The sequence below is a fragment of the Nicotiana tabacum genome, chromosome 24, assembly GCF_000715075.1.
Source record: "Nicotiana tabacum cultivar K326 chromosome 24, ASM71507v2, whole genome shotgun sequence".
NCBI lineage: Eukaryota > Viridiplantae > Streptophyta > Magnoliopsida > Solanales > Solanaceae > Nicotiana > Nicotiana tabacum.
In genome coordinates, this window is record NC_134103.1 from 4,184,480 (window position 1) to 4,256,568 (window position 72,089).

Sequence of the window (72,089 nt, forward strand, 5' to 3'; positions counted from 1 at the left end):
CACATGTACAACCAATTAATCAAGTCCTTCAAATATAAATTCTTTCGCTATATGTTTTTCAAATAATAATTTTTAGGATATAATACTTTCCAATACATATATTTTCAAGTAAAAGTCACCATGTGACACCTCATCTCACAATCATAAAAATTATGGGTCTCAGCCCACTTTCATATTTTTTTTCACGGCACCTCGTGCCCATATTTTTATCACCATCACACGGACCACTCACGTGTCAAAATATCAATATATATAAGATCCGCCGGATCAATTTATTTTCACTAAAGTAAGGTTAAAATCTGTAAATCAAGTAAGAAATCAACAAAGGAATGAATTTATTTTAGAAATCATTTGGGTGAAGAAAATGACATTCCAATTAAAATGAAGCATCCGATAACTACTAATTTGGATGTAAAATTTATTAAATTAAAACATAATAGCAATTTTCTTTTATTCGAAATAACTCAATTCTCGAAAATCAGTAAAATACATAATACAAATCTATAGAGTCTTGTACAAGGAATCAAAGCCAATACAATACAACAAGGAATTTAAAACACATAATAAAATTAAATAATGCATCACAGATGAACACAAGAATTTACATATCACGAAAAAAAATAAAATAACCAAAGGCAAGTGCATCCATAGAAAAATATCAACAAAGGGCACTCCCGAGGTATCGCCTCGTAGTCCCAAAAGTAAATATGCAAGACAGGGGGGGATCTCCTGAGGTACCGCCTCGTAGTCCCAATGTAAATATGCAGGGCAGGGGGATCTCCCGGAATACCGTTTCGTAGTCCCAAAGTAAATATGCAAGGCAGGGGGATCTCCCGGAATACCGTTCCGTAGTCCCAAAGTTAATATTTAGGGCAGGGGGATCTCCCGAAATACCGTTCCGTAGTTCCAAAGTAAATATGATTTCAACAACTGCACATCAAGTGCTCACATATCATAAATGGCTCATCAAGTGCTCAAATATTTCAACTTGTTACGGAAACCAACAATACATCATTTTTCACAATAAGGAGCCCATGGATCGACCATAATGTGCACAAAAATCTTAACAAAAATATCCGGGAGTGAACAACTCAACAAAATAATATTTTACATAAATTCAAGGTGGCAATCATACCAAATCATTATATAAAAATAATTTTAACAAACATGAATCTAGGCATGACAAATAGAGGATTTAATAAGTGCCAATAATTTCCAACTTAATTCATAAGGGCGTCTAAGGATTTTAATCAATGAAATTTGCACATATAAACTAAGTACGTACTCGTCACCTCGCGTACATGATTTTTAATTACGCAATTTGTACATAATACTCAATGCCTAAGGGGTATTTCCACCACTCGAGGTTAAGCAATACACTTACCTTATTGAAGTTGTGCCAATATTCCAAAATTACCTTCTTGCTTGAATTGACCTCCGGACAACTCAAATCTATCCAAATTAATTGTATCACTTCATTAAAATTTATCGGAAATAATTTCGGATAATAAAATACCAACTTAAAATTTTATTCTAAAAGGTTAACGCGGGGCCTGCCCCTCGGAACCCGACAAATGTTTTATGAAATTCGAACACTCATTCCGATACGAGTTCAACCATACCAAAATTATCAAATTCCGATAACGGATCGCCCTTCAAATCTCAAATTAAAGTCTAGAGGATGTCTACCATTTTCAACCCAATTCACCAATTTAGTGATAAAAACAACAATAGATTCATGTAATTTAACCAAAATCAAGTTAGGAATTCTTACCCCAACGTTTCCCTTGAAAAACTCTCCAAATATCGCTTCACCCGAGCTTCCTTGGTCCAAAAATGGAAGAATGAGACAAATTTGGACTTTATTCTGCTGCCGAGGGATTTGTTCTTCGCATTCGCGACCCTTCCCTCGCGTTCGCGATAAACAAATTCTCTAACTATTTTCAAACATTTCTCAGACAGCCTCTAGTATAATGGTCATAACGTTTTATACAAATCTCCAAATGACAAATGGTTTAACTTTCTAGAAACTAGACTCAAAGAGCTATAACTTTCATTTGTTGCTTATCTCCCCATTCCTTATAGATTGCGAAATACAAGCTTCCAAAGTCAGCCCTATGCAACAGAGATTTCCAAACTCTTCCCAGATAGCTTGTAGTGTATCCACCATAACCTTTGGTACACAACTCCAAATGCCAAATGGTTTACCTTTCTTAAAACTAGACATAAAGGGCTATAACTTTTATTTTTGGATCACCTCCAAATTTTTTATAGATTGCGAGATATGAGCCTTTAAAGTCAAATGACGAGCAACACAATTTCCTTCTTCGCGAACGCGAAGAACAAAGTCCCAATAGCAAAATCTTTCTTCGCGAACGCGAGAGGCTCCTCACGAACGTGAAGAACAACCCCAGAACCAGCAACCAACAACATCAAAACACCCAAAATTGGTCCGGAACCACCCCGAATCAAACCCGAGGCCCCCCGGACCCCATCCAATCGTACCAATCAGTCCCAATACATAACACGAACCTACTCGAGGCCTCAAATCACATCAAACAACATCAAAGCCACGAATCATACCCCAATTCAAGCCTAATGAACTTTGAAATTTTAAATTCTATATCTTGTGCCGAAACACATCAAATCAATCTGGACTGACTTTAAATTTTGCACACAAGTCATAATTGACATAACGAAGCTATTCCAATTTCCATAATCGGATTCCGACCCCGATATCAAAAAGTCAACCCCCGGTCAAACTTCCCAAAAATTCATATTTCGCCATTTCAAGCCAAATTACTCTATAGATCTCTAAATAATTTTCCAGACACGCTCCTAAGTCCATAATCACCATATGGAGCTATTGACATCATCAAAATTTCATTTCGGAGTCGTCTTCACACAGTTCCGACTACGGTAAAAATCTTAAGACTTAAGCTTCCGTTTTGGGGACCAAGTGTCCCAAATAACTCTGAATCATCAGGTAACTGAATTCAACCACGCACGCAAGTCAATACACATAATAAGAAGCTTCTCAGGGCCTTATGCCACCAGACAGAGCTTAAATTCTTAAAATGACAAGTCGGGTCGTTACAAAAAATTATCGAATTCCGACATCGGATTGGCTTTCAAATCTTCATTTTACATTTTTGGAAGATTTTATAAAAAACTGATTTTTCTTTCATATATTCACGGATTCATGATATAAATGAGTATGAAATCATGAAATATAATCAATATAGGATAAGGAACACTTACCCCAATGTTTTCCCGTGAAAATCGCCCAAAAATCGTCTTACCCGAGCTCAAAAACGAAATGGTGAAAAATGGGACGAAATTCCATTTCCAGAACTTAAGTTCTGTTTGCCCAGATTTTTACTCATCGTGATCACGGGAATTCGTTCGCGATCACGCAAAACAATTTCTGCCTAGGTCCATTTTACTCTTTGCGATTGCAGATAATTCTTTGCGACCGCGAAGTATATTTTGGTTGCCCAGATTTTTAACTCTATGCGATCTTCATGCGATTGCAGAGAACATTTTCTCAGCCTTATGTGATCGCGTATTGACTTGTGCGATCTCGTAGCACAAATGGCATGCCCATCTTCTGCCTTCATTCCTTCTACGCGGACGCGATCTACTATACGCGTTCGCGGTGCACTAAGAGCTAACCTTCTGCGATTACGTGCCTATCTTCCCGAACGCGAAGGGTAAAACTCATGGCTCAAAATTTCCTCTTCACGATCGCGAAAATAGCTTCGTGATCGCGAAAATGGCTTCGTGGTCGCGAAGCACCATGCACCAGATGACAGCTGAAGCTCAAAAACCAGATTTTTTCCAAAGTTCATATGGTCCGTTGGCAATCCGAAATTACCCGATCCCTCGGGGATCTAAACCGTACATGCACACAAGTACAAATATATCATACGCACTTGCTCGCACGATCAAAATACCAAAATAATACCTAGAACTACGAATCAAACATCAAATCAAATGAAATTTTAAAGAAAACTTTAGAATTTCTATTTTAACAACCGGACGCCCGAATAACGTCAAACCAGCTCAGTTTCTCACCAAATTTGGCAGAAGAGTCATAAATATAGTTATGGAGCTACACCGGATTCCAAAACCAAAATACGGATTTGGTATCAACAAAGTCAAACATTAGTCAAATCTCTTAAGTCATTAAACTTTTAAACTTCAAAATTTCGACAACATGTGATAATTCGAGTTAAGGACCTCCGAATTCGATTCTGGGCATACGCCCAAGTCCCAAATCATAATACGGACCTACTGGAACTGTCAAAATACTGATCCGGGTCCGTTTGCTAAAAATATTGACCAAAGTTAACCCAATTGAGTTTTAAAGCTCTATTTTAAATTTTAGTCCATGTTTCACATAAAAACTTTCCGAAAAATTAAACGGGCTGCGCACGCAAGTCGAGAAATAATAAATAGTTCTTTTCAAGATCTTAGAACACAGAAATAATTATTAAATTTAAAGATGACCTTTTGGATCATCACATTCTCCAACTCTAAAACAAACGTTTGTCCTCGAACGGAGTTAGAAAAAGTACCTGAGCTGGTGAAAATGTGTGGATATTTACTCTGCATGTCCAACTCGGACTCCCAGGTAGATGCCTCTACCGGCTGACCTCTCCATTGCACCCTAACTGAAGGATAACTCTTGGACCTCAACTGTCAGACCTGTCGGGCTAGAATAGCTACCGGATCCTCCTCATAAGTTAAATCCTTGTCCAATTGGACTGAGCTGAAATCTAACACATGGGACGGATCACCATGATATTTCCGGAGCATAGACACATGGAACACCGGATGAACCACTGATAAACTAGATGGTAATGCAAGCCCGTAGGCTACTTCCCCCACCCTTTCAAGAATTTTGAAGGGTCCTATATAACTAGGACCCAACTTGTCTTTCTTTCAGAACCTTATTACACCTTTCATATGTGAAACCCGAAGCAATACTATTTCTCCAACCATGAATGCAATATCTCGAACTTTACGGTCGGCATAACTCTTTTTCTTAGACTGAGTTGTGCGAAGTCGATCCAGAATAACCTTGACCGTATCCAAGGCATCATGTACCAAATCGGTACCCAACAACCGAGCCTCTCTCGGTTCAAACCATCTAACTGGCGAACGACATAGCCTTCCATATAATGCCTCATATGGAGCCATCAGAATGCTCGACTGGTAGCTATTATTATAAGCAAACTCCGCAAGTGGCAAGAACTGATCCCAAGAACCTCATATGTCTATAACACAAGCGTGAAGCATATCTTCCAATATCTGAATAGTGTGCTCTGACTGTCCGTCTGTCTGTGGATGAAATGATGTACTCAACTCAACCCACATTCCTAACTCACGTTGTACAACCCTCCAAAAGTGTGAGGTAAACTGCGTACCTCGATCTGAAATAATAGACACAGGCACACCGTGAAGGCGGACAATCTCATGAATGTAAATTTCAGCTAACTGCTCTGAAGAATAGGTAACTGCCACTGGAATGAAATGTGCTGACTTGGTCAACCTGTCCACAATGACCCAAACTGCGTCAAATTTTCCCTGAGTCCGTGGGATCCCAGCAACAAAATCCATAGTGATACGCTCCCACTTCCACTCAGGAATTTCTAACTTATGAAGCAAACCACCAGGTCTCTAATGCCCGTACTTAACTTGTTGACAATTCAGACACCGAGCTACATATGCAACTATATCCTTCTTCATTCTCCTCCGCCAATAATGTTTTCGCAAATCTTGATACATTTTGGCGGCACCTGGATGAATAGAATACCTGGAACTGTGGGCCTCTTCCAGAATTAATTCACGAAGCCCATCTACATTAGGCACACAAATACGACCCTGCATTCACAGAACTCCATCTTCCCCCATAGCAACCTATTTGGCATCACCGTACATCACCGTGTCTTTAAGGACAAGTAAATGAGGATCATCATATTGTCACTCTCTGATATGCTCATATAAAAAGCCCGAGAGACTATGCAAGCTAGAACCCGATTGGGTTATGATACATCTAACCTCACGAACTGATTAGCCAAAGTATGAACATCTGTAGCTAACGGCCTCTCACCAACCGGAATATACGCAAGACTGCCCATACTCACAACCTTTCTACTCAAAGCATCAGCCACCACATTAGCCTTTCTGGGGTGATACAAAAAATGATATCATAGTCTTTTAATAGCTCTAACCATCTTCTCTGCCTCAAATTGAGATCCTTTTGTTTGAACAGATATTGTAAGCTACGATGATCAGTGAATACCTCACACGAGACACCGTAAAGGTAATGCCTCCAAATCTTCAGCGCATGAACAATGGCTGCTAATTCTAAGTCATGAACATGATAATTCTTCTCGTGAACTTTCAATTGCCGCGATGCGTATGCAATCACCCTGCCATCTTGCATTAATACTACACCAAGTCCAATGTGAGATGCATCACAATATACCGTATAAGATTCTGAACCTGTGGGTAATACCAACACTGGCGTCGTAGTCAAAGCAGTCTTGAGTTTCTGAAAGCTCAACTCACACTCGTCTGACCATTTGAATGGGGAACCTTTCTGGGTCAGTCTGGTCAATGGGCTTGCTATAGATGAAAACCCTTCCATGAACCGACGATAATAACCTACCAAACCCAAGAAACTCCGGATCTCTGTAACTGAAGTAGGTCTAGGCCAATTCTGAATAGCCTCAATCTTTTTAGGATCCACCTTTATGCCTTTTGTCGATACAACATGCCCAAAAAAGGCAATTGAGTTTAACCAAAACTCGCATTTTGAAAATTTAACATATAACTAATTATTCTTCAAAGTCTAAAGCACACTCTGAAGATGCTGCTCATGCTCCTCTCGACTGCTGGAGTAAATCAAGATATCATCAATGAATACAATCACAAAAGATTCCAAATAGGGCTTGAACACTTGATTCATCAAATCCATAAATATTGCTGGGGCATTTGTCAACCCAAATGACATCACTAGAAATTCGTAATGCCCATACCAAGTCCGAAAAGTTATCTTAGGGACATCGAATGACCTAATCTTCAACTGATGGTAACCGGATCTCAAATCGATCTTCAAAAACACCTTGGCACCCTGAAGTTGATCGAATAAGTCATCAATCCTTGGCAACGGATATTTGTTTTTGATAGTGGCCTTATTCAACTGCCGATAATCTATACACATCCGCATAGAACCATCTTTCTTCTTTACAAATAATACTGGTGCACCCCAGGGCGAGACACTGAGTCTAATGAATCCCTGATCAAGTAAGTCTTGTAACTGCTCCTTCAGTTCTTTCAACTCCGGCGGGGCCATATGGTACGGTGGGATAAAAATGGGCTGAGTGCCCGGAGCTAAATCAATACAGAAGTCAATATCTCCGTTGGGTGGTATCCCCGACAAATCTACAAGAAATACTTCTGAAAATTCACGAACAATTGGTACTGAGTCCATAGAAGGAACATCTTCGCCGGGATCACGAATATAAGCCAAATAGGCTAGACACCCTTTCTCGACCATAAGCCGAGCCTTCATATAAGAAATAACCATGCTGGTAGAATGACTATGAGTTCCTTTCCACTCTAACTGAGGTAACCCCGGCATGGCTAGGGTCACTGTCTTGGCATGACAATTCAATATAGCATGATAAGGTGACAACCAATCCATACCCAAGATGATATCAAAATCTACCATATCAAGAAGTAGAAGATCTACACTAGTCTCAAGACTACCAATAATAACCACACACAAATGATAGACATGCTCTACTACAATAGAATCTCCTACCGGTGTAGATACACACACAGAAGCACTCATAGAATCACAAGGCACAACCAAATATGAAGCAAAATAGGAGGACACATAGGAATAAGTGGATCCTAGATCAAATAGAAGTGAAGCATCTCTATGGCAAACTGGAATAATACATGTGATCACAACATCGGATGACTTGGCCTCAGGCCTATCTGGAAAAGCATAAAATCAGGGCTGGGCCCCACCACTCTGAACTGCGTCTCTAGGACGACCTCTAACTGGCTGGACTCCCCCTCTAATGGTCTGACCTCCACCTCTAATGGCCTGACCTCTACCTCTAGCTGCCTGACCCTTACCTCTAGCTGGCTGAGCAGGCGGTGAAGCAACCGGTGCCGGTATGATAGCACGAGAATGCTGCCGAGATCCGTTACTCGACAACCTAGGGCAATACCTCCTGATGTTACTAATGTTCCCACACTCTTAACACCCATCCTGATGTCGTGATTGCTGAAGCTGACCCGAACGGGCCGGATAACCGTTGTAGTGACTCTGGAGTGGTGGTGCACTGGTAGGAGCTGAACGTGCACTAAATGTTGGCTGCTCAGAGTAAGGCATAATAGGACCGTGACTCCCTGAAGCACCGGGAGATTCCTGAAGTGCTGAATGAAACGGTCTAGGAGGATGACCCCTACCAAAATTACCCCTGCATCCAGACGAGGTACCACTAAAACCGCCGAACCGACGAGGCCTCTTATCAAACCTCTGTCCTCTTTCATGTGCAAGAACCATCTCGATCCTCCTCATGACATTAGCTACCGCCTGAAAGGAAATCTCACTTCCGATTTTCTTGGCCATCTGAAGCCTGATAGGGTGAGTGAGTCCCTCAATAAACCTCCTAACTCTCTCTCCCTCAGTAGGTAGTAAAAGGAGAGCATGACGGGCTAAGTCCACAAAACGGGACTCATACTGAGTAACAGTCATACTGCCTTGCTGTAGACGCTCAAATTGCCTGCGGTAATCCTCTCTCAATGTGATAGGGAGGAATTTCTCTAGAAATAGCCGTGAAAATTGCTCCCAGGTCAATGCAGGCGATCGAACTGGTTTATTCAATATGTAATCTCTCCACCACTTCTTGGCGGAACCCGTCATATGAAATACAACAAAATCGACCTCATTGGTCTCAACTATACCCATGTTCCGCAGCACCTCATGGCAGCGTTCAAGATAATCCTATAGGTCCTCAGAAGGTGTACCACTGAAGTGAACTGGAAAGATATTAGTAAACCTATCCAGTCTCAATAAGGCCTCAAAAGACATGGCGGGCCTATGCCGCAACAACTAGCTGAACTACCCCAACTAGCGGGGCTGCTGGAGCCTGATTCTGGGGAGCCATCTGCTCCGGAGTGGGAGTAGTGGGAGTTTGTGCTCCTCCCCCAGCTTGTGAGACTGCTGGTACCACTGGAAATATACCATTTTGGGCCACGCCCTCCATAAGACTTACCAAGCGGACTAGAGCATCCTGAAGCACTAGAGTAGCTATAAATCCTTCCGGGACCTGAACTGGTCCAACAGGTACAGTCTGAACTGGAACCTCCTCCTGAAGATCCACCCGAGGTTCTACAACATGTGTTGTTGCTTGAGCTCTAGACTGAGCTCTACCTCTGCCTGGCCTCTAGCACGACCTCGGCCTCGACCTCTACCCCTGGCCATAGTTGCCACCGGGGGATATGGTCCTTGTTCGTCGGTAGATGTATTACCCGTCCTCGCCATATGCGAGAGAATAATAATAGAATGGTTCAATTATCGATGATAGAATAAGATCGCACGACAGGATAAGAAAGAAGTAATATTGTTCCTAAACTTCATAGCCTCTGAAAGATAAGTACAGACGTCTATGTACCGAACCTTCAGACTCTACTAAATTTGCTTGTGACTCGTGAGACCTATGTAACCTAATGCTTTGATACCAACTGTCACGGCCCGAAATTCCCACCTTCGGAATCGTGATGGCGCCTAACATTTCACTTGCTAGACAAGCCAACGTTAGAATTTAATTAGCCATTTTAATAAAATTTTAAATTTATTTAATAACAAGAAGACAAATGCAGAAATAAAGTCGTAAATAAAGTGAATAATCCACAATAATTGCGATATTTAAATACCATCCCAGAACTGGAGTCACAAGTGCACGAGCTTCTAGAATAATACAAATAAAGTTCTAAATAAAATTCAAACTGTTTGAAATATAACATACAACCGAGATAAGATAGAAAGGGACTTCAGATCTGCGAACGACTTGCAGTTATACCTCAAGTCTCCACTGGTAGTTGTATCCGGGTACAAATCTATGGTACGTCGCTGGGACCAACTCCGAAATCTGCACAAGAAGTGCATAGTGTAGTATCAGTACAACCGACCCATGTACTGGTAAGTGTCGAGTCTAACCTTGACGAAGTAGTGACGAGGCTAAGGCGGGTCGCTAACATTAACCTGTGCGCAATAATAATAATAATAACGGAATTAGTAGTAAGACCGATAAATAATATTAAAAATTAAAGTCAATTTAGCAGTCACAATCCCTCAATTTGTTTCCATTGCGGCGTGCAAACCGTTCTCCCATATAAACTTTAAATAAATCTGTTACGGTGTGCAGCCCGTTCCCTCATATAAAATTTAAATAAATATGTTGCAGCGTGCAACCCGTTCCCCCATATATATTTATAAAACTCTTAAATGTAATAGAAATACTCCGATAAATACCACGTTCAATGAGAAGCTATTGAGCATCAAGGCATACAATAATTATAATTTAATTATGAAACAAACAATGACAACTTGCAATTAATTATGGAAATCAGGAAGAAAATATGCAGCTTAATATTTAATATGCTAAATGTCAAATAGTAACTAAGACACATAAATCAAATAAGCATGTAACAATTATTGCAGGAATTCAAGAATTTATATTTGACAAGGAATGTGAGTGAAACAATTGTTATAACGATTAATTCGTGTCTTAAAATAATTTAAGATGTTTAAATAATTAAGAAAATAATTAATTTGACAAAGTATAGGCACCCGTCACCTTGCCTATACATCGTTACACATGAAATTCACATAGCAAATAATTCAAGGGTTCTATTCCCTCAAGTCAAGATTAACCACAACACTTACCTCGCTTTGCAACCAAATTTCAAGAATCCAATAAACCTTTGTCTCGCGAATTCGTATCCGAAATCCTCAAATCTAGTCATAAATAATTCAATATAGTCAATACAAATCGTAGGAATTAATTCCATATGAATTTATAAATTTTTCTGGATAAAAATCCGAAATTCATTTTAAAAATCAACCATGGAACCCACGTCTCGAATCCCAAAAAACTCACGAAATCCGGACACCCGTTCCGAACAATACAAAAATTATCGAATTCCGACATCGGATTGGCTTTCAAATCTTCATTTTACATTTTTGGAAGATTTTATAAAAATCTGATTTTTTCCCCATAAATTCACGGATTCATGATGTAAATGAGTATGGAATCATGAAATATAATCAATATAGGATAAGGAACACTTACCCCAATGCTTGTTTGTAAAAATCGCCCAAAAATTATCTTACCCGAGCTCAAAATCGAAAATGGTGGGAAATGGGACAAAATTCCATTTCCAGAACTTAAGTTTTGTTTGCCCAGATATTTAGTCATCGCGATCGCGTAGATCAATTTCTGCCTAGGTCCATTTTACTCTTCGCTATCGCAGATAATTCTTTGCGACCGCGAAGCATATTTTGGATGCCCAGAGTTTTAACTCTACGCGATCGCGTAAATGGTCATGCGACCGCAGAAAACATTTTCTCAGCCTTACATGACCGCGTGCTGACTTGTGCGATCGCGTAGCACAAATGGCATGCCCAGCTTCTGCCTTCATTCCTTCTACGCGGACGTGATCCACTATACGCGTTCGCGGTGCACTGGGAGCTAATCTTCCGCGATCGCGTGCCTATCTTCACGAACGCAAAGGGTAAAACTCACGACTCAAAATTTCCTCTTCGCAATCACAGAAATGGCTTCACGATCACGAAGCACCATGCACCAGATGACAGCTGAAGCTCAAAAACCAGATTTTTTCCAAAGTTCATATGGTCCGTAGGCTATCTGAAACTCACCCGAGCCCTCGGGGCTCTAAATCGTACATGCACACAAGTACAAAAATATCATACAAACTTTTTCACATGATTAAAACATCAAAATAATTCCTAGAACTACGAATCAGACACCAAATCAAATGAAATTTTTAAGAAAACTTTAGAATTTCTATTTTAACAATCGGACTCCCGAATCACGTCAAACCAGCTCCGTTTCTCACCAAATTTGGCAGACAAGTCATAAATATAGTTATAGAGCTACACCGGGTTCTGAAACAAAAATACGGACCCGGTATCAATAAAGTCAATCATTAGTCAAATCTCTTAAGTCATTAAACCTTTAAACTTCAAAATTTCGACAACATGTGATAATTCGATCTAGGGACCTCTGAATTCGATTTCGGGCATACGCCCAAGTCCCAAATCACAATATGGACCTACATGAACTGTCAAAATATTGATTCGGGCCCGTTTGCTAAAAACGTTGACCAAAGTCAATATAATTGAGTTTTAAAGCTGTATTTCACATTTTAATCCATTTTTCACATAAAAACTTTCTGAAAAATTATACGGGCTGCGCACACAAGTCGATGAATGATAAATAGTGGTTTTCAAGATCTTAGAATACAAAAATAATTATTAAATTTAAAGATAACCTTTTGGGTCATCATAGTTTGTGGGCTCAATTATGATAGGAAATGGCAATATGACAAGGTAGACAATGGTAGGTACAACAAATCCTTCTCCGGATGAAGCTAAAAATCTTGAGTTGGAAAGTGCAGGGGTTGAATGAGAAGGAAAAAATGACTACCATTAATTCTCTCATTCAAAAATGGAAGGTGGATATCTTATGCTTGCAGGAAACTAAGATTGAGGATTGGAATATAAGAATGATTCGACACTTATGGGGCAACAGGTGGGTCGATTGGGATGAGCGAAAAGTAAGTGGTACAAGAGGAGTGATTGTAATGATATGGGACAAAAGACTATGGAAGAAAGTAGACGCTCATCAGGGATTATACTCTATGTCTTGTATGCTGGAAAGTACTGAAGAAAATTTTAGATAGTGCTTTACAGGTGTTTATGGGCCATATTCCAATCCAGATAGGGAGGTGATGTGGAGTAAAATTGCAGGGGCAAGGGGATCGTGGGATGAATATTGGGTCTTGGGGGATAACTTTAATATATGCAGATTTGAGAGTGAAAGGTTAAATTGCATCAGAAGATCCGGGGCTATGAGAATTTTCTCAGAGGTTATCCAAGACCTTGATGTTATCGCTTTACCCATGCAGTGGGATCACTCTACCTGGTCTAGAGGTGAAAATTGCTTACAGGCATCTAGAATTGACAGATTTCTCATTTGTCCTGAATGGAACAATTCATCCAGAGCCGTGAGACAAATTGTCCTTCCAAAGGTAATATCAGATCACATACCAATACTCTTGGAGAGCGGATACTGGGATGCAACTCCTTCCTATTTTAAATTTGAGAACATGTGGATACAAGAAGAAGGATTCCTAGACAAGCTGAAAAACTGGTGGTAGGGTTACACTTTCACAGGTAGTGCATACTTCATTCTCCTACAAAAGCTGAAAAGCTTGAAGAAGGATATCACTACTTGGAACAAGGAAGAGTTTGGGAAGATAGAAACCAGAAAAACCAAGGCACTAGATGAACTCATGGCATTTGAGCAGGCGATAGAAAGAAGGCAACTGACTTTATCCGAATTCACCCAAATGTTGAGTCTAAGAATTGAAATACAACAGATAGCCAAAACATAAGAGATATCATGGAGGCAGAAATCCAGGTGTCTGTGGTTAAGAAAAGGAGACAGGAACACAAAATACTTTCAAAAGATGGCCAATTCACAAAGAAGAAAGAATCACATAGACAAACTTTTGGTTGGTGATGAAATCATAGAGGACAAAGAGGTGATAAAGAAGGAAACACTGGAATTCTATGAAAAGCTATAGACTGGGCAAGAAAGTTAGAGACCTTCTGCTAATTTTGAAGGTATAACATCCATCACAGATGAATAGATGAGTGATTTGGAAGCTCCCTTTGCTGAAGACGAGGTGTTAGCAGCTATACAGTCACGTGCTCCGGACAAAGCACCTGGACCTGATAGATATACAATGGCCTTCTACCAGCAGTCATAGAGTTCATTAGGAATGACATCCTTGCAGCTATGAGTCATTACCATCAGCAATGTTGGATGGTTAGATCATGCAACGCTTACTTCATTGCATTGATCCCCAAGAAAATTGGAGCATTGGAGCTTAGAGATTACTGACGAATTAGCCTCATTGATAGTGTATACAAGATTATAACTAAGGTATTGGCAGAAAGATTGAAGAAAGTTGTGGAAAAATTGGTCTCAAATCAACAGAATACCTTCATTAAGGGAAGGCAGATTACATGCTTCACTGATAGCAAATGAGGTTCTTGACTGGCAACTAAAGCAAGGGGGAACATGCATCTTATGCAAACTAGACATAGAGAAAGCTTTTGACCAACTAAATTGGTCTTATCTCATCTCTATTCTTAGGCAGATGGGATTTGGAGAAAGGTGGATCAAATGAATTAAATTTAACATGTCCATTGTGAAATACTCTATCTTGATCAATAGATGTCCAGTTGGTTTTTTCTCTCCACAAATGGGCTTGAGGCAAGGAGACCCCTTATCTCTATTCTTATTCATCCCAGTGATGGAATGATTAAGTAGAATGTTGGATAAAGCTAAGAAGATGCAGTGGATTAATGTCTTTAATGTGGGGAGAAGCAATTCAGTAAACATCTCACATTTTCTCTATACAGATGACACTCTGATTTTCTGTGGGGCAGACAGAAATCAGGTACTCTATTTAAACCTAACTCTACTTATTTTTGAAGCTCTTTCAGGTTTGCATATCAACATACTCAATAGTGTGATTTACCCCGTAAATGAGGTACATAACCTGGAGGAATTGGCAGGAATACTGGATTGTAGCATAGGGACTTTCCCAACTACCTATTTGGGACTTCCACTAGGGGCCAACTTTAAATCAGAAGCTATATGGAATGGGGTAATTGAAAATTCTAAAAAAAGGATAGCATCATGGCAGTTGCAGTATATATCAATGGGTGGAAGATTGACCCTGATCAATAATGTCCTTGATAGCATCCCCACTTACTATATGTCACTATATCCGATTAGTAGTAGGGTCCTGAAACAACTTGATAAGACAAGAAAGAAGTTTCTGTGGGAAGGGAACAACAAGGATCACAAATTTCATCTGGTCCAGTGGTTAAGGTTCAATTACCAAAGCACCAAGGCAGATTGGGCATAAAAATCTTAGCCTTTCATAACAAATGCTTGTTAATGAAATGGCTTTGGAGGTACACACAAAAGGAGCAATGTCTTTGGAAGGAAGTTGTCAACGCCAAACATGGAGTCCTGAATTATTGGTGCACTAAATTATCAAGAGCACCCCACAGAGTTGGAGACTGGAAGAACATTTGTAAGTTATGGGAAGAATTCTCAGCGAACAAATACTTTGTAGTAGGGAATGGTCAACATATCAAGTTTTGGAAGGACAAGTGGTTAGGAAGCACTGCTTTGATAAATGACTACCCTGCAATATTTCAGATAGCCAGAGATCCAGATTCAACAATCTTGCAGTGTAGGGAGGGGACACTTGGAACATACTATGTAGAAGGAACTTGCAAGATTGGGAATTTGAAGAGCTAGTCAGACTACTAGCCACACTGAGTGACTGCTCCAGTAACATCCTAGTACCAGACCAGTTCAGATGGGGGAATGCACATGCAGGAAGGTACTCCGTGAAAGCAGCCTACAAGTTATCATAAGCTCAAAATGCAATCACCGACCACTGGCCTTAGAAGCTAATATGGAAAGTAAAACTGCCATCTAAAGTTGCGTGTTTCAACTGGACTGCTCTCCATGGATCATGTCTAACACAAGACAACTTAGTCAAAAGAAATTTTCAGATTGTCAATAGATGCTACATGTGCCAGAGGGAGGCAGAATCACATAGCCATCTCTTCCTACACTGCCAGTTGCAGCAGATCTATGGAATATGTTTATTTCTCTTTTTGGACTCAGATGTGTCATGCCACATAACATCAGGGAGGCTTTTGAGAGTTGGAGATTTTGGGAAGTTGACAGCACCATCAAGAAAGTCTGGAAGATGGTTCCTACTGCTATCTTTTGGAGTATCTGGAAGGAAAGGAATAGCAGATGTTTTGATGGACTATCAACTACTTTCCAATCTCTCAAAGCTAATTGTATTGTGTTTTTATTCACTTGGATTTATTTATCCCCCATAGATTCCCGTGATAGTTATTTGAATTTTGTTAGCTCCTTAGTATTAGCCTGAACATCTGTATTGGAGCTGGCATTATTCCTTTTTGCTATAACTCTTTTGTAACTATTATGCATCTTCTTGATGCCAGTAATTAAATTAATTACTTCATAAAAAAAAGGGTTATACTTGCCAGATACTATCCGAAATTGAGCAACTTTGCAATCCGTGACTTATTGGAGTTTCAACTTAAGGGTAATTTTAAGCTATAGTTAAAGTTGAGAGGTCAGCTGATCCCGACTTGTTTGAGACTGTTAGTTAAAGGTGAGAGGTAAATTTGGATTTTTGTTGAAGCATTTGGACACGCGGAGTCTATCATTCCAAGATGGTGTTTTATTAATTGTAAGGACAAATACGAGATAATTTGTAAAAAGCAAGGGTGTGAATAGATCAAAAGTGTAACTGAGGCAAAATTGGGCAAATGGTACATGCACAAATTTGGACCTTTACCCTAAATCTTATTCATGAATTACGAAAGTGTGCAAAGTTCTACTGCCGCTTCCATTCTGAGTTTATTATCATGGGTATGTCAATGCCGAACCTCTCACCACAATGGTGAAATTAATATAAGAAATTGTCCCCAAAAAAAGAACTGAAAATGAAACCTTTTTATCGCTTCTTACCAATTAATCGATGAAAATATTATTAAAATAAAAATAACACTTGAGGAGATCATACACATACCTGACCAATGAATTAGAAAAAGTAAAAAAAGAAAATTAAGGATATCAAATTAAGAGATGTGCTAATTCACGAGAAGACACTATATTTTTATAAATTTTCAAAACCATTCTGCAATCAACCACATCATTAGTTGAAGAAGCCACCATTGGAATTGTTTTTCCACTTGTAACTTTTTTTCCTCCAACTTTCTTATTTCCTTCTAAACCTATCATTGTATTAACATAACCATTGTGAAAACTTGCAACCAACTTCAGGGGTGAAATTTGCTTCCAATGAAACTTAATGGGTGCTTGTTTCATTTTCAAAACAACTCTCTTTTTCTTGTTTCCAAGCTTAATAACTCTCATCTCCCTCTTATTGTAATCCCTTTTTGTATCTCCTAGTCCTTGGTATCTTTGCCCCCTCCAAAATTTCTTTAGGTTATCCAAATATGAAAACCCAAGAATTCTCATTAATGAGATTTTGTTTACCGTGCTAGATCAAACAAGAACTTGACGAGCGAAATTCGCTGACAAAAAATAATAATAATAATAATTATTATTATTATTTTTTTTGGTTACTCTAAGGTTTGGGTGATGAAGATTTGATGATGAGTTAAGTGGAACTATAGGGTACAAATTAGAAGTTTAAAGAATTGTGTGAATTTTTAAGGTGTGAGAAGGGACAATATATATAGATGAATGGAAGTGGAATATATGGTTAGAGTTAATTATAGGACCGATAACAATGAATAATTTGATTATGTAAGAGTAAGTTACAAACATTAACTACATGACACGATACATTTTGTGCATGTATTGTTTTCAGCATAGTAAAATTTGTTTATGAAATTTCACCATAACAATAGAATTAAACTTGGCTATAGCGATGGAGCCAAGTCGAAAGGTTCGTATTAATTGCTAATTATATTGCTTATTAATTCATATTGACCTTTTCAAACACGTAAAAGAGAATGTGGGATCAAGATATATATTGAGTTGAGAGTCATTTGAGTACAAAAGTTGTTTGTTGGTCAATTTAATAAGTCGATAGTGTCTGTTTGGCCAGCAAAGAAATTATAAATTATTAGGTTTGTGTCACTATTATAGCGAGAATGTTAAAAGAAAATCAGAATTAGAATTCGGTAGCTACTGGAGTAAGATTCAGGATTTGAATTTTAAATTCTACTATAATTCAATTATTTATATTTATTTAGTTAACTTTAAATACGTTGAATGATTCGAGCCAAAGCTATTGTTGCTTGTATCTAGTCCTTTTCGTCCCTACAAAACAAATAAAATTGAAAAGAAAAGTCAATTTTAATTGCATGAAGATTATATGTGAGATTTCCTTCAAAGCAACCAGGTCATAGGAGACTAGATTTTATCCTTTTCAGATATCCGGCAGTTTGTTGTCTCATTGTTCCAGCCATTGAAAAATTATTTTTTTAATATCCATTTGATTTAAAATTTTAAGATATTTATCTAGAATTTAAAAAAAATGAGAGAAAAAGAGGAGAGAGATAAAAGAATATGGTCAAAAAAGTATCAAGTTCCTTTCCATCAAAAATTGGAGAAACGGAGTAAATAGTATTCATTTTTTTTAATTAACTGTGGTGTTCGGAACTAATTTTACGGGATACCTGTAACTCGCATGACCACATGTCGTGTAACTCTATCCACAATGGTGGCATGTTTTATTAAGATTTTTTAATGACAAAAGAGGCAAGGCTTATGAACAATATAACATTCTCATACACCAGTGCTAACTGAAATTCCTGTCTATTCTTTGGTCATAAATCCACACCCAGAACAAATTCTTAAAATTCTTCTACCCGCGTCTTCAGCAAAATATTAAAACTCTTTTACCTACATCTCTTCCTTCTTTCCTCTACCTTTTTTTTCCTTGGCGCTTCATCCGGCACGCACGCGAGTGCGCGCACCGAGATAGGAGGGAGCTGCGCGGATGGAGGGCGAAGCACCCTGGCCGCATCGCTCCCCAGTGTTTAAACAAGTTCGCGGGTCGTTTTGCTTTGCAGGTTTCGACAATGATCCTTCCGCAAATTCATCTACGGAAACCTTGTTACGTAGGACAACTTAATTAACCAATCCTTTCGAACTTATCTGGGTAGTTTAAACGATAGGAAGTTCAAGAAAAAAACTTTTGAAATTTGTAACTTTTTTTTTTTTTTGGTTTCCCACCCGTGTCCAGTACCCGTATTGGAGTCCGACTATATACGAAGTTGCGATGCATAGGGCCCATTTAAGGGCAAAGCGCTCCCTAACAAGATTTTTCCATACCCATGACTCAAACCCAACACCTCTAGTTAAGGGTGGAGGAATGTTATCCATCCCACCACAACTCATGTTGGTAAAATTTTTAATCTTAACCTTGCCATAACGTCTCTGTAGCTATAAAAATGTGTAACTAAGAATAAAATAAGATATTTAATATTTAATTATTATTGAATAATAAATATCATTCTTTCTTAAACAAACTATAGGAGACTATCATATTGGTCGCATGTTTGGAAGTTTTGCCACCAGGAAGATGACAAATTGATACCGAAACTTATGTAACCATTTTCGATAATATGAAGATAAGACAAGGTTGTCTGCTATTAAGCGAATTGAACAGGTCTAATACAATCATTACCACTTGCTGCCAAGGGTTGCCATCTCTTCTGCTTAATATATAAAGATTGAAACGACTTTAAAGAAATCATATACAATAGCACATACACTTCATACATCAGAAATGTTGGGTTAAGCCAACTCAAAAGCACTATTAACATGGTGTGATATTGTTTGCTTTCGGCCAAGCTCGCACAACTTTTTCCGTAATGTCTCACACCATTAAGAGTATCACTACATGTTATAAGTAGCTTCTCCTTATTGTCAAGTTCCAATATGGAACTTTGTTCGTACACCCAACAAGAAAACTCCATGCTTACAATAAAAGGTTAACTCATGAAGTGTCAACGAAAAGACCTCAGCCTTATCTCTTAAACAAATGCTTATAACCATAATCTTGGCCATAAGGCCGTCTTAGTAGTCTATTCACCCAAAGTTTATTGTGATGCCATGTCCATACATCACATTTATCTTGTCTGTTAATGAAAGAAATCATGGAAATTACCTAATCTTGAGAACTAGTCAGTAACTAGTTACCACATCCGTTCGTGAAGTCAAATACTCAATTTAAGAAACAAATGTATAACTACAAGGGCAGAAGTTCACAGAAGTGGAAAAACAAGCAACTCCTCAAAGAATCTACCTGTTTGATGAGAAGCAAACACATCCTACGAAACTAACAGAGTGAGGCATACCTATTCTGATCTATACAGTTAATGCATGAAACATGAAGTCAATGCCTCCATCTGCCATTTTCAACGTCATCATCAAAGATTGGTCCGGTCTCACGTGCACCGAGTCCTGATACGGCAATGCCATGTTGAGGTTGAGCATACACACTGTCAACTTCGGGTTGCCTTATAGTAAGACAACCTGGATTATTTGCCGTAGACTGTGTACCACTGCGCTGTTCTGCCAGCCTCTGTAAATGCACATGGGGCATCCTACCTGGAGGGAAGAGGCAATGTATCAAAATGTCCATAAGGAGTTCAACTAAATATGGAATATTATGTCAACTTCTTCTTCCAAGTCTTCAGATCAATAAACTTACTCCAGTAATAATGAAAATACGAATTGTTTCACTCATAGGAAGATAACAGCAAAACGAACAAGCAGGACTTTTTATAGAAAATGCAAGGGACATGCTACTTTAAGAATAGAAGGACAATAAAGCTCGGAAACTATCGCGGTTTGCATAAACCACGCATGAATAATCAGCAATAAGCTATGGAATATTGGTCCCTTAATTTTTCATTTACATTTTTTTGTCCTTCAGCTGGACAAAAGCTGCATCTAATAAAATTCGGAAAGCAAAAAAATAATTTCTCTCTTCCTGCTAGTTTGTGTCCACAGCCTAACATTTCTGCTAGTTAGAAATTTCTATTAGATACCCTTTAATGAGTCCATGTCTTCTTATGGAGATAAATAGACAAACATGCAAACCACTCTTGACTTCAGTAACATTACATATTTCTACATCATAAATTGTAGTTTAAAATTATGCAGGTCAAATGGCTAAACGCCTCATAACTTCTAATTTACATGCGAATTGTGGATGGACCAACCACTCTCTAATAGCAGATGAAAAGGACAGCACCTGTGCAGCCCCACCCTTGAGGATGGAGAGGTGTTCTAATAGGAGAAAGTATGCTTAGAGTTCTGCAGTAATAGAATTTGAAGTTATCTGATATCCTCCAGACAGCTTCCATTACGTATTATGAGCTTTTGCAAGAGTGAGAATTTAACAGAGGAACTCATTTGCATATCTTTCGTACATTTTGGGCAAAATACAAAATTGGCCGGCTGGCCGATACTAATTGCATTTGCTAGCCAAAAAGTGTACAAAATATGTATATAATACACATACATAAAATAATATACACTTAGTCGGCTATTATTTTGAGGAGCGGCTAAAAATATACATTTCTCTACTATTTTTTTGCTAACAAATACAAACTCATTCTACACATGTGGCAGTCGAATTGATTTACAGTTTACTTCACAAAAAATCTATAATGCCTACCGTTAAGGATTTTAACTAGTAAACTGGCTATTTCTTTGTTTTTGCTGATTCAAAGTAGGATTACTGTGAAAAGAGATAATGACGATAGTGAGTAAGTACCATCTATATCATATGGTGGGGGAAAGAATTGTAAGTAACAGATTGAAGCCACAGTCAATCCTGCACAAATGGCACAAAGAAAATAAACAATAAGTATCCCTAACCAAGGCAATAAGAAACAAGAAAACTAGAAAATGTACATGTTCATCAATATTCTACAAACCTAGGAGACCTCCAGCAAATACATCCTGCCAATGGTGCCAGTAATCATCAACCCGGGAAACTGCAACTAATGCCGCAGCCAGTAAGGGCAGGAAAACAAGGCAGATCTTAGCAACATGGCCTCTTTGATCAAATGCCTTGATTTTCCCAGACAGGTACCAAGCGAGGAAGCCAAGACCAGCAAACGACCCTATCACATGATACCAACAGATAGCAACAAGCTTCAGTTTTCTCTAAGAACTCAAAAATTACTCAAAGCAAGCCAAGATCTTTGATAAAACAGCCAACAACCTTATAACCACATAGAGAACCATAAGAGTTCATATTGTCATATCCGAGTGAAAATTGAAGCATAAGCCACAGTCACCTATGCACTTGCAGGAATTCCGAGTAATGAGTTAGATTTTTACTTAAGTAGATTATCCCAGCATAAGCCATCGTCACCTATGAAGTTGCTATTTAATGTGACTTAACTATTTGAGGTGAACTACTAAAAAGTAATAGGTCAAACATATGGGAAAAATAGGATCGGTAGTAATAAAAATTGTATTATTTGGCGTAACAAATCATTACACAAACTGAGAAAGATAAAAGTATCAATGAAAAGGGAAAAAAACAGTTCATATAACTGAGAAAGTTTCATTGGAGAAAAGGACAAACTGAGGGTATATGCTCATTTTGTTTAAAGGGTCAAGTAAAGGAGATAATCACAATTCTCTGATGCCAACAATGCAATTGACAGGGAATAGTTATACTCACAAGAACTATGTCCGCTTGGGAAACTTTTATGTCCTTCTTTGATAACATTTTTCAAGCCAGTACATTTGACATTGCTTGTGATTGTATCAAACACCTAAACACAGAAAATTATAATTGATAGTTGCAAATGCTGTTATATCGGTTACTGCTACAGAAGGGAGATTCCAAGTAATGAATAAACACACCCCTTTTCCATCAGGGAAACACCGCCAAAAGAAGTCTGGACGGGGTCGACCAACGGCATCTTTGATTGCATCAGTAAGAACTGAGGTGATTAGTACAGAATACAGCAATCCTGAACAGAGGTACACAAAGTAATCAGTCTGATCTGGTTGTATATACTTGCCACCAGGCAAAAGCTGATAGTCACATAAGGGACAAAGAATACCTAATATAGCTTGATGCACATCGTAGACATCCTTTCTGATGAAGTAAAAGACAAGTATGACCAGTAACGGTAAGATTATGGCAATAATCTGTTGAAAGACATATGGATCATAAAATGTCCACTAAAGAAGTTTAAATAAGAAAACACATACTACTTTTATAACTATGTATTGTCCCAAACACAATTTGTCTTGAGGGTTGCACTTACCGGAACAGCCCAAAAGGGAATGGTATTGTCTTTCAAAGGGTATCTTAAATCTGTCATCATGTCAGATCCAACAAAACGGTGAAACGGTTCTATCACATTTAAAACTATATCGATCACCACAAGTAGAAAAAGAATAAGCCAGTCGTGCATGTGAAACCTTGCTATTTCCACTCCCTGGTTTCTGAATGTATGGGCGCCCAACTGAATCTCCGGCATTTTTACCAACTAACACAACCAAAATATCGGTCAATAAAACTTGTACGAGATTGATATATAAGTAGCAAAAACAGAGATAGCCTCTGGTACCATATATGTAGAGAGACAGGAGATTAATCATGTTCTCGTTATAGTCAACGAGACTCAATATTTTCTCTACCGCACTTAGATACAGAAGAAAAGGGGCATTTTTGAAAAAGCAAAATATATGACATGGCTACAACAACAACAACAACAACGACCCAGTATAGTCCCACAAGTGGGGTCTGGGGAGGGTAGTGTGTACGCAGACCTTACCTCTACCCATGTTTCCGAAAAACCCTCTGCTCAAGAAGACGAAAAGACGACATGGCTACAACACAATTGCTAAAAGAACAGATAACATCTAAAGTGTTTTAAATTTTGATAGCGATCACATACAAATACAAAAAGCAACAACAACAACTAAGCCTCAATCCAAAGCTTGTTGGGCTCAACCATATAGATCCTTACAATCCATTTCCCTCCATTTAGTCACATATCATACCAATAATCAATAACCTAAGTTCCAACCATAGAAGCACATACAAAAGCAAACAGAATATAAAGCTGAAAGAGTAAACCTTCATCGGAATTAATCTAAAAGAAGCTAAGACGTCGCATAAGGTAAAAATAACAATAAAGCTGCATACGAACCTAAAAAAGAAACGATTCCCCTAAGAGTTCAGAATTACTTATTAAATCAGTCGCATCGATTTGCACACTGATGCATTTAAATTCCTATTTTTCCCATGCGATTGAACATATCAAATATGAATAACACGACAAATTATTCTCACAATGTAGTTCAAATTCTTCAACTAAAAGAGTTAACTACAGTAAGCACTCCAAGATTAAGCAAATTTATCATTTGATGATAGAACTTGCTGTCAGTTGTTTAACTTAGTTCTCCTCCCTATTGTTTTCAGTTTTACTTACTAGTCAGCACCTCATCCTCTAAATTACCAACAACCTACTCCTGCAATTTAAACTCTATTCCCTATAAACCAGTTCGAACTTCGAACAATGTTTACAGAAAATAAAGTAAATGAATTAATCGTTCACTTAATTATTCAATCAATCAACTAATCCTCTTAGGTTTTGAAAGTATTTTTATCCATAAGAATCGCACAATAGAATGTCTTCACAAATTTCTCTCTAATTTCATCCCTTAGTACTTCAATTTTGACTTTACATTCTCATTTACAGATTTTCCTAACAATAACACTTACGTAGATTAATTTCCTCAAGCTTACAACCTTAGCATTATCCGAACCAAATAATTATTCAATCAATCAATTAACTAATCCTTCTAGCTTCTGAACCTGCTTTTTATCCCCACACAAAAAAAATCGCGTAATAAAACGTGTTCACAAACTACTCTTTAATTGCATCCCTTAGTACTTCAATTTTAACTTCAAATTCTCATTTTCCTAACAATAATGCTTACGTACACTTAAATTTCCACAAGCTAACCCAAATTTCCACTAATTACAACTAAAATAAAACACAAAAAGCAGCAAACATGCAAGTTACTTTTCCTCCCTACGCCATAGTTAGCCAAACAAAACTACTAAAGGAGTTAAACTAAAGCATTAAAAATACGAGAACGAAAAAGTACATTATTATTATCAAAATAAAAAATGGAAGAATTTTTCACCTGGAAGATGTTCGAGAAAATGCGTATGAGAGCGAAAAATATTTGGGAGAGGTTTTTGGAAATTCAAATAATTGGAGAGATAAAGTGAAGAGAAGCGTGAAACTGTGGAGAGGAAAGGGAGCAAAGCAAGCAGTCTTCCTTTAGTCAAAAGTAGAGTGAGGATATAAAAAGCGGATGGAATTTGAATTAGATTTTAAAAAAACGTGAATGCGTTAAGCAAGAAAGAGCCAAAAGGGCTAAAAATTAAATAAATTTGCATTTATTCTGCCGTAAAGAAAGGTACACTGGGATAAAAAGCGGATGGAATTTAAATTTAAATTTGATAAAATATGAAAGCGTTAAGCAAGAAAGAGCCACAATGATTAATAATTAAATAAATTTTGTATTTATCCTCCTCCCCCGTAAACGCTCTGACCTGTGACTTGTGAGGATATAAAGTGAATTTAGATTTGATAAAATATGAAAGCGTTAAGCAAGAGAAAGCCAAAGGGGCTAATAATTAAATACATTTTACATTTACACTAAAAAAGGTACACTGGGATATTTTCCTTTTAAAAAATTGAGATACTTTTTTCGAATAGATTTTTTTTATTCCTTGTTTAATCAAATTTCAATCTCTAATTTACAAGCTCATCGATTAAAAGAAGGAAATTTTACCTCCTATAGCAAAGCTTTACACCTTATTTATTATAAATAAATATTTTTTTAAATATTATTTTCTATAGTTACCTTTTAGGGTTTATAACAAAATATATATTTATGGTCACTTCCTACTGTTTAGCCATTAAATACGCTAGATAATATTTTTATCTCTCCTACTTTCTATATACAACTTAACCAATATCTCTCTCCACCATCTCTCTCTCAACGCCAGTCTCTTCTCCATGAATACAACCACGATTCTCCACTGATTCATCTCCATTGTCTAGCGAAATTTTTAATTTTTTTTGCTCCAAAAAGTTGTGGTAAGTGTTAAAGTTGATAAATTTTCGCTGGTATCGGAATTGAATGGAAAAGACAAGACAAAACGAAACAGAAAAAGATAAAAGAGAAACAAAGATCTAGAACAACAAGTGCAGATCTCAAAATTTTCAAAGCAGAAATGAGAGATTCACTCCCTGGACGACCCAGAGGGCGCCGGTACCGGCGGCGACGCCTCACATGGCGGCGGCCTTGATATCGGTGGATTGGGGACAGAGTTTGGGACTGAGGAACTTGAAGAGTCCGTTACCTTTTATTTTCATTGTATTCAATGTATCTCGCTCTATTTCATGTATTTCATTGTATTCACGAATTTAGTTTTTTCTACTTTTTCAATATATTCAATGTATTTAACTGTATTCAAGTTAATTATATAATTTCAAAGATTCACTTTGTTTCACAGTTTTATCCAGCAGTATATATTCAGCAATATGTATTCAATGTATTGTAAAATATATTCATATATTTTTTTAATTAATATAATTTATGTATTCAAATGTATATACAGTATGTATTCATATATTTTTACACTATAGATGACCTGATATACTTCATGTATTTAATTTATTGTATGTATTTAACTGTATTCAATGTAATTATATAATTTCAATATATAAATCTATTTGTAAAAAATACCACTAAAAAATATTTTAGTAAAGATACCACTAAAAATGAAAGGATGGATTGAATCTTTGAAGATTTGCTCTGTTTTTGGGGTGTTTTTAGGAAAAAATCTTTTCTATAACTGAAAATACAAATTTTGCGTGTTATAATTGAGTTTGTTGAGTTATATTAGGAGTCTATCGCGTTATCACTTACCGTTTTAAACAATTGAAGACCTTTTTTTCGCAGATTTCCATTACTGTATTCACGAATACAGCTCGCGAATACATATGAATACAGTCTATGTTTAGCTGGACTTTCTTGTTTTTCGCTGAATTTTGCTATTGTATTCATGAATACAGTAGCTTGAATACATCGAATTCACTCTATAACAAGTGAAAACATAGCTACGAGAAGTAATTAAGTAAATGGTAGCTATACCAAGTTAATAGGCACTAAACAATAGTTATTTCTGAAAATTTCTCTTAAAAGAACCTAATTTGAAGTTTGAAGTTTGAGGCTTTGAGCTACTCGAATCATGGAGAGAAGTGCACGGTTAGCTACTAATTAGAGATGTCTTTACTCTTTAGCCACCGTTTAAAATATATTTACTTTTTAGCCAGTGCTTAATAATTTTTTACCCGCCCGGACAAAAATACCCATGTGCTAATATTAAGGACATGGTGTCCTTAACTTCATGAATGTTATGTAAATATTAAGGACAAAGTGTCCTGTATTTGCACTTTCCGTTGTTAAACTTTAGGACATCATGTCCTTAACTTCATATGTGCAGTTGTAAATGTTAAGGACATGGCGTCCTTAACTTCATGTGTACAGTGTAAATGTTAAGAATATAATGTCCTTAACTTGTATTTGCACCTTCTGTTGTTAAACTTTAGAACCTCATGTCCTTAACTTCATATGTGCAGTGTAAATGTTAAGGACATGGTGTCCTTAACTTCATGTGTGCAGTGTAAATGTTAAGGACATAGTGTCCTTAACTTTATAAGTGTTGTGTAAATATTAAGGACATGATGTCCTTAACTTCATAAATATTAAGGACAAAGTATTTTGTATTTGCACATTCCGTTGTTAAACTTTAGGACACCATGTCCTTAACTTCATATGTTCAGTGTAAATGTTAAGGACACGACGTCCTTAACTTTATGTGTGCAGTGTAAATGTTAAGGACATAATGTCCTTAATTTGTATTTGCACCTTTTGTTGTTAAACTTTAGGACCTTATATCCTTAACTTCATATGTGTAGTGTAAATGTTAAGGACATAGTGTCCTTAACTTCATGTGTGCAGTGTAAATGTTAAGGACATAATGTCCTTTGACTTTATAAGTGTTGTGTAAATATTAAGGACAAAGTGTCTTGTATTTGCACCTTCTGTTGTTAAACTTTAGAATATCATGCACTTAACTTCATATGTTCAGTGTAAATGTTAAGGACACGACGTCCTTAACTTCATGTGTGTAGTGTAAATGTTAAGGACATAATGTCCTTAACTTGTATTTGCACCTTCTGTTGTTAAACTTTAGGATCTCATGTCCTTAACTTCATGTGTGTAGTGTAAATGTTAAGGACATGGTGTCCTTAACTTCATGTGTGCAGTGTAAATGTTAAGGACATAATGTCCTTAACTTTTTGAGTGTCGTGTAAATATTAAGGACATGATATCCTTAACTTCATGAATGTTGTGTAAATATTAAGGACAAAGTGTCCTATATTTGCATCTTCCGTTGTTAAACTTTAGGACATCATGTCCTTCACTTCATATGTTCAGTGTAAATGTTAAGGACATGGCGTCCTTAATTTCATGTGTGCAGTGAAAATGTTAAGGACACCATGTCCTTAATATTTACACAACACTCATGAAGAAAGGGTAAAAAAACGTATTTTCGTATTAATTTTAATAGAGTAGTGGCTATTTTTGCCTAGCATTCAAAATATTGGATAAAAACTAAATACCATGTTAAAAAGTGGCTATTCCACGCCATTTCTACTCGAATCATAGAGACAGAAAAATGGGGCATTTGCATAAATAACCACTTTAAATACTTATTTAAAACTTAACCACGAATTAAAGCAACTTTAGCGAATAACTCCGGCCATAACAAATCAACACTCTCGGACTCTCCCCATTTTTTCAGCAACAGAACCCCATTTTATGAACTATTCCACTCCTACGGATTGAAATTGGGGCATTTTATTCAATATTTTGGCTCAATAATAGTACCTTAGAAGTGTTCTATAAATGTTATAAAAGAAAATTAAGTTTTATAAAGATCACACTTTTAATGTAATTTGACCAACTTCAACATTACATTTTATCTAAATTTTCCCACGTTATATATATCATTTATACTTTTATCAAAATAATAACATATATAGTAATAATAAGACAAATTATGAAACGATATCTAAAAAAGCTATTAATTTGGAGCTGTTAGTGGATAGATCTTCAATCTTATATTATAAATGCATTACAACTAATGAAATATGTTCTTTGAGCATACAAATACGTACAAGAAGCTTGGTATATCACCACCCCACCTTGATATTTACAAAAATTCTAAAATAAGATATATTGTTACACAATTAAAGCTTATCTTACTAATTATTTTCAAGGTTTTACCCGCTTACTGATTTTTCGATATTCATATTTCATAGTAATATACACATTCTTATGATTTTCTTAATCTGAAATTATCAGCACTGATTTGACTAATTGATCCTCTTTCTTTCCTTATCATTTTTTAGCCATATATATATATATATATATATATATATATATATATTATATATATATATATATATATATATATATATATATATATATATAAGCATGTCCAAATATTTTATTATTTTTTCATAGTTTTTAGAGTACGCACCTTACGCGTGTATTTATATTAATGGATACTCAGTTGTAAAAAATCACATTATATATTTGAGTTATAAAATAAAAATTAGAAAATGATAAGTTCTTTAAAATGATGGAAGTTGATCTCAATGGAAGAAACCTTTTTCCACAGATGTCCTTAGATGGCTTATTGTCATTTCAAAATTATAGATATCTCTATTACCTAATACTGAAATAAATAAATAATAAAAATATTTCTATCTTGATTCTTTAAAGATTTGTCAAATAAAATAAATTTAAAAGTTAAATGTTTAGAGATTTGAGAATAAGGAGTTCGGCCTTATTGCTTATTCAAATAATTAATAAGTGATGATTCAAATTCTAAAAATGACTAATAATGATATTTTACCAAAAATAATTTAATATAAAAAATACATGGAATATCATTCCTTGAAATGATTGTGAAAAGAAACAATAAATTAATGACAAAATTAACTTATTTAAAATATATTTTGTTTACTAATGGTTCGTCCTTATTGCTTCAAGTTTATATTTTTATCAATTAACTTTTAATACTATACTATAACTAACTTTGCTATATTTTCTGGTGTCTTTCATTGCCAATGCTTTTCTTATATATAAAAATAAATTTACATAGCCTAAGAATTTCGTCAACTCGATAAATAATTTTACTTATATAGTGAATTTGGAAAGGAATTGAATTGGATAACTTTAATTACTTATTTAGTTAATTATTTTCAAATTAATTATATTCATATTAGCTCATCCTAAACATTAAATAATTAAATGTAACTATAAAATCAGGCCTATATTAGCATTTGAATGATACCAATCGAGATGGCTTTTTCAAGGACTGACCTCTTCCCTGAGGCAATCCCTGTGATTCAAAAGAGAGAGAAGGAACTTTTTGTGTCCTATACCGTCAAACTCTATCCGAACATTTACAACGTGGAAAGTTTTGATAGTAAAAAATTCAGTTAACTTAAAATATTAAATATTAAGAAAATAACTAATTACAATTTTATCCAAGTGAAATATGTTCGTAAAGAATAAAAATATCTCTTTTGCATAACGCCTTTATGCTTTTATAATAGTAATACATAATAGATTCATTATATATTTTCAAGACAAAGACAAAGAAATAGGTAGTTTAGCTTATCAATTTCGAATTCAAAGTGTAGGATAGTTAAAAATTGACGTTCCAACTAATTGACATTTTTAGTGATTTATTTTAAGGTAAAGTTTTAATTAATTTTAAAATCTTAAATTTGAGCTACTTAATTCAAATATGGAAAGATTTAATAACCAGATTTCAATGAATATTAAAAAATTAATTAAATGACTATTTTGCCTAATGTGAAACCTATTTTTAAAGGATAAAAAAAGCGAATGACATTTCGATAAGGGACTTCGTACTTATAATATACTATTAGTCTCTATACTAGCACTAAGAAAATAAAAATATGAAAACAAAAAGATTACACAAGAGAGTAAATATAGAAAGTGTATAACAATAACATATCTAATAGTTAACGGGAGATATGTGAATACACTTGTTACAGCAAAGCGCTGATTTCATCCAACTTATGATATTAAAGATACCACTTTTTGTTAGCTAATTCATTTTTTTTAATCATAATTACTTTTTTAGTTGCTTATAAATAAAGATAAGGAAGACTTTCGTGCGTACATAAGAGACTTGATAGATTGAGTTGTAAGAACTTGCTTCGTGTTGTGTCGTTTTGTCATATGAAGGAAGAGAAGCTTTTGGTCGCGGAATTTGTCAACAATGTTAGCCTTGCTATTTATATAAATATCTTACTACTATTTAGACTCTCATATAATTAATTAATTAATTAATTAGTCACCGACAATCATAGCAGATTGATCTTGATTAATATATTAATTTTTAATGAAACTAAATGTTCTCCAAAAATTTAAGAAAAGACAAACTAAAATTTATATTAGTAAATGCATTCTCTGTTTATGGTTCTTTTACGCTAAATAATTAAAATTTGTTGTCTTTCAAACATAATTCCTCTAGCAAATAAAATCCTAATTGTTTTCCAATAAACAATTTTTTGTTGCTTTTTTTATACAATCCTTTCCAATAAAGTTTTTACTTTGTTGCTTTTTTTTATACAATCCTTTCTAAAAAAGTTTTTACTTTCTTCATCTTGAGGAAGACAGACATTATAAAGTATGTTACGTTGTTTATATTAGGGATATATAAGTACTACAAAATGAGATGAAATTTTAACATTATTAAATTTATGAATATTTCAAAAATATAAGTAGAAATAATGTTGAGATTAAGATTAGTCTCGATTCTACTTGAAGGATAATACTATAAAGAAAATATAAAATTTAAATAAAAACTGATAACTTATGAACTACAAGGCGTTCCATTATATAATTTTCAAGTAGATAGACTAATTTAAGTAAACTTCACTTTGCAAAATAAAAATGTACATAGCTGCATAACATATATTCAAAGGAGCATAAAATAAAAATAAAAATATCGTAAAAACATAAAACTGTCTTGAATTGTTGGCTTCCAAAGATCCAAAAGTTTTTAATAATTCATATCGCCACAACCTAAAATAAAGAAAAGGCCTATGGAAGATCCTATATTAAAAGTGAAAAAATATAATCGCATACCTAAGGCATATTTTGAATCATTCTTTGTTTTAGTTTTATGGAATTCACACCATGGGAGCTAAATCTGAAAAGTTAGACTTTCAAAATTCAAAAAATATTGAGTATATAAGAAGGAGGAAGAGTGTAACGATCCGATTTGTCGTTTTGAGCATTTATATCCCGTTCAAGAATTTAAAGTCTTGAGCAGCTTCGTAGTGTGTATTATGACTTGTGTGAATTGTCTGCTTTAATTTTCAAATGATTCAGGATTAGATTAAAAGAACAATCCTTGTTTAGAAGTTTAAATGAAAAGAGTTGACCGAAGTTTGACTTTTGTACAAACGACTCCGGAATAGAGTTTTGATAGTTCCAATAGCTGTGTATGATAATTTTGGACTTAGGAGTGTGTACGGATATTTATTTGGAAGTCTGTAGTTGATTTTGGCTTGAAATAGCGAAAGTTGGAAATTGAAGGTTTGGAAGTTTGACCGGGAGTTGACTTTATTGATATCGGGGTCGAAATCCAGTTTTGAAAATTATAATAGGTCCGTTATATCATGTATGACTTGTGTGCAAAATTTGAGTTCAATCGGACTTGATTTGATAGGTTTCAGCATCAAGTGTAGAATTTGGAATTCGTTAATTTTTATTAAGCTTGAATTGAGGTGCGATTCGTGTTTTAGTATTGTTTAATATAATTTGAGGCATCTACTAAGTTCGTGTCATGTTATAGGATTTGTTAGCATACTTGGTTGGGGTCCCATGGGGCTTGGATGAGTTTTGGAAAAGTTTTTGAAAGAGTTTGGTGTTTTGAGCATAAGCATGTAATGATCCAAATGTCCATTTTTAGTTCTAAAGATTGAAATTCGATTTCTAGACTTCCTGGAGTTTGATAATGAATTATAAGAATGATTTGGAATGTTTGGTCTAATTTCATCAACTCGCGATTGTGTTTTTAGCGCGAAACATGAGTTAATTGCTTAACGAGCGAAATTGGTATCGCATTGAGCAAATGAGCTATGAATTGAGTTTCGATTGAACGACTAGGTTTGTATTATTATTTTTGACTCATAGAAATAAGAATCGTCGAATTTCGAGTTCATATGATGGCGTTAGAGCCTTTTTAGTAAAAATAATAGATTGATGGTGCAAGCAGGTTCTTGTGCGGATCTTTAGTGACGGAAAATTGACTTTTAGTGACGGAAAATATGTGGCTTGGTCGAGTTAGAGGAATTCAGTTCCGATAGCTTGGTTATGTACAAATGGATTTTAAAATATTCTTGATGGTTTCTACCATGGTTTGAGCAAGATATTTTCTACCGGTGTGAGGAACATATTGTGTATTGTGATTTCCTCCTGGATAAGAGCAAATGGAAGGTTTCTAACTAACCGGGTATGTAATTTGCTGGTGACTTGAGTTGATAATGAGATTCTAGTGCTTTTAACATGATGGCATGATAAATGTGGTGTGTTGTGCGAGATTAAGATTTACATGTACAAGGTGGCAGTTCAGTCTTGAATGGAAGGTCACGAATTTTGGACAACATGGTTAATTTCAGATATTTAAATAAATGTTATAATTGCTCAGTAATTCCTAAGAAGGATGCGTATTTCAGAAGGCGCATTGTGTTTTGAGTTACAGATATTCATTGATATTGCGGTACTCACCTGGTTGATAGACTGCTGGTATTCAAATTATTTCTATGTGGTGCGGAATAATTATGAAAGTATTCCTAGTGGGATGATCGTGCATGAAGGATGTGTTAGTCATTCGAGTGCTGGAGTTATGATCAGTTACGGTGGTTCATGTATTCTATGAATTTGGGGACTGAGAGTTCTCAGAAGTAAATTGTTTCAGTGCCACAGATTGTGAAGATGAGGCCAAGTTAACTAGATAATAGTATGTGTTATGGTTAAGTCATTGAGTACTTTTTAAAGAGCTATTTATCCATGCTCGAATTGCGTTTAGGCTATAATAAGCGTAGAATTGACTGTTAAGCTTTAAGTTACGATATTTCTTATATTTGTAACATTGCATGAGCTATTTGAGCCGTGTTTGAGGCTACATAGGGGTTAAAATCCTTGAACGAACTTGATAAATGCCTCACTGATGAAAGATTTTCACTTTGAGCTACGATAGCACACTTTGTACATGCCTACACTTTAGCATGTCATTTATACCAGTCCAGAAACATGAGAATCTTATCCTACTCATCATATACCTGTATACCTGTTTAAATGCTCCCATATGATATGTTGGACTGGGGGACTGAGACTATACCATGTGGATTATGTTATTAGCACGTGAGTTATTCGTGCAGATCCATATATTGATATTATTAGCACGTGAGTTATCCGTACGGGTTCTATTGTTAGCACGTGAGTTGTCCGTGAAGCGTGTGAAAATCGTGTTTCCCTGATTGTTTATTTGATTAATTATTTCCTTCCTCTACATGCTATGATATTGCATGATCAGGGCAATTTGAGAAAATTGTGCAGATGCACACACAAATGTTCTTCTCACGAAATTTGATGAGTTGGTTTTAAATAATGTTTTGTGCCGGTTTTAAAAAAAAGTAGGATTACACCGGAATAGCTAGAATAGTTATTTTTGGTGATATAAGGTCATTGAACCTAGAATGGATACTATCAAATTTGATTACAGCGTGTTGGAAGAATAATTTAGAATTTGGCTTAAATAATTGGCTATGGTACTTGTTGAACGAGGAAAAGCTCCATGACATGTTGATCTGGTGAGTGGTTGTGAGTTCCTATATGTTTCTTTCATTATCGGCAGTGTACGTAAGTTTTGGAATGAGGTTATGTAGAATGTGGGGTTTAATACTAGTACTTGGTTGGTTTTGAGTAGTTACTGTGATCGGAAATGGTGTTGCGAGTATACGAGTTATTTAGTATATTATGTGATTATATCTTGGGTTATGATTAAGGCTTAATACAGCTTGTTCAGACTTATAAAGTATGTAGATGTGAGATTCGGGTCTTGAAAAGACTTTCAGATATTAGAAATTGGGTTTCAAGGTTTATGAGCCACTGTTAAAGTAATCATTTTCAATTATGTTATGTTGTCAGGCCTATATGGAATTGGGTGATGTAGGATCACCCCAGGTATATGCTTGGTAAGGTGGAATAGTAAGTTGAAGGTTTACACGTTCGAGGACGAACGTATGTTTAAGTGGGGGAGAATGTAACGATCCGACTTGCCGTTTTGAGCATTTACATCCCGTTCAAAAATTTGAAGTCTTGAGCAGCTTCGTAATGTGCATTATAACTTGTGTGAATTGTCGGCTTTGGTTTTCGGATGATTCAGGATTAAATTGAAAAAAAATCCTTGTTTAGAAGCTTAAATGAAAAGAGTTGACCGAAGTTTGTCTTTTGTACAAACGACTCCGGAATAGAGTTTTGATGGTTTCATGTACAACTTGTGATAGGTCTGTTATGTCATGTTATGAAAATTGTGATAGGTCTGTTATGTCATGTTATGAAAATTGTGATAGGTCTGTTATGTCATGTTATGAAAATTGTGATAGGTCTGTTATGTCATGTACGACTTGTGTGCAAAATTTGAAGTCAATCAGACGTAATTTGATAGGTTTTGGAATCGAATATAGAATTTATAATTTGTTAATTTTTATTAAGTTTGAATTGGGGTGCGATTCGTGTTTTAGTATTGTTTAATGTAATTTGAGGTATCGACTAAGTTCGTGTCATATTATGGTACTTGTTAGTATACTTGGTTGGGGTCTCATGGGTCTCAGATGAGTTTTGAAAGAGTTTTGTGTTTTGAGCATAAGCATGTAATGATCCGAAGGTCCATTTTTAGTTTTAGAGATCGAAATTCGATTTCGAGACTTCCGAAAGTTTGATAATGAATTATAGGAATGATCTGAAATGTTTTGGTCTAATTTCATCAAGCCGGGATTGAGTTTTTAGCACGAAAAATGAGTTAATTATTTAACGAGCGAAATTGGTATCGCATTGAGCAAATGAGCTCTGAATTAAGTTTCGATTGAACGACTAGGTTCGTATTATTATATTGTGACTCATAGGAACAAGAATCGTTGAATTCCGAGTTTGTATGATGGAGTTAGAGCCTTTTTAGTAAAAAATATAGATTGCTGGTGCAAGCAGGTTCTGGTGCGAACCTTTAGTGACGAGAAATGTATTTTTATTGAGCAGTTATCACGCCCCAAACTCGGGGAGCGTGACTGGTACTCAACCGAGTAAACCCGGTTGAGCAAGCCTGTTAGATTTAATTCTACCCACATTCATCCCTGAATAAAGAGGAGATGTACTCCGTTAATCAAATACAGAAAAGATTTCATTAACCACTTCCATTTTATTTCCATTAACAACATCATTCAATATTTCCCAAATAGTACGAGTTTATAGATTTAATAAAAAATATGTTGCCCAATACCAACAGTTCTAATTCAATTCCCAACATCAAACACCACCCACAACTTGTCTACGGAGCCTCTAAGTATAACTGAAGAGTAATATGAAAATATCGGCAACAAGGCCCCGGCTATACCTCAAAACACACTACATGAGAAACAAAAGATACATGACCCCGAATGAAGGGGGCTCACTAAGTCAGCTGAAGAGAGTATACTGCTATCACAGATCAATGCCGCCTGCTGTGGAACCACCTGCATCCATTAAAGATGCAGCACCCCCCGGTAAAAGGGACGTTAGTACTGTCGAATAGTACTAGTATGTAAAGCTAAAAGTTCTCTTTCAAAATAGAATGACCATATAATAAAAGGAAAACCATAGAAACAGCAAGTCACAATCAACTATATCTAAATGCCCAATTGAAACATAACAATTTTTAAAATACGAAAATAATATATATTTTTGGTTGGGAGATCATTAGCACCGATATACCACCTACTTTATTAGCACGGAGTCTGATCACGCCCGATCAGCTAGGCCATCTCCCCACGATCAATGTGGTTTGACATGAGATAGGAAAGAAAGTTATTACCAAGAGTAGTACCACCATGTGCGCAACATGGCGTCCGATCTTCACACGATCAACTAGGCTGCCTTCCCACATATGTCGTATGGTTTGACTTTTTCAATTCATAGCTATTACCAGTTTCATCCCAATTAAGGAGAATAATCACAATTTTACCAATATTTCAATTTCATCCCAAATAAGGGGAATAATTACAATCCACCCCTACACCGGCACGTGTAGTTTCAGTGTGGGCCTTATGACCCACCCTTCCTCGATTTTACTAATGATACTCCCAAAAATATTTTTATTATTTGATTTGCACATAAAGGTAACATAAATACAATGTACTCACCTCAACCTCTTTCACATTGTATAAATTCTCATTAGTATTTCTAGTCACCCATAACAACAATATTTTTTTGGCTCATTTGGCCATTCACAAGATTCTTTATTCCTAGCACGGTGGCCGTATTTCATGTTCCACACTTTTACCTCTTTTATTTTCAAGGACCACCATCAAATATCAACATACAGAGTATTTCAGAAATCATATACTTCAAATCCATTTGTAATAGGAACTTTAAACACAAAAGGTTTCTTCCCAAAGAATGGGTCATACCAACCAACAATAGAAACACGCTTCAAAATCATAAACAATCAATACACCATTTATTCTTGCAATACTCTTCCCCATAAATGACAATGTACAATTTCAACACCTGAGTATGTAAAAACTCGAATCACACTGGATATATTTATAAAGCAAAGCATTAGTTAAACCAACCACTTATGGGCATGAATTGAGTACAAAAGCTTTTAGGCAATTCTATTTTCGAAATTATTTTTAAACAATTGAGTCCAGACTCATTTAATATTCTTTATCGCATCCTCTCATTTTATTTGCACTACTAGCCACAATCATAACTTAAATTCTTGGCACTTTGGCCACACTCTATATCCCCAATTCACTTATTTTATTTTCAAGCATATTTATAGATTATCAACAACAAGATATTTTCAATCAAGACTTTAGGTATACATATGAGCAATTTAGAGTCTTAAGAACATCGAGTTTTTTTCACCCAATTGGCATACTAGTTTTTATTTAAAACACAACTCAAAGTCATAACATTTTAATATGCAAACCATATTTTGAACATATATCTTTCGACATAAGGCTCATTCGGAATAGTCACGTTTATAGGAGATAACCCAGAATATAGAAATTAGAAATCTTGAGCCTACCATACTTGAACTTACGGAAACATTATGGAATTCGATTCTAAGAGAGAAAGTTTAGCCAACATACCTTGTCTGAGATTTTCTTAAGTTACTACAACTCCCCAACACTTATAGCAATAACAATCTATAGGAAGATAGTGAAAATTGGTTAGTAATTAGAAGGATTTTCATGATGTAACTCTCTTGAAAATTTTGTCAAACACCTAACATGCGAAATAGACCACAAGGCTCTACAATGGAGATCCTTTCATCCCTCAATCAATTTCAACTAGTAACTACCTAAAATGGTTCATTAACCCCGCGTACTATAACTTTGTGTCACATGCATGGCCTATTTCCAACTCCATAATATATTTGAACTCATAACCTCTTGTATGAAAGCTTAGAAGTAGGACTTACCCGGATGAAGGATAATCTAGTGATTGACTTCCTTGATTCTTGAAGATTGGTGCAAGATTGGATGATTGGGAGGTTATGTTTTCTCCTTCTCTCTCTAAACTCACCAGAAAATTGTCTCAAATAAAGCCCCAAAGGCTATTTATTAAAATGGGGTCGGGTTATAAAAATTCCAAAATTTATACAGCTGCGCCGCATGGGGCGCTGCGGAGTGCGGCGCGGTAGTGAAAAATGTGCCTAGAAACAAAATTTTGAAGTGTTCTGGAAATCCGGTGCAGTAGTGTCACATTCTGCCAGCGTTTGGCAATTTAGTCATAACTTCTTGTAGGAGTGTCCAAATGACAAACAATTTGAAACGTTGGAAACTTGACTCAGAGACCTTTCATTTGATAGGTTATTAATCACATAATACCTTATATATATTTAGATATGCTTGTTCAAAGTCTAGACTATATATATATATATATCAATATCATTGTAAATGTAGATATGCTCATCCAAAGTTTGGTCTTCTCCGTACTCATTTGAAACTTTAGTCTATCATGTAATTTTCCAACTTGGCTTAGACTTAGGCCTCTCCTTAGACCCCACATCACTTATAATATGCCTCGTACACTTATTTTCATATCCAATTGACATCCATCATATTAATAGCCTTCGTATGCACACAAAATAATATAATTAGCACACATCAACTTCTTTAATAACGCTTAAGAACTTCAAAATTTTCCCGGGTGCTACAACATTTTTGTTTTTTTAGCCCATTTCAACATTTTTGGGCAAAGGAACATGGCTTGGGGCGATTTTTCAGAGAAATTTCATGAAAAATCTTGAGGTAAGTCACTTGTGATCATTGTTTGTCAATAATATTGAATTATCATCCAATATTTCGACTAGATCACATATTTTTGAGGTGTAATTCGAGAATTTGGTCCTAGGGATTTGAAAATAAGATTTGATGATTTGATGACTGAGTTGATGTCGGAATTTGGTAAATTTGGACTCGTGGTTGAATGAACGTTTATATTTTGTAACTTTTGTCGGGTTTCGAGACATGGGCCCTACTGGCGATTTTTAAGTGTAATTTCGAATTTTATTGGAAAATTAGTATTTTCATATGGAATTAATTCCTATAAATTGTGTTGTCTGTATCGAATTAATTGTGGCTAGATTCGAGGCGTTCAGAGGTCGATTCACGAGGCAAAGGCATATTGGAATAAAGAATTACACGGTTTGAGGTAAGTAACACTTCTAAACTTGGTTGTGAGAGTATAAATTTTCGAATTACGTATTATGAGAATTGTATGGAGGTGACAGGCGTTTGGGCGTGCACTATAGAAATTGTGATTTAATTGATTATGTGGAGTTGCATAATCAAACAATCATGTCATTATTCACATATCCTCCACGTGTTAGAGAAAATTGAGCTGAGACTCATGTTAAAGATCATGTTTAGGCTACATGCCGATATCGTGGGATCCACAAAGGTCTTATTGCTATAGAGATTTATTTAATACTTTGGTTTCCCAATTAATTAATTTTATCTAACAAAGTATTATTTGCTTGACAAGAGTGGATTGCTCTAGTGGTGAGCACCCTCCACTTCCAACCAAGAGGTTGTGAGTTCGAGTCACCTCAAGAGCAAGGTGATGAGTTCTTGGAGGAAGGAAGATGAGGTTTTATCGGAAACAACCTCTCTACCCAGGGTAGGGGTAAGGTCTACGTACACACTACTCGTCCCAAATCCCACTAATAGAATTATACTAGGTTGTTGTTGTTATCGTTCAAAGAATTATTTGCTAATATATTTTGTATATATGCATATTTGATTCTATGTGTATATGGTGATAAAACTGTATCGTGCATTCCATAAACTTTTTCTTAAGTGCTCCTTCGAATGTTGCATCTCTCCGGATGAAATATGGAATCTTAAGATTTATTTTGACTGAATTAAATTTTAATAGCTCATAAATTTATTTTACTGAATTAAATTTTAATAGCTCATAAATTTCTTAAGTTTAGACAAGTTCTAAAAATTTTACAGATCATTTGCACTTTATACATTATTTGTCTGAGATAAAATAAACGGAAAAGGGTCAGAAATGTCCTTAACATATTAGAAATGACTCAAAAATGCCTTACTTCCACTTATGGGTTCAAATTCGACCTTAATGTTATTTTTGGGCTTAAAAATGCCTATCTCTTAACGGAAAGATGACATGGCAATGATGGACATTTTAACATTAAGGGCAAATTTGAACCTATAGGTGGAAGGAGGAAATTTTTGAGCCATTTCTAATACGTTAAGGGCATTTCTGGCCCTTTTTCGTTTTAATTAAACATGTAGCATTTATTTAGTCTGGAAAAAAGTAATTTTTTTTTACTAAAAACTGAAAAAACTGAATTTTTTTTTCCAGTTTTTACAAAAAATTGCTTTAAAAAAGTTGAAAAATATTTTCTAAAATAATATTTTCATAAAAACTGGAAAAAAAAACTGAAAAGCAATTTTCTAAAGCAATTTTTTTGTAAAAGCTCAAAAAAAATATTTCCTCTTCTTCCTTCCTTCCTTGTTTGTCCATATGCTTTCTGAGTTCATTTTTTAATATATTTTAGGTCTTCTAATGAGTTAGTACATCAAAACTGAAATATTTTTTTTTTCCAGTTTTTAGTAAAAAAATTTATTTTTTTCTAGACTAAATAAATGCTACATATTTAATTAAAATGCCATTTTTCCAGAACTCAGAAAGCCAATCTATTCCTAAATAAATGCTACATGTTTAACTAAATAAATGCTACATTTTTCGAGACTAATGATTTTTTTAATACTAAAAATTGGAAAAAAGCAAAAATATTTCAGTTTTTATATACTAACTCATTAGAAGAACTAAAATATATAAAAAAAGAACTCATAAAGCATATGGACAAACAAGGAAGGAAGAAGAAGAGGAAATATTTGTTTTTTGCTTTTACAAAAACATTGCTTTTCAGTTTTTTTTTCAGTTTTTACAAAAATATTTTTCAGCTTTTTTTAAAGCAGTTTTTTGGTAAAAACTGAAAAAAAATATTTTCGTTTTTTTTTTCCAGGTTTTAGTAAAAAAAATCATTTTTTTCAGACTAAATAAATGCTGCATGTTTAATTAAAACGGAAAAAGATCAGAAATGCCCTTAACGTATTAGAAATGGCTCAAAAATGTCCTCCTTTCACCTATGTGTTTAAATTTTCTTTCCGTTAAGAGAGGGGCATTTTTAAGCCTAAAAATAACATTAAGGGCAAATTTGAACCCATAGGTGGAAGGAGGGCATTTTTGAGCCATTTCTAATACGTTAAGGGCATTTCTGACCCTTTTCCGTAAAATAAATAGTCTTTTTAGGCTAATCATTCATACTCTAAAGGAAAATAAAAGAAAATTTAGAAGAATTTATGCATTAAATATTCATTACTTGGCTAAAATTCATACCTGTAATTTTTTTTTTTTTTTTTTTGCAAAGATCCTATGAAAAAATGATATATAGTACGTAACACATTCCTACTCAGATTCTATGACCACACAATTCAATCCTTTTCAAATTTAGATTCCTATAAAAACGGAAGAATATTCATAGAAATCAAATTTTAATTTTAACTGATATCAAAAGTCCTAATATTACCAAATTTACCCAATATCAAGTCAGTTGTTTGAATGAATTATTTAACTTTGAAAGGGTTCTGGGAATATTTTAGTCATTCGACATTTAATATAAAATAATCGTACTTTTATAATAATATAAATAAATATACATATAGATAGATTACAACCTAAATCCCCAATTTACAGTATATTACTATCTATCCCGGGAAATTTGAAAACACTGACACTGTAAATAAAGTATCTTATACAAATTTCACGGCTTTTATCAATTCTATCATCTAATGATTTAATTTCAGAAGTTATAATATATTTTTTATTAAACTAATTTTTTCATCGTTATACTGATATTTTCTTAACTATCAGTAATATAATCAAATTTCGTGCACATTCAAATATTATCGTGTAATATAAAATTGATGAATAAAAATAGTTAGAGTTAGCCCTCTACTAGGAAAGACAAGTTGGCCTATGTCATTGTCAAGGCACACCTTATCGAGTTCTTATTCTTGGTGTGTTTGGCCTTTTGCTTTTCTTTAGCTATACACTTTTCTTTTTACAGTACAAAAGATCAGTAACGCTACCAACTAACGATGGAATGTCTTCATCCTTGATTAGAGGTTTCGGGTTTCGGGTTTCTATTAGAAAATATTTTCTTCTTAAATGAACCTTATACGACGTGAATTCGGATAGCCAGAGCTTCAATATGAATACTAAACACCGTGTGAAAAACCAAAAGAAGAAGAAGAAGAAGTGTAACGCGGCGCCAAAGATAACGTTATCGTCCTTCAATGAAGTTTTTCATAAGGACTTCAAAATGTTGCTAAATGATCCAAACAAAAAAAAGAAGAAAAAGTGAAGATAATTATATCCTTTTTTTCTTTAACCAAAACGACAAACTTGGAAATGTATACATGAGCTATACAAACACGGACAAGTCTCACTCCTATTATTCATGCTATGTGCATTAGGTTTATAGAGAATTATGTTAGAGTGAACTGCATATTTCCTTCAAATTTATTTAAGTGCTTAATTTATGTATCACCACATATTTTCCTCTTTCTTTAAAATTATGTCGATATATGTGATACATGATACATCAACATATTGTTAAAAAACTTGAATTCCTATATTACTCCAAACAAAAACTACTTAATAACGCTCCAAAACTTCCATCAAGATCCAAATGCGGATCCATGATGTAAATTCTATGAGTTCAACTTTTAAAGTTTTTAGTATTGAACTAATTATATTCTTAAAGTTATGAGTTCGTATATACAATTTGTTATAATTTTAGTAAACTTTTGCACATAAATTTATGTTCCGCATTAAAAATTATGAGTTTAATTAAATTCGTTGATATAGAGTTACGTCCGTCCTTGTCAAGATCGCCTAGCATTTTCCCTTTCTTCACTTAGAGGCCAACGGCTATTCGACGGACATCGAATTCTGCAACAAAGGAGAGAGACAGCCGCATTACATCACTTCGTGTAATTTAACTTGTTTATTCTATGTTATCAATGGATGTATATTAAATAAAGTTATCTATAATTATTGTTTAAATGAACCAATGGTATAAATAATTTTTACACACCGTTTTAATATAGAAGTAGAGCTTGAATATAATTTAAATGTGGATATTCCAACACATAGGATATCATTTAATTTCTATCCCATTCTACTAACCAATCGAGCCCTTATTTCTTTTCTAGTTTGAGCATTCAACTAGTTTTTAATAGTTATAGGTTAGATTCATGAAATCAATCACTAATACTTGCATTGGAGTAAACTACATACACATCATACTCTTTAAAGTGCAATTCTTTGCATTGGATGTTCCATGTACTAGACTACCATTTTTTCTAGTTCAAGCATTCAACTAGTAGTAATTTTTTTAATATCCTTGCGTGGTTAAAATAAGGCAGGGTGCTCTATGTACCTGAAAATACCCTTACGTCATCGGGACGACGAGACTCGAACTCGAAGCTTTTATTTTGATCATCTGACTAATTAAACTACAATCCCAAGGAAATACGGGATCAGAAAAATTGATTCTTTTTTATCTCCTGATGGATATTTCTGAATTACAAAGGGGATATATCTGTTGAGGTTTTATTTTAAGATGAATATTCTTAAAATAAGGGTGAATGGGAAATGGAGGGAAAATGAAATTTTGAGTAAAATTTTAAGTTTTTCCCTCTTAACAATGAGACATTGTCCCATATTGAAAGAGGAAGACATTTTTGGTGGGTATATATATAATTGCTCTTCTTGTAGCTCTTAAAGAGTTAAGAAGAAAGCAAGCCTCGCGCCGTCGTCGTCGCTCGCTCGACTCGGCTTCGGCTACGGCTACGGCTACGGCTACGGCTACGGCTTCGATTGATTAATTTTTTGGACCAAATTTATTTGTTAATAGTGAATATTAACGTAAGATTATCCGTATTTATAACGGATATTTTTCAATCCGTGTATTGATAATTTGGCAGCCGGATAATGGTCTTCCCACCATGAAGTGCTTGCTCCACAAACATGAAGTGCTTGCTCCACTATGGAGGGTGGACGTTTGGTCTTCTTCAACATTTTTTCTGCTATATATATGAGCAGCAGATGTTGAAGAAAGACACTCAACCCACAACACACAATTCGCTCAACAAATTGGCTATACATTGCACTCCTTCCTCTCAGCATTTCCATACGATTTTCTGAGTTTATACTCCTTCGTTCTGCATTGTTTTTAACTTCAAACAAAGCAACTGTAAGTGTGATTTGCTACCGAACTTTGTGTTCGCTGAAACACTGGGGTTTGAAGTACCGCTACACCAGTGTGTTATTCGTTCTATCCTGGGAGGAAATAATCCATTACCTTGGGTACTAGGAGGGGATTAAATTCCTTAAGGAAACACTGTGAATTCAGTGGGCTCGAATTTACTATTATTGTTTCATTACGTTAACTTATATTTTGCAGAATTAATATTTACAGATACAGGAATATTGACGGGAATAACAATATCATCCAAAGATTTGTATAATCTTTTGGATGTGAAGGCTTCTCACACCGACTTTTGACTGACTCTATTCTCCTTTGCATTTCTTTATCACCATTTTAGAAGGAAAAAAATAATGGCTTAACAAAACTGATTCTTGATTTTTTTTTGTTCATATATATAGCTTTCTGCGAGTAAAGATTTTCTTCCGCCACCAAGATTTTTCTACAATCATAATATTCCAACCCCTTTTAGAAGGAAAAAAAATAATGGCTTAACAAAACTGATTCTTGATTTTTTTTTTTGTTCATATATATAGCTTTCTGCGAGTAAAGATTTTCTCCCGCCACCAAGATTTTTCTACAATCATAAAATTCCAACCCCTCCCCCCCCCCCCCCAAATAAAACCCACCTCCAGCATTGCGACGTTGGCCGGTTAGTATAAAAGTACGGTTCGATTTATCAGTTTTCGGTTTTATAATATTAATAACCAAACCAAACTAAAGTATTTACGGTTCGATATTTTTTTTTCAAGGTTATTTTTTCAAGGTTATTATCGGTGCAAGATTTTTACGTATCAATCATTCAATTGAGTCAATTGGTGCTCATTAATACAAGGCAGAACCTAACTTACAGATCCGAAACACCAAATTCAAAAGGAATATCAATAGGTGTTTAAAGAATCAGATTACTTGCCTTGGAAAAGGACAAGAACCTTGAATTTAAGAACTAGCTGAGATGAGAAATGAATAAGAAAGACCATTTCAAATACATGTTACAAACTTATCCGTATTACTGGAATAAAAAAGAGTAAATGCAGCGGAATTTTTGTTATGTACAATTCATATAGTCAACTGAACCCTACGTAATTTGTTATTCATTCCATGTGCCTTACCACAAACTTTGTAAGAATTCTATTCCATTCTTATTCATATAGTCAACTCTATCATTCCATTCCAACCACCAGATTACAGAAAGGACGAAGGCTGATCGCAAGAGCAAAGCAGTTAGGCTCTAGTACCCTCTGATTACAGGCTGCTAGGGACTGCCGTAAAACAATAACCAAAATAAGTCTGGAAAACTAATTGCTCAAGTCTGAAAAACTAATCTGTTACACAAAAAATAATAATATGCAAACCCAACAAGAGATAACCAAAATAAATCTAGGAAAAATAACCAAAAATCGAAAATAACACCAAAACGAGTGGCAGAAGAGGAAGAAGGCGCAACAGCAGCAGGCAATGAGCGGCAATCGGCACAACAGGCATAGCAGCAGCAGCCAACAAGAGGAGGACTCAAGAACCCTAATTAGAACTAAGACAATTTCTAATTTCTAAGGAAGTAAGACTAGGAAGTAACGTAAGTAGACTTAGGTAAATTGGGCTTTAGATTTGTGGATGGATATTGGATAAATTGGGCTAAAATGGAGGTGGCCAGGTGGGTGAGCCCATATGTTCAAAAGTGATAACCCAAACCCAATAATTAATATCCTATATTTGTCAATTCTCATACCCAAAACTTCAACACCAAAACCGTTAACCGCACTGAATGCCGAAATTTAATAATATATAAACCGCACGCCGATCGAATAACCACCAATTAAACCGACACCAGAAAATCAAAATTTATGGTTCAACCGATTTTTTTAATTTAGCCGGTATTATGCGTGAGGTTCATACTTAGCCTTGTGACTTTGCCTATGTTTATCACCATTTTAGAAGCCAAAAAATAGTTGATAAGATTAATTCTTGAAAAGTTTTATTATATTGCCTTACATATAACAGTTGAGCACTCTATTAATAGTTAATAGAGTGAAGACGTACATAAAATTAGTCTCTCTGTCAAAATTATTAATGGTCTACTATTCTTTAAAAGTAATATTTTAGTTTATAATTTTTTTGCTATAACAGTAGTAAATGTTTTTGGTGAAATTATAAGAGAGGGTGAATTGTAGTCGATTTGTAAAACTTAGTTGACTATGTAGGAAATTAGTCGACTAGACTTTACACATAAATTAATTGCATCAGAAATAAACTGAGTACACAGAAAAGTAAAGGAGGCGCAATAGGTTTTATACTGGTTCAGTACCGGTGTGGTACTTACGTCCAATTCCCTTGGGTCACAAGGGTTCTCTTAGATCTTCAATAAGCGTTTACAGCAGTGATGATTTTAGTACGTTCACCACCAACGATATACAACAACAATGTTTCTTTTTAGTGTTGACACAACTCTTGTTTTATTTTCTAACTCTTCCTATCTTTTGTGACACTTGTAGTATTAAGAACTAAAAAGGTGTAGAAATAGATGTGTAGTTGCGTATGTGTCACGACCCAAATCGATGGGCCGCAACGGGCACCTGGTATATTACTCAATCGAGTACCAACGTAACGTATCTTTCGTATCATACTGTCATAGGTAAATGAGCCGGAGAGGCTGTCGTGAGATAAGTAGAATAAAACATAAGGAAATACTTGACATTGGACGACTCAACATGTAATCCCAACTTATACATATGACATACGGGCTTATAAGACCAAAATGGTCACTCATACACTGAACATAGGCCGACAAGGCCATATAATCTTTCACGTACATGACATATGTCTACAAGCCTCTAAGAGTAGATAAATACCATAAAGGTCGGGACAGGGCCCGACATACCAATCAATACGTGTCCAATGCATACTCACCAAATAGGCAACTCCGGAGCAAATTGAGCGCACCAACACCTTCCGTTGAGCTGATAGCTTACTTGGAGGACTCTCAACCTGTCTATCGGGACCTGCGAGCATGAAACACAACGTCCCCAGGCAAAGGGGCATAAGTACAAATTATGTACCGAGTATGTAAGGAATGAAAATCAGTAAATAAAAGACATAGAGAAACATGGAGTAAAAGACTCAACATGTAAGTATGAATAGCTCTGTGAATCACTTCATATTTATAATGTCATGCGTATGCGTATAAATGTCATACCATGCGTAGGTATATGCGTTCATAACATCATCAAGCCTCTGAGGGCATCCCATCATATCATCTCGGCCACTGCGGGTAAATCATCAACGTATACCAGCTGATCATGTGGTGGTGCGTATATAATGCCATAACATTTTCCCATATCCCATATGTATATAATATACGCGTATATAACGTCATCTGGTGATAGGTCAATGTACATATATAAATGCATGAAATACATAAGAAATACGTTAATAAGATTTCTCGGAATGTCCTAAAATCAATATGCCTTTCGAATAAATTATGTTAACTACGTATTTTTTTGGACCCATGAACAGAAGATTATAATAATAATTCACATGGGGAATCAAGAATATAGACACCCCTAACACTTCTATGAATAGAGTCATTTATGAAAATTATGCGTTTACTCGTTTCGGTTGTATAGTATGGATCATGCCAAAAGGAAAGAAGGGACAACCTTAACATGCCTGAGCCGATTCTCTTGACAATTCCTCTAACACACGATAATTGCGACAAAACATGTAACGACATATCTAAGTAGGGAAAAATCCGTATGATATTTTTGAGAAATATTTTATTGTACTTCCTTAGAATCGCAAATCCCACGTTACTATAGTATTAAGTAGTCTTCGTATGAATGTTGAAGCAAATCATGTTGCTATTGCAAAATGTGATCTTTGTTGAAGCTTTCTTCCGTGACTTAGTAGATGTGTGCATTCATTTTGTGAATTAAAGAGATGTCTTTTAAGTCTTTGGGTGTGGGCCCCACTTATGTGGTGGCTTAGCCACATAATCCTCTAACTTGCCACCTCACCATCATAACTTATGAGTCACTAATTTGGGGTGGTTTGCTTCCACATTGCGGGAGGGGAGGGGATTAGGCTTATCAAAATTTATGATTAATTAGTTAATCTCCTACCAAAAATTATTAATTACCCAATTATTAATATAATTAGAAATTATCTCAAATTACTTAAAATACTACTCACTTTTAACACACTTTATGTATCCTACTATCATGGTCGTGTGGTACCGTGTATGGTACTAATCCATAAATACGGGGTATTGTAGCTTGGACCGTATTTTATCTCAAAATGTCAAACTTCGATGAAATTCATTTTCTTCGATTTGCTTACCCTCTCACCTTCACGAATTTACTCATCACTTGTTTGAAATAGCATAATACTTATAATCTCATTCCAAAGCTTACGTCGATTAACTTATGACGAAACTTTAACGTACGAAAATGCATGATATAACATCTCATTTCCGAGCTTTCATCAATTTACTTATGGCGTACTTTCACGTACGAAAATATGGGGTGTAACAGTATGCTTCGATGCCCTTCTACTTCTTCCTTTATAGCTTGATGAGTCTTCTGATTCCTTATCTTCTGGGATCGCATGACAACAATTATTGGAGGCCTTTCCTTGTGAGGCATAGACATATAAGAGTGAGACCCAAGGATAGCCTCATGAATCTAGCTTGAAAGGGTAACTAGATTCATCCTTAATCGTGACGAATTGGTTCCTCCATTTATCCTTGATTAGAGCTTCCACATATTGTTCTTAATTTGTTCTCTAGCCGTGCTTAACTCTTTTCCTTTCTTGCACGTTTGAGGATCTTTAGCAAGTCTGATTGATTGACTTTCCTTCTTTGTTGTTTGATTGATTGATTCTCTTTCTATTTGACGCAAAGTTCAAAATACATAGCTGTTGGGTTCCTCTGATTTCCCATTTGATCTTTTTTCCTTTCATCAATGCCGTTGCTCTTTGAATCTGCACACACAATGAGATATCATTAGTCAAGGCTTCTTTACATTATTGAACATTATTAAAATTCTAAACTTAACAATCTCCCCTTTTTGGATGATGACAATAATCTAAAAAGAGTTCGACTAATTTAGGGGATACTTCCCTTTACGAGTGTACTTCTGCTCCCCCTATCTTTGAACTTTGTTGTGCCTTGTTTGTTGTTCCCCCTGTCTTTGTAGTCTTTTCCTTCTCCCCCTTTGATATCAATCAAAAATAGCAAGAAGAGAACAATAGCTAATAATGGTACTAGTTAAGTGATGAGCGCAAAACACAACACGAAATTAATGCTCGCTAGACAAAGATAGTATAGTTTAATTATCGTCTCCACAAGTATTGGATTTAAACTGTATTCGAATAATCTTCAGTTGATTACTATTCAGGAAAATTAACACTTGATTTGATGACTATTTCTATGATTAACTACTAAAATTTAAACAATTAACAATTGAGCATAAAAGACAGTAGATGAGCAACGAAGAAATATCAATGAGATGGATACAGGATTTGATTAGATAGGTGCAAGATAACTGACTCGGGATCCAATTCTTGAGTTAATCCACTCTATAATACGCTTGATTCTCACGAATTCAACCGATAATCAGATTACACTTGAGATTAATGATCCTCTTTCGATTAAACGTTAATTTTAGTAATTATTATAATTGAAGCACGATAAACAATTGCAACAATAAAATGATGGTTATGATCTAAATGGAGACTTCTCAAGAATATTTCCCTATTTTCTAGTTCGATGACCAATTCAAGAAGCTTTTTCAATTACCTATTTGAATCACGAATTTAAACTAGAGCATAAGATGTGACGAAATTCAATATCAAACTCCTCTTTCGATTAAGCAAAATAATAAATAACTCCACAATATAAATTAAAGCTCCATCAATTAATTCTAACAATTATCAAGAATCGAATCCCTAATCAAATTATTGAAACAACGTATATGTCCATACCCTAATGGAAATTACTCCATAGCAATGGAATAAGACTTCTCAATAAGGTTCAAAAATAAAGAAAATATCAAATCTAATGATTCGATACAAACTCCCGTATTGCACCGATTGCAGGTTGAAATATTGATGAATTCTTGAGTCTTCTTGCCTTGTTGGTTCTCCAATCTTTTATAGGTCAAAAGTCCTCCCAAAATTATATTTTTGGTGTATTTATACCATGTAGAAACAAATCCGAACGAAGCTACCCTTTCCTAGCCGAAGTAGGAAACTACTCTGTAATTTTTGTGCACCCGCGCCACACCATGTGGCACGTTTGTGAGGAAATCTAGAGAGCTCGCCAAAAACCTGTCAGACCACATTTGCACTGCCGCGCCGCAGCTCGTAGCGGCCCATGCAGTGCGGCTGTGCCTTTTTCTCAAAGTAAATTCTCTCGTCCAATTTTTAAACATCCAGACTTGGTACTCGACCCCCGAACGTGATCCCAACTTAATTTCTTGGGCTTATACTCAGACTTCAAAGGTCCAACTTGTTCGATTTATCTCCAAATTCCCTAAATAGCTCGGAATAATTTCCTGCAAGGCATAAAACATGTAATAAGTATAATTCACTATCATTTAAGTTCAAACACACGTAAAATGCAGTAATTAGAATGCAATACTACGGCTAAGACACGAGTTTCTAGCCTACCATCAACACCCCACACTTAGACCATTGCTCGTCCTCGAGCAATCAAACTATACTTCACATAGGGATGACCTTTTCGTCTAACAACCTCCATAACATATCATGCCAAGAATATTTAAAATAGACTAAGTACCCTATCATAACATCCTAACCTCAAGACTCGACTCAAAAGCACCACGCATTTTTCACAACCTATTCACTTACTCTAACCCAGAGGTCAAAGACTTTACCTTACCTTCACAAGTCATGTTCCCTCACTCGAACAATAGATAATAGTTCCACACACAATAAAATTCAAGAACAAATAGGAACTCAAGATAGAAAGAATTTATCCGCTCTCAGAAATAAAATTCATGCGCCACAGAGAATGTACCATAAGCTTGCTTGTAGTGTAATACTCTACTAATTGAACTAATTCTGTCAAAGATCAAGTAGGACTTTATTTGATTGTAATGTAAGCTACGAGACGGGTATGATACATATGGATATAATGGCTACACCTCCCTGCGCACTTTAATACTTACAAATTCACAATTTAAATCCCATACTTGTGTTGAACCAAACCCCAACCTTCATATCATATTAACATCAAACTCCTCATTTCTTTAAGCACAAACAAAGCAAGATTTACCACTAGCAAGAAATAATTTTCTTTATAATATATACAACTATTTTTTTTCCCTTTTTTCTAGATTCTGATTTTCTCTTCTTCTTTTTTTTCAATTCCCTACAAGTGGCTCACACAAATATTTTTCTTCAAATAGTGCACCTTTCTCAATTTCTATAATTCCACTCAAAAATCCAACCATACCTCCACTTAACTTTTAACAAGCTCATGAATATAGCTGTATCAACCCCTTTGGGAGGGTGCTACTTACGAAACAAATCTAATTTACTACTTACAATATTAAGAAGATATTAATTAAAAAAATATTCAGAATAATTTAGTAGTGGAAATAGGCCCATGTGATGAGGTCCAAAGTGCAATATGTTTATTTTTGAAAATACTCTTCATAATTTTTTATAAAAATGAAATACAATGTCAAAATATCAACATAAGGTGATATAACCCTTCTTGAATAATCAACACATTAAAGCAACTTTCTAACAAAATCATACTTTTATATAAAAAATTAAATACAATGTCAAAATATCAACATAAGGTGATATAACCCTTATTGAAAATCAACACGTTAAAAGCAATTTCCTAACAAAATTATACTTTCATTCAACATCACTACAAGTTTGTATTGTACATAAATTTTAAACTATCGGGTATAAAAAGGAAAACTAGTTTTCTCCTTTGTACATATTTACAAGACAAAGTGTAAATTCAACATATTACAAGACTTGAGTTATTAACACACCCTAAAATAATAAAATAGGTTACCAAATTCAAGTTATAAGATTTTGGTCTTAAAATCCAACAAGCCTCCAAATAACATACATAAGTGTGACATATATATATATATATATCATGTACATGTCCCAAAACTATACAAAACCATGGTGCATATGCAAATGTGATCTCAATAAGTTCTCCCAAAAAGACTACTTCATAAGGCCATCTTCAAATTTTATCCCGTACATTATCTATGATAGAAAATAACTATCGCTAAGCATAAAGCTTAGTGGCGTATAAACTTTAGCTTGGAGCCATTAAATTATTCAATTCTCCTTTTCAGTCATAGGTAGCTCAAATTTAACATAATTTAAAATAAGTGAACAAATATATCAAAAGTATCAAATATCAAACCTTGAAGTGTTTCCAAATATCAATAACAATGTTCAAGAGTCGAGAAAGCGTATACTATCAATCCAAGAGAGGTTGTCAAATATCTATTTTTTCCCCATTATGTACGTTATGCCATCATACTAAGCATAATCAGATATCAAGATAGACCGAAGTCCCAAATCAAGTAAGGTCAAAACCCAATAGTCAAGAGAATCAAGAACCATATTAAAAATGACTTTCTAGTTCGTACTTAACACGGACAAATTCCTTAAATTAAGACGAACTACAAATCCAAAGTCAAGATGGCAAAAGATCCAAATCAAGAGGCATGCCAAGATGAGTGACAAAGTCATTGCCACAAGAAGGACAAAGTCCCAACAAGAATGCAAAACGATCAAGCAATCCGTACGAGTGGGCGATTTAGCGAATATCTTACAATACTTGATATAACACAAATACAACGATATAAATTGAAGACAAGAAAAAATAAACTATCAGGTTATTTTAAAATATTCCAGCAAGTAAAAAGAGTACAAAGTTTATATACAAACCTTGGTGTTTTACACAAAACAGTTCAACCACAACTTGAGCACGTTCGAATCGTCTACGCCATAAATAAACCAAATCCGTCCACTTCCTCAAGCACTTCCCCTTAGATTTTACAAGGGTATATATACCTTAAATACATAATCCAATATCTATATAAGTTCAGTGATTTAACATGTCAAACTAAACATGATATTGGTGAAAATTACCCGAAATATTTGAAACAGAAATTGTGGACAATATCACTGTCTTGTGTTGTGACTCAGTTTTGGAGATAAAAAAGGACAAACTAGACTGTATGGTCTCATTACAATTGTAGATATATGTCTTAGCATTTCAGAACATCTTGAATCACCTCAATATCAGTTTCTTACAAAAAGTTATGCTAAACTTACTAACATTAGTACTGGGAGTATTTTTAAAACTGAAAATCTGGGCAGCACCTGCCCTGTACTTTATGATCCCTTTTCGGGTAAATACAAGCAAAACTAGATTTTAGTTCCTGAATAAGTGTTATAAATCTATGAAATAGCTTTTCATAAAGTCTTGGATCACTTTAAACGGATCTTTATACAAAAAGATATGAAGAAAATACTAATATTTGTCTAGTATAAAAACGGGTTTAGTAACTTACCACAAAAGAGAGGAGCAACTTAAGCTTCACCAAGAATGAGTTTTGCTGGTTGGTTTAGTGGATATTTATGATGATTTTCATGAAGTTTTTCAGGTGATAAGAAGGAAAGAAGGTAGGGATTTTCTTTGTCTTTTAAGAATGAAATATGAGAGGAGGTTATGGAAAAGCAAGTCAACCAAAGTAATATCTAAACTTTGGATAAATGTGAAAAATGTGGCTGCCCAACCTACTAAATATCTTTAGATAAATAAAAAAAAGGTGGCAAACCAAAATCTTAATTATATAATGTATTTAGTAACAATTCATCAAAATAATATTAAGTATTACACATAACAACACCATGGAACTTCTTTGTCAATATTAACACAACCTAAAATAAGAAATTTTCATATATTGTCAATTTCACGTTTAGGAAGTGCGAAGTAAAATATCTCCTCATTATAAAGATGCTCAATCGAGAATGCAAATATTAGTAAAAATTTGGAGTGTTACAACTCTCCCCCCCTTACCTTGTACTAGTCCCTACACAAATGTGGATATTGAACTCGCATATCCTCTTCTCGCTCCCAGGTAGCTTCTTCGCCAGAATGATTTTTTCAAAGAACTTTCACTAAAAGGATGCTTTTATTTCTAAGCTCTTTTAACTCACGCGCTAAGATTTGGATTGGTTCTTCTCCATATGTCAAATCAGGATTGACCTCAATAGATTCAATAAGAAGAACATGAGATGGATCTGAGCGGTATCTTCTAAGCATAGAAACATGGAAGACGTTGTAGATCTTGTTTAACTCTGGTGGAAGAGCTAGTTTATAAGCAACTGGGCCAACTCTCTCAAGCACTTTATAATATCCAATAAATCGTGGACTAAGTTTACCTTTTTGGCCAAATCTCATAATCTTCTTCCATGGAGAAACCTTTAAAAAAACCTTATCACTCGTTTTATACTCAATTTCACACCTCTTAAGATCAACATAAGACTTTTGTCTATCTGAGGCAATATTTAAGAGACCTTTGATGATTTTTACGTTATCTTCAGTTTGTTGAACAATCTCAGGACCCACCAATTTTCTTTGACCAACCTCGTTCCAACAAAGAGGCGTTCTGCATTTTCTCCCATTTAAGCTTCATAAAGAGGCATGCCTATACTTGATTGGTAGCTATTATTATAAGCAAATTCTATCAGGGCTAAGTGTTTGTCCCAACTACCCTCAAACTCAATAATGCAGGCTCGAAGCATATCCTCCAAGAATTGTATTACCCTCTCAGACTGGCCGTCTGTTTGTGGATGGAAAGCGGTACTAAAATTCAACTTGGAACCCAAAGCTTCTTGCAAGCTAGACCAAAATCTGGATGTAAACCTTAGATCTCTATCAGACACAATAGAAACAAGGATTCCATGCAGCCTCATAATCTCATTAATGTATAACTCTTCCAAATGTTCCAGTGAGTAGTCCATTCTGATTGCCAAGAAATGAGCACTCTTAGTTAGTCTATCTACAATGACCCAAATTGCATCATGATTCCTTTGAGTGCGTGGAGGTCCAAAAACAAAGTCCATCGTTATCCTTTCCCATTTCCACTCAGGTATTGACAAGGGTTGCAGTAGATCAGTTGGGACTTGATATTCAACTTTTATTTGTTGACATACCAAGCATTTAGAAATAAACTCTGCAATGTCTTTCTTCATACCACTTCACCAGTAGTGCTCCTTGATGGTCCGGTACATTTTAGTACCTCTAGGATGCATTGCATAAGGTGAACTATGTGCTTCAATATAGATATGCTTCCTCAATTCATCATCATTAGGAACACACAACCTATTTTTATAAAATAAGGTACCATCTTTATTCAATGTAAAATCTGATTCTCTTCCATTTTGGACTTCTTCAACCCGTTTCACAAGCTTCTCATCTAACTTCTGTGCTTCTTGGACCTGCTCAAGTAAGACTGGCTTGACTTGCAAATTAGCAATGATAGAACCATTAGAATTAAATTAAAGACAAGCATTCATGGATCTTAATTCAAGAAGCAAAGGCAAAGGACTTAGAGTTAAACTTGCAAGGGAATTGCGACTCAACGCATTTGCAACCACATTGGCTTTACCAGGATGATAATCAATCGTGAAATCATAATCTTTGATGAGTTCAAGCCATCTACGTTGTCTCAAGTTTAACTCTTTTTGTGTACCTAAGTACTTCAAACTCTTGTGATCAGTAAATATGTGACACTTCTCCCCGTACAAGTAATGCCTCCAAATTTTTAAGGAAAAAAGAATGACTGTAAGTTCAAGATCATGAGTGGGATAATTCAACTCATGCGATTTCAACTTTCGAGAGGCATAAGCAATTACTTTCCCTTCTTGCATCAAAACACAACCCAAGCCACGGTGAGATGCATCACTGTATATCACATAATCTTTCCCTTCAGCTGGCAAAGAAAGTATTGGAGCTTGTGTTAACAAGGATTTGAGCTTTTCAAAGCTCTCTTGACACTTGTCATCCCACACAAACTTGGCGTCTTTACCCAAAAGTTTGGTCAAAGGAGAAGCTATAATAGAGAAGCCCTTCACGAACCTCCTATAGTATCCTTCTAAACCCAAGAAACTTCTTATCTCAGTTGGAGTTTTAGGGGGTTTCCAATCAACAATAGCTTGAATCTTACAAGGATCAATCTTCACACCTTCAGCTGATACAATATGCCCCAAAAAACCACTTCACTCAGCCAAAATTCACATTTGTAAAGCTTTGCATAGAGTTGCCTCCCTTTTAGAATTTGCATGACAATCCGGAGATGCTTATCATGATCTTCTTTATTCTTGGAATAGATTAAAATGTCATCAATAAACACCACCACAAATTGATAAAGATAAGGCTTGAATACACGGTTCATTAGATCTATAAATGCAGCAGGAGCATTTGTCAAACCAAATAGCATTACCAAAAATTCATAATGGCCATACCTGGTCCAAAAAGCAGTTTTAGGAACATCTTGCTCCCTCACGCGCAACTGATAATATTCACATCTCAAGTCAATTTTTGAGAACAAGCTGACACCCTTCAGTTGGTCAAACAAGTCATCGATTCTAGGCAGTGGGTATTTGTTCTTGATTGTTACCTTGTTCAGTTGTCGGTAATCAATGCAAAGCCTAAGAGTGCCATCTTTCTTTTTCACAAATAAAATAGGAGCTCCCTAAGGCGAAATACTGGGACGAATAAAACCATTCTCAAGAAGTTCTTACAATTGAGCCTTCAACTCTTTTAATTCAGCTGGAGCTATTTTATAAGGAGCGATAGAAATAGGAGTAGTTCCAGGGACAAGCTCTATAGGAAATTCAATCTCCCTTTCTGGAGGCAACCCAGGAAGATCATCAGGAAATACCTTAACCAATTATACCAACACATCCCAAAATACATTATGAACTTAGTCGAGCCTTCAAATAACATCAAACAACGTCGAATTTATGAATCGCACCCTATTCCAAGCTTAATGAACTTTAAAACTTCAACTTCTACATTTGATGCCGAAACCTATCAAATCACGTCCGATTGACCTCAAATTATACACACAAAACATAATTGACATTACAGACCTACTCCAACTTCCAGAATCGAATTCCGACCCCGATATCAAAAAGTCCACTCCGTGTCAAACTTCTCAAAATTTTCCAAATTTTCAACTTTCGCCAAATGACTCCAAAATGACCTACGAACCTCCAAATCCACTTCCGGTCGCACTCCCAATACCAGAATCACCATACATAGCTATTCTCAGACTCGAATTCCAAACGGACATCGATAACACTAAAATACACTTCAACCCAAATTTATGGAATTCTTCCAAAATGCCAACTTTGTGCCGAAACGCTCCTGGTGTATCCAAATACCGATCCGAATATATGCCCAAGTCTAAAATTATTATATGAACCTGCTACAACCTTCGTCCTCGAACGTGCTAAGAACTGCGCTTGAGTTGTCCAAAATTACTATTTAATCGCCTCGTGCACCTACCCGTGCTACCACAACTCAGTTGAGCACATTAGCTCGATCAATCTGAAGATATTCTCTTTTATTTAGGCAAAGAAGCCTAGAGCCCAGTTCCAACATCCGGAACTCTCTACCAGGCCGACTTCCAACATACGAACACTGTATCAATCACCACACGATATACCATAACATGACTACACACCTTTGCTGAATTCACGCCATGCACCGCAACATTCACATAACCATAATAACAGTCTCTGATCATAATAACCGACATTCCTATAATTTGACATTTACCCTGCACCTATGACATATATAAGTCTGGTTCCAATTCTTGCAATACCGCCACGACGGAAGAGACGTGTAGAAGTTCATAACCGACTGCCGAGTCAACAAATCATTGAGTCTCTCCTCCTAACTAGAATCATCACCCTATTATAACCAAATAATGGTATTTGCTCTTTACTATACTTTACATAATCCGATCACACTTATTCCAGATCCAATGATCTCGTCTCACCCAGTATAAGCTGTTCAGGCAATAAGCCACCTCAAACACGATAAAAAGTCTCATGTGATGCCACAATATGCCAACAAGCTACCAACTCGAACGTGATACATAAGGAAAATGAACTCTGGAAGGGACTATTCAACACACGTAACTAATTAGACAACCGAAAAGGTGTCATGAACCTTCCTCAAAAAATGGGACATAAAACACACAAACTAGAATATAAGGGATTATACTTAACATCACACTATTGCGGTGCGCAACCCGATCCAAACATAAAATCTATATAAGGAGATACTTACCGAACTAGAATGCTTATTGTTACAAAATACCCGAATATCGACCACAAGCACGCTAAGTGCATAATACCATCCCTGGGGAGACAGATAGCGCCACACACTACAAAACCCGAGCACAACTAAGGTGCGATATATGATATGAATCTCGAGAGCCATCCTGCTCACGTAACATCATTGCTACGTGGAACCTCAACACATGTGAAATTTATCAAGCCGCTTCATAACTCACACGGCACAATATAGCATTACATGAAAAAGCCGGCGATGAAACAACATCCAACGTCCGAATCCTCCTCCATAAGGAGCACTATGCTGAACTGAACACATCGTGCCTGACATAGAGCCCATATTCACATTTAAATTCATCCACAGACCTCAAGCCAATTCTGATCGCACCGTACTAGGCTAATAACCTTTCAAGGATCCATAATAATCCCTTTTTCCCAAAACACATGAGAACAATCATCATAACCGGAACAAACTTCCGCAGTCCACAACCAAATGAACCGAGCGCCCTCCAGGCATAAATTCCCAATTAGCGATATTACAACAATCTTCATACTTGGCTTTCATTCTTCACTCAATCAAGTGACTACACGTCACACTTATACAATCTTCCCGTGGGATATGCTCCCATGACCTTCCACACCAGGTAACAAGCCTGTACATTCACACTACCGGCCACACCAACGCTATAAAATAATTCAAGAATCCGCATTCAGTATGCAAAGCCTCTTCATACTAGGCACCGATCTCAGGTGACGCCAAAGACAATACCAGATTACTCTAACCATCTGAATCCTTTCCCGCTCATCCGAGATCTTGACATTATTGTCGACACCAAACTGCAACCTTGATCCTCAATTTCCGAATCCTATGCCGATCACTGCACTTAATCATGCCAATGCGCAAGAGTACACGAATTTCATCTTAACTTCCGAACTACTAATAGGGTAAACATTTCACCACATAGAAACCTTTTACTTAACTCATTCCAAGAGAACCATCTCAACACGTGACTGAATCCTCATATCTGCAGGAAATATCAACCTCAAGTAGTGGTCTAAACCACCATAATGCTTCCGGGATCCATCTGCATATAACATGCCATAATACTCGAAAGCTTCCAAATAAGATCAGTTACGGCGACCGTCATACCTCGCACGTACCGTCACAAATCACCTGAATAACCCAACACACTAAAGGAGCTGATCATTGCCATCATTTTGCCGATTCAACCATTGCTAACCGAACCCGACTTCCCCTAATTTACTTTGGATATTCCTTAGAAATAACAACAACTCATTTATCAATATAACAAACTCAATCCGCACTTATCTCGAGTGACCCCATTTTACGAGACCACATTGTCCCCAAAACCCACAAACCATTTTATACCCTCATTGTGTGCATAATTGCGTCTTCAAATGATACACCCACTCTGATGATTCTTCTATAAATCCAAAGTTACATACTCCCCTTCCTCTCATGACACCCCGTAGACCAAAGGTAACACGGAACACTCCAAGCTCCTTTTATCAATAATCGCTGCTAAAGCTCGATATTCAACCATACTATGGACTCGAAATCCTTAGACACCACACCTTAACTTTTGAATCTACTAGGACCGTTATTGAGAGTCACCCACTCTGACTTGGTCCCGAATATAATAAACTCAAAGGCTCTTCTAGCACATGAATGCCCTCTCAAAGAAGCACCTGGCCGAATAATCTTCCTTGTAACTCGACTCTACACGAAGCATAAATCCTGAGTCTTACCAAAGATCGAGCATGAATCGATAAGACCAACTATAGCACACATTCCTCAATTCGCTTGCTCAAATTACCACTGATGTTCCCCTTACTTAGTCGTAACAACCCATCAATATACCGATACCCATAAATCTTACAAATAGACGACCATGCAATCCAACTATAGGTGATGGGGCTCTCCCACTTAGCTTGAAGCTACTATTGCATAAACCTGGAACCTACCAAGATTTTCCCTTCATCGACATGATCTAGCACAGTCAACCCACCAAATTCCTCGGAATCCTCCCATTAATCTTTAATGAACACTCCGAACCATTAGCCACATTTACATATTCAATCTTTTACCGGGTAGCCAGTAAAATTCTTCGCAGAAGCTTCATCAACACCACACGACCGCTAATCCTGCTCACAGGAGATAACCCACCTGTGAAAATTCCATGCCGACATCCTCCAACAATGCTGCACCGAGTACAATAACCACGAAGCCAATAAACCATCCTTAGCCCGTGTTCGTTCACCAGCTGTACAAGTCCGTTAACTCCTCATGTACATCAACTAAAGGTGCGAAAATACATTCCAATCCAAAGTCATGTTGTATCCCTCTTCATATCGGCAAACTCATTTCTGTCGCATCCAATCTCCCCCCAGTATAACAGCCAACATTCGAAACTAAGTCTGTAGACCTAGTCATTGTCCACCATGAATCCCAAATCACTCCAAACTTTCCTCAAGACGTGTAGCTATCCTACCCCGTAACCCATATGCTACCTTGCTACTCTCCCACTTTCGATAAACCCTCTCCTTTAAGCAACTACTCAACTTTTGTTTCTCACACATGGCCTTCTAGTAACTTAACCACCATAAGACACCTCCCACATGTCCTTCCTCATCCTTCGCTACCCAGTTGTTGCCTTAAATCAAAATCTACCTCTGTAGCACTTGAACCGATAGATCTCTACCAACTTTAAACCCTTTCAAAAATCATCTTTCTTGAGCCATCAATACCGGGAATGCCGATCTGATCCTGAGCCACTGCACACTATGACCTCTGATAACTGCTTTCTCGGCACCATTTATAATACTCTGCCCCAAGACATAGGAAAGAATCCTACCATCACCTCAATACTGTGCGATAACAACTCATGGGCATCATAGCAACCTATGCATAGCCTCAAAGCTCTCATAAGTACAGCTATTGAGCTGAAATGATAGAATATCTTTCCACAAGGCAACGACAATAGCCCAATCAACTACGCAGGGAGAAACATCCCATACCACATCTGTAGTACCATTACAATTCCTCAATTCTGGATCGATAGCAAGCGCTTCACGTCGCATAAGATTGAATTTGAGGGAAACGAAGGCATAAGCCTCAAAGGAATCAAATCGCACATTGAGAATCAAGAAGGGAAGTGCTCCTAACAACCATGTAGCCTCTCGAAGATAAGTACATACGTCTTTGTATCGATCCACAAGACTCTACTAGACTTGCTCATAACTCGTGATACCTAAGTGAACCTAGTGCTCTGATACCATGTTGTCATGACCCAAAATCCGTTAAAGGTCGTGATGGCGCCGGACACCACTGTCAGGCAAGCCAACACTAAATAGTTAATTAAATTCTCATTTTAATATTTTTGAAATCGTAAATTTACTTCAATTTATCTAGTAAAATATGAATTTACAGAATAATAACAATGTTTTCAAATTTCAATTCTGAGCATCCCATAATCATCCCAGAACCCGGTGTCACAAGTGCGTGAGCCTTTTCTAGGAATTTAAAATAAAATACCATAACTGTCCGAATACAAATTGGACAGGAAAGAAAATATAATACTCTGAAGGAGACTCTGTTGGCTGTAGAGCATCTCACAAAATGCAGCTCACCAAAGTTCCCGTATCAACCATGCCGCTGTGCCCACAAGGCCAATAGTATACATGTGCCTGCATAACAAAATGTGTAGCAAGTGTAGTATGAGTACGTAATCAATGCGTACCCAGTAAGTATCCCGCCTAACCTCAAAGAAGTAGTGACGAGGGGTTGACTCGAACACTTACTATGGGCTATATTTAATATACCAATGATATAATTTAAGCATGGATCACGAAGAGCGTCTGTAGGCCCAATATCATGAAATGAGTAAACAATTCTTTTTTTAATAAGAGATTTCCAAATTCCTATTTCATCATTTATCAATTTATCTCAGACGAGGGAGCCAATATCATTATTTAAAAATTTCAAGGCAAGCAATACAAGCATGCGCAAATCATGCCGAGGTCGTACGGCCCGATCCAACAAATATTTAAACTGTGCACTGCCAGAGGGTCGAATAGCGCGAACCATAGATGTATCTATATAACCAGTCGAGGCAATCGGCTCGCTCCCATGAGAGTAGTAGGAAATACCCCGCTCGCGAATCATACGTGTGACACGGTCAAATATAAATTTAACATTAAAATCATATCTCTTTCTTGTTTTTTTTCAAAATAAGGGAAATTCAGCTTGTAGCTTTTTGAGGAAATTACCCCGCTCGCGAAACATACATGCGACGCGGTTACACATAGATTTCTTTAGCTATTATATTATTCCTCAATTCTTTTCGAAATTACGAAGTTCAAATGAAACCTTTTAAATCTTAAGTTCTTCAATTTCAACTCCCTTCAAATCATTTAATAAGCATACTCAATCTCGCTCCCTCTCAAGGCAAACAATAAACATAAATCAATAACAATATCAACAAGGCATGATGTGAGCCTAAAACTACCCGGACGTAGGCATAGCTAGTAGCTACGTACGGAATCTCGTCACCTCGTGCATACGTAGCCCCCACAAATAGAAGCACATAATAATTTAGTTCACCTATGGGGTGAATTCCCCCTTACAAGGTTAGAAAGTAGACTTACCTCGCTCCGTAGTTCCATAACCGGCTTCTGAGCCCTTCAAACAATTTGAATCGATGCACAACACTCCAAAACTAGCCAATAATTATGCAAACCGATTAATATATACTCAAATACTCAATATAATCCAATTTATAACAATTTCTAACCCCGATCGAAAAGTCGATAAAAATCACCCTCGGGCCCAAGTGCCCGGATTCCAAACATTTTCGAAGATAAGTTTACCCATAATCTCACGAACTCAAATATATATTTTATTCTCTATTAGAACCCCACAATTTATACTAATTTCCATATTTAAATCCTTATACAAACCATGTATTTAACTTATAATATGTGGGAATAACTTACCTTGGCATTGATGACGAAGAATGAGCTCCAAACTCGCTCCAAGACCGGCTGTCATGGAGAAAATGAGGTGAAAATGAGCCAAGCCCTCGTTTTTAAAGAACACACTGCCCAGCCCCGTCCATCACACATGCGGTCCAATAGCTGCTCTTGCGGCTCTGCAGGTGCAGGTCTAAATTCCGCTCATGCGGTCCTCACAGTCTAGCCTAGACCTCGCACCTACGGAAGTTCTTCGCTTCTGCGAGCATCGCAGGTGCGACATGCTCTGCGCAATTTACGCACTAGCGGTCGCTGCCTCGCGCCTGCACACGCGCAGGTGCTCTCCTCTAGTCCTCTTCTGTGGATCCCCCCAGCTCCAGTCCTTTCTCTCTTCTGCAAGCAAATTCTCCGCACCCGCGATCTCGCACCTGCGGCCAAAGTCACGCAGGTGCGATTACACTAGAAGCATTAAGCTTCAGAAATTCTTAAGTCCAAAAATCGACCCGTTAACCTTCCGAAATCCAACCGAGGCCCTCGAGACCTTAACCAATTATACTAACACGTCCCAAAATACATTACGAACTTAGTCGAGCCTTCAAATCACATCAAGCAACGTCGAATTCATGAATCGCACCCCATTCCAAGCTTAATGAACTTTAAAACTTCAACTTCTACATTCGATGCTGAAACTTATCCAATTACGTCCGATTGACCTCAAATTTTATACACAAATCATAATTTACATTACGGACCTACTCCAACTTCCAAAATCGAATTCCGACCCCGATATCAAAAAATCCACTCCTGGTCAAACTTCTCAAAATTTACCAAATTTCCAACTTTCACCAAATGACCCCAAAATGACCTATAGACCTCCAAATCCACTTCCGGTCACGCTCCTAATACCGGAATCACCATACAGAGCTATTCTCAGACTCGGAATTCCAAACGGACATCGATAACATTGAAATGCACTTCAATCCAAATTTATGGAATTCTTCCAAAATGCTCACTTCCACAATAGGTGCCGAAATGCTCCCGGGGTATCCAAATCCCGATCCGAATATACGCCCAAGTACGAAATCATTATACGAACTTGCTGGAACCTTTAGATCTCAGTTCCGAGGTTGTTTACTCTAAAATCCAATCTTAGTCAATTCTTCCAACTTAAAGCTTTTGAAATGAGAATTTTCTTTCCAAATCAATTCTGAACTTTCGAAATTTTAATTCCGACCACGCGTACAAGTCATAATACCTGAAGTGAAGCTGCTCATGGCCTCAAACTTCCGAACAACGTGTTAGAGCTCAAAACAACTGGTCGGGTCGTTACACTGGATGCCCTATTGGGGGCTCAATTCATAAGTTCGAAATGGAGACAAAACGTACTACAAGTCGTGCCTCGACGTTAAATCTGGCGCTTGTTGGGAGGCAACCCATCTTTAATGCTTTCTTTTATTTTTATTTCTTATCTTATTATTGTTGTAGTGTTTGTTTTTGTTTTGTAAGATTATAAGCATAGGAGGCAAAGCCATTGGAAGAGTGCAAAAGTGAGCTAGATGGTGAGAACTAAGTATGGGTGCCCACACAAAGGACCATGCCTGGGGGAAGTCTGAGTATCTCGTGAGCCGTGATTGCTTCAGTCTTTGGCATTTCAGGGAGTTTCTTATCCACCCCCGTTATTGTTTTACTTTATTTGTTAATTGGGGACACTGCACTCTTTTAAGTGTGGGGTGGGAGAATTCTCTAGATAATTAGTAGTAGGATGTTAGAAAAATGTTAACTTCTTATTTTTATTTTCGTAGTTGTGTAGTATTTTAGTAGCTTAATTTATTTTTTTAAATGTGGAAAATAAGAAAAATCAGAAAAATCAAATTAAAATCGAAAAAAGTAAAAAAATTGGACTTTTCCCGACGATGGATCTCCTAGATAGTTTTCTTGAGGGATTAAAGTCTAAACAAAAATCCAAAAATATGTCTTTTAGCTTTCTCTAGGTAGTAATAATCCCCTGTGATTTTTTTTTGTGCCTCAGTTCTTTTCCATGGGATGTAGTTTGAATAGTGTAGTAGTTTTTCCTTTTATTTTTAGTGTAGATTAGAAATTAGGGAATAAATGGAGGAAGAAAGATGAGATTTCTAGGCGCCCTTGACTTGTTTGATAGTAGCATATTTAGGCTTTGGCATGCGTAGTATCTTTCCTATGTGATAAAAGTGCTTATGATGCCTTGGTTATTTGGATAGCATATTTTGTGATGGCTATGTCTCATTTCCTTGACTTATGTTCACTTTGTGCTTAATGCTTAACATCTCGTGGATCCGTGAATACTTGCATTAGTTTGAGAGTCGGAATGAAACCGTCTTTAGTGAGTCATGTGCCATGTGTGGTGAGATTTTTGTATAGTCCATGTTATTCTGCTTGTGTCTAGAACTTGCCCGGTATGTGAGTCGAAGCGAAATTTTAGGTGATACTCGGTTTGAAAAATAATTTTAGGCTATCTTTGTTCTTTTTGAGTTTAATGCTTATCTCAAATAAAATATAACCCTAGTTAGCCATTTTGAGCTTATAGACTTTTATTTGGCACCCACATTACAAGCCTAAATCTCTTTTGTTCTAAATTGACATTGTTTTGATCCTTTTACCTCTTAAAGCACTTTAATTGTGAGATGAGCGCTAAAAGGAGTAAGAAGAGACTAAGTGTGGGGTGGCTTTTGAGTGGAACCAGTGAAAGGAAGAAATGTGCACTTGTTTTGTAAAAGACTACACCACTAGTGAAAATTGCAAAAGAGAAAAAGATTTTTTTTTTTAGATAAATAAATTGATATTTTGTCTTGCTAGTGGGAATGAATTAAAGTAGTGCTTAAAGAAAGAGGGAGCATTGTTAGGGATGATTTTAGTTGTGAAATTAAAATTGCAATTGAAGAATTTGCTCTTACAATTGATTATGTGATGTGTTAAGGTGCTTAGGAGGGTTAGCCACTATTCCTAAATATATACTTCCCGTCCCTTAACCCACATTACAACCATAAAAAAGTCCTAATTGATTTTAGACTGAGTGAGCTTACATTAGTAGAGATTTACATTAAGGGCAAGCATATGGTACCAATTTCATGCATGTGACTTCTTTTGTGAGAGTGAGCGATTCCCTTTGATATATATGAGTCCTTAAAATATATTTGAGAATTTGATTTGAATGTGTGAATTCAACTTACTCTTTTATTCTTGTTGTGAGGGCACATGGTTTCATAAGGGATAGCTAACGTTATTAGACTTCTCCAAGATGTTGGGTGTTCAACCCATGAGTTGCATTGTGACACTGAGTCGGTTTTTGAGGCTAGGATTGTTATGAGCATGTTGTCTTCGTTGTGAATATTTCTTTTGAAGAATGGCATGAGTTAGGGGAGGTATATATGTGATTGCATATGCTCTAGCTTAATTGTTGCTATCAACCATGGTCATTGGTGTAGTGTGCCTCGATTGTGTAAATATGAAGTGCTCAAGGATAGTGTGAATTCTTGGTTGACTCGAGGACAAGCAACATTTAAGTGTGGGATAGTGATGTTTGGCTATAATTATATATTTCTAGTGCATTAGTTACCTCGCATTTTGGTACTTTAATGCGAAATTGTATTATATTTGTGCTTAATTGAGTTTATTTTATATATAGGTATTTGGGAGATAAAATTATAGCAAAGTATAGATTCTACGGTGTATTTTATACACTAATGATTAGGTCATGAGTATCAAATGATTGGACATTATGGGACAATGATGGGATGAAGTAAAATAAAAATAAAGAAAGGAATGTAAAGTCATTACCTTGGAAAAATGGATACGGGGAGGAAACATAAGACAAGAAGCACAAATAGATATACTTAATTGCAAACACCTAAGGCAATAACGTAAAGAGGCAAAGAAGCAGAAGAGACGAGATTATTTCCTCGCGTTAAAGGCAGCGACGCGAGGTCCAACGCGAGAAAGTTGAGGCGTTTCACGTTGTGACGCCCGAGTCTAGTTTTGAAGTTAGTTTGTCTCCATTTTGATTTTGGACTTAATTATTTTGTCTAGGCCTTTTCCCTACACCTATAAAAAGTTTTTAAACATCATTGTTTAGGGAGATTGGACGAAGGGAGAGCACAAAGCCGCCGTGGAAGACAGAATTCATCTGATTCCATCTTTATTCCATCAAAATTAGTAATCTTTACGTTTCTTTGGATTAATTGTTGTTTTGCTATCATGTCTATGTGGAGCTAAACTTCACGTTCTAGGGTTGTGGTTGTCATGAATATTGAAGTTTATTAATTATATTACCGTTAATTCGAGTTATCATCTTTGGTTATTTCTCTAATTCTGTGCATAATTGCTTAATTGTTTGGCCAGCAGTTGAGTTCTATTTACTATCTATGTTATGCTTGGGAAAGCCGTGCTTAGATTAGAGTAGAATTTGAGAGAGCTTGTTTTTGAACCCGTGGCTCGGGAAAAGATTTCACGGTTAGGATAGGAATATACCTAACAGTCTTGCTTAGTTAAAAATACCGTATTATATTCATTCATGATAGATTCAAAACCATAGGAATATAGGGTTGATATATTATGGATAGACGGATAGTATTGTGGGATCATGCTATTTATATAAACGATCCGGTCAACTAGAAATCATAGATAATTTGGATTAATAAGTGTAATTACGAACTCAATATGATTGATAAACCGATCACAACCCTGGAATCTATATCTCCCTTGGTTACGTGTTTGAATTTCGCAATAGTAGTTGTAATAGAAAAGTTAAACATTTGATCATCTTGGACAGTAAGTTGATTTTAGTTTTCTTAGTTAACGGTTAATCTAAGTCTCTGTGGGTTCGACATCCAACTTTTGAATCACTTTATTACTTGACGGCCACGTATACTTGCGTGTACTTGGGGAACCAACAAGTTTTTGCTAAGTCTTCTTGAAATTAATTGGGCATTTACTTGACATAGACCGCTTTCTTTGAGATAGTCGAGGTGCTTGTCACCCGGTGTAGTATTTAAGTCACACATATTTAGGCGGGGAGCACTACCAGCTAAGCTGGAAAGCAATGCTACCGGTACGCTGATCTTCCTTGGTTCGAGTTGACCGCTCGAGTAAGCCAGTCTAGATACCTTCTCCATCACTATTTAAACCTAGAAGAATAAACCTCATGCCAGATATTCCTAGTAGGTTCGCTTTATTTGCATCACGTGCATTTAACTTAGCAAGGGTCGGCAGAGGAGCCGAGTTCTGTTTTAGGTCAAGTATCTTATTGAGACCATTATGTCATGTTATGTGCTATTTGTTGCATTATTTGGGAGGCTTGCATGTTGATCGACTATAGCATAAATCAATTGAATAAACAGAGAAAAAAATGAGAAAAAAATGATATGGTCTAGTGCGAATAGTTTTTAAAGATTAATTTTCATAAAAATAAAAAAACGAAAAGAACATAGTCGGTTTTGACCGAACTACACGGGTTTGATTCTCACTGGATGTGAGAAACGTAGGCAAACCTAGTCGGTTTCGGCCACAATTTTAAAAAATCCAAAAATATTTTCATTTAATTCCTACTTTAGAAGTCTTTCCTTAAAAAATCCCAAATAAAACAAAATTTATAACCAAAAATATTTCTTTCTTTTTAGAAGTCTTTCATTCGAAAAAGAAAATCAAATCAAAATCCAAAAATATATTTTTTTCCTTCTTTAGAAGTCTTTCATCGGAAAACATAAAATAAAAATCGAAATTCAAAAAAAATAATATTTTCTTTCTTCTGTAGAAGTCTTTCTTTTCAAAAAAATAAAAAAAGTAAAAAAAATAAAAAAAATTAAAATCCAAAAATATTTTCTTTACTGTTAAAGAAGTTTTCCTTTCAAAAGTTTTCCTAAAAAAACCAAATCAAAACTCAAAAATATGTTCCTTGTTAGAAGTTTTAGTGGTCTTGTTTGTGTTTGAGTAAAAAAATAAATAAAGGAAAAAATGTTTAGTTTGTTTACTTTATTCCTGATCTTCCCTGAACTACGTAATGATCTGATTCATGGGGCGACATGATACATAGGCAATCCCCATCGGATTCGATCTTAGCCATAAACAAATTGAGTGAAAAAATAAACCGAAAAAAAAGAAAAACAATTGAGTGAAAAAGAAAGAAAAGAGTGACAAAGAAATAACAAAGAAAAACAAAGAGCGAAAAACAACAAAAAGAGAAAGAAAAAAGAAATCAAGATATGAAAAAAAATTCAAAAACAAACGAAGAGAGAGCCTCCCCAGAAGGTATCAGTTCACCCATATTGGTGAATCATACTCGAGCTTGTTACAAAAGCTAGTCATGCTAGGTCTACTGCAGCCCCTGAGTCCCCAACACACCGGGCTAATGCTAGATGTGAATACCACTCTGGAGCAGTGGGACATGATACGGAAGACTGTTGGATTCTTAAGAGAGCAGTGGAAGACCTCATCGAGGTCAAGGCAATAGTGCATAGGGATGAAGATGCCCCTAATATGATGAACAATCCTCTGCCTACTCACACTAATAGGCAAGTAGTCGGAATGATCTGTGAAGATGAGGAATTTGATGCAGTACTGAAAGCCACAGTAGCCATTGCCGCGGCAGAAGTGAAACCTAAAAACGGACACCAAACCTGAAAAGTTCTCTGTCAGATGGGAGTCTCGGTAGACGGTCTTGCTATCTTTTCTGCGTCTGGATTATTTTAGGGTGTAATCCGGATGTTTTACTTTTATTGTCTTACTTTCTAATGTAAACCCTTTTATCTTTAAAATTTTTTAAAAAATCAAATCAAATGAAAATAATATTTCATTGTACAAGAATGTCTCTTTTCTTATTCTTGTCACCTTTCTTATTCTCTTTTCAGTTCTGTTAATGCAGTTTTTATAACATGATATGCTTTCGGACTTCATACCCAGATCCTAAAACGCTGTCAGACCTCGAAATAATGAATCAAGAAGCAGAATGTATTGAAGATAAGACTTGTGAGAAAATAAACAAAGAATTGGTATAGTAGGCCTAAGCCAAGTCCAAATGTAATCGGCAAAAATTGAAATTCCCTCTATTCGGATCATTGTTGAAGCCGAGATTGAGGATAAAGATTGGGTCAAGAACCGATTGGAATAATTGATACTGATTGACAAAAAATGATATGCCGCAGTTTGCCACGGGCAGTTGTACCAACAAAGAATGGCCCGTGTCTACAACAAGAAAGTGCGGCCCGAGAAATTTGAAATAGGACAACTCATTCTAAGACGTATCCTCCCACCTCATGAAGAAGCTAAAGGGAAATTGGCTCAAATTTGGAAAAGTTCATACATTGTAACGAGAGTACTGCCAAAAGAGAGCGTTGTACCTGGAAAGCATCGAAAAAAATATCCCTGAAATAACTGTCAACGCGGATGTAGTCAAAAAGTACTATATTTGACCCTCTATG

General features: G+C 35.9%; 2 protein-coding genes across 2 annotated transcripts; one reads left to right on the forward strand and one right to left on the reverse strand.

Annotated features, from left to right (window-relative positions):
• The first annotated feature begins 12,753 nt into the window (after positions 1 to 12,753).
• On the forward strand, positions 12,754 to 15,680 carry LOC142177990 (uncharacterized). Its single transcript, XM_075247302.1, has 5 exons — positions 12,754 to 12,982; positions 13,028 to 13,365; positions 13,495 to 13,658; positions 14,676 to 14,805; positions 15,579 to 15,680. The coding sequence occupies exons 1-5, from the start codon at positions 12,754 to 12,756 to the stop codon at positions 15,678 to 15,680; spliced, it is 963 nt and encodes a 320-aa protein (XP_075103403.1).
• A 4,483-nt stretch (positions 15,681 to 20,163) lies between these two features.
• LOC107798410 (lipid phosphate phosphatase 2-like) lies at positions 20,164 to 25,281 on the reverse strand. Its single transcript, XM_016621393.2, has 8 exons — positions 25,143 to 25,281; positions 23,249 to 23,473; positions 23,042 to 23,129; positions 22,839 to 22,948; positions 22,654 to 22,747; positions 21,896 to 22,084; positions 21,733 to 21,792; positions 20,164 to 20,558 (listed from the first exon to the last, which is right to left on the reverse strand). The coding sequence occupies exons 2-8, from the start codon at positions 23,462 to 23,464 to the stop codon at positions 20,344 to 20,346; spliced, it is 972 nt and encodes a 323-aa protein (XP_016476879.1). The 5' UTR covers positions 23,465 to 23,473; positions 25,143 to 25,281; the 3' UTR covers positions 20,164 to 20,343.
• Positions 25,282 to 72,089: the final 46,808 nt, after the last annotated feature.

Excerpts from the sequence above, each read along its gene's own strand:
- LOC142177990 (XM_075247302.1), top strand. The coding sequence starts at position 12,754 with ATGACTACCATTAATTCTCTCATTCAAAAATGGAAGGTGGATATCTTA. Across the intron at positions 13,659-14,675 it reads GAGCAGGCGATAGAAAGAAG|AATGTTGGATAAAGCTAAGA; the intron begins GCAACTGACTTT and ends ATGATTAAGTAG. Across the intron at positions 14,806-15,578 it reads GTGGGGCAGACAGAAATCAG|ATAGCCAGAGATCCAGATTC; the intron begins GTACTCTATTTA and ends GCAATATTTCAG.
- LOC107798410 (XM_016621393.2), bottom strand. The coding sequence starts at position 23,464 with ATGCCGGAGATTCAGTTGGGCGCCCATACATTCAGAAACCAGGGAGTG. Across the intron at positions 22,949-23,041 it reads TGTGCATCAAGCTATATTAG|GATTGCTGTATTCTGTACTA; the intron begins GTATTCTTTGTC and ends ACCTCTGTTCAG. Across the intron at positions 22,748-22,838 it reads GTTTCCCTGATGGAAAAGGG|GTGTTTGATACAATCACAAG; the intron begins GTGTGTTTATTC and ends TTCTGTGTTTAG.